Source organism: Cupressus sempervirens, chromosome 7 (genome assembly GCF_028749045.1).
Source record: "Cupressus sempervirens isolate cs-2001-9-10 chromosome 7, ASM2874904v1, whole genome shotgun sequence".
NCBI lineage: Eukaryota > Viridiplantae > Streptophyta > Pinopsida > Cupressales > Cupressaceae > Cupressus > Cupressus sempervirens.
In genome coordinates this window covers 494,287,923-494,360,011 of record NC_143124.1, presented here as the reverse complement: position 1 = coordinate 494,360,011, position 72,089 = coordinate 494,287,923, and the positions used below count along the sequence as shown (strand labels likewise).

Here is a 72,089-nt window from a genome sequence, read left to right as displayed (position 1 = left end):
TTATCATGTCTAGTAGACATCCAAATAAGGAGGGAGGCTTATACAGGGTCTCCCTTGTACTATAGTTTTTTTTAATTTTACATGCTAAATCTCTAAAGGTAACACACATAAGTTTCCAAATCCTAAAGAGACACACATTTTTCAATTTTCAATATGCTAAATCTTGGAAGGTAACACATAAGTTGCTAAATCCTCAAGAGACACACATTTTTCAATTTTCAATATGCTAAATCTTCTGAAGGTAACACACATAAGTTGCTAAATCTTGACGAGACACACATTTCATATTCATAGTGATACAAGAAGGTGGATCTATGGAGATTCTAGAAGCCATCAGAAGATGCAGTACAATTGCAAGCATAGTTTATGGGTGAACTATTAGGTTTGACCACCTATTGTGCTCTCCCTCCCTTGGTGATTCATGGTAAGGTGGACATCTTACTAGGTGAGGTAATCACTTCCTCTTTTCTTTCTTTTTGCTTTCATGCTAGTAGGATTGGATCATGAAGCTATGTTATTTATAGTGTTTTTCTTGTCTTTCTTATGTAATCATTTATGCTTTTATGATAGCTTTCCAAATATGATATTAGTATGAGAAATATTTCTTAGCAAGGTTTCTTGTGCTAGTTGATTTGGGTTTGTTTAGTACTAACCCTTCTTTTGTGTTGTTTTGGTTTTTTTTTAAAATTTTCTGCACTCTTGTACATGTATGTTGAGTTAGAATCCTTACCTTGAGGGCTTGTGTCCTTATCTAAGTGTTATTTGATCTCATTATGAATCCACTTGGATCTCTTCTTTCTTCTCCTTTACCAAGAGTTTTCATTGAATCTATACTCTTGCTAAAGTGGGGGATTAATGTATCATCTTAAAATGGAAGCACTTCCATGTTAAGAGTGTTTAGCTCTTCAAGTAAGTAATCTGAGGTCATGTCAAGTACATTTAATGGGTCTTTGCATGGATTTTTTTGTTTGCCCCCAATTCTGCTTCTCTCTCCCTATTTATAGCCTCTTTCTAATAATGTTCTCTATGAAATTGAAGACTTTGACTTTCTAGGTCAAGGACGACCTAAAGGGTCAAGGTAGACCTCAACCCTAACTAGGTCAAGGATGACTTCAACCTCAACCTAGGGTAGGGTCAACCTCATCCTTGACCCTAGGTCCAATTTTCAAGTTTTTTGGAGTTTTGGGATATTAGTCTTTAGAAAGTTTCATTTTCACACTTTTGGGTTGATTGTTTTGGGTTTTGGAATGGTAAACTTTGAAATTTCATTTAATATAGGTCCATTTCTAGGGGTTAAGGTAAATTGGGATTTGATTCTCCAATGTTGATCTTCTCTAGAAGTTTGTGCCCTAAATCTCTATATAAGGAAGTCTTCTTCCCTCATTTTGACATCCACTTTTTATTAACCATGATTTTGCACATCAAAATTTAATGAGAAACTATCTACTTTTCATAAGGAGATAATCCAGAGATAACTTTCTATGATCAAGCATCCACATTCTACCATTCAAGCATTCAAGTTCTTTATTGAAGATCAAGGATTCAAGCATTCAAACCTTTGAAGGGATTTGGTTCAAGCATTCAAGATTCATCATTCAAAACCCTAGATCTAACCATCATGGTGGTGTGATCCTCCTTAAAGATCCTTTGTTCATCTTATAGATATATTAATTCATCTCTCAAGGTGGATTCCAAACATATAATCATGGAGGTTTTGATTTACATTTGCTAATGTTATGTTCAAGTTTTCATATCAACATACTTGTTTATATTTCAAATACAATTTCATATCTATTGAATATCATAGCTTCATTGTTAGATTTACTTGTACTAGTTGCTAGCATTCTCTATTTAAATTCCATTATTAAGGTTGATTCCAAATCAGGGTTTGACCAAGGCAAACACCTCATCCAAATAACAGAACCATTTTTCTTGCATGTATAGGTACATGAAAATGAATTAAAGTGCATATTTGGATACCCTTTCACCAAATTTGCCAGATCTACAAACATAAGTTTTGTCAGAGTAGTGTTGGTTAAGGTCAAATTTTTGGAGTACAATTGTGCCCTAGGGTAAGATTGTACCCTGCTATTTGGGTCAAGGTCAACCTACCCTCAAAAGGACAAATTTTTTTTGGGTTTTCTCCATCTTGACATTTCCAGTCTAGAATAGGTTGCAAAATTCCCCAAAACTATGTATAGACATTAGAAATCAGCATTTTCTAGATTTTACGTACTTTGAGTTTAGTATTTTTCTTTTATTCATTCAAGGTTTTAAGTAATTACTTTCTATAGTAGATTATAGGATTTCCACCTTTCTTCATATTCTCCATTGTTTGATTCATTTGTGCATTGATCACTTCCCTGTGATTAATCAATTTGGATCATTCCTTTTGGGAATTTGGGTTAAGGATAGGTCCTATATTCGCCCTCACATCTAATATCATATTTCCCCATACACATATTTTCTTCTATTCAATAATATTTACATATTATCATATGATCATACTGACCCCAAAGTTAGTAAATACCTTTGTGCTTTGTATATATTATGTGCTCATTTCCCTTGATTTGTCTTCTTCTAGGGGCATCTCATAGTGGAAATATGTCTCAATTATTATAAACACACTCCATTAAAGCCATTTCTCCTATTAAAGTGTTAGCAATAACTTTAATGTGGGGGCATACGTTGTGCTCATTTTTGCATTCCAGTCACAAGATAGTGAAAATGGATTTGGAGTATAGCTTGGGGTACTTTAGCCCTAGTTTCTTAGTATGATTCCTAAGTTACCCTCAAATCTAAGCATTTCTACTTCATCCCCTTCTTCTATACGCACATATTGTGAATATCTTTATGGATTATTCACAATCCTAAAGAATGGATTCTCCATGCAAAATTTCAATACAAGAAGTGAACATCCTTGACATTGGGTCTCTCTTTCCTTTTCATTCACATATGCTAAATCTCATCTATGTGTAACACATAACAATTTTATAATTTCCATACATGGGTAACATAGTCTTATTGGACCTTCCCATAGTGACACAAAGAACATTGATCTATGGGTAGACCCTTTAAAGGTTTGAGTACCGGATTACCACCTCGTTAGACTATTTCAATACCATATTTTGTAACAACTCTTTCACTAATTCATAATAGGGTAGGAACTCTACAAGGAAAGAAAATCATTCCTCTTTGAACTTTTTCTTTCCAATCTATGATTTCTCTCTCTTACTATGATTAAGGAGTTAGAAAAATCTCAACCCTCAGGGCTTAATGAATTCTTTGTCTCCTTAATTATAATGAAAGTATCTAATGCTTTATGATCTACTTTACCAAGAGTTTGGATTGAGTTTTTAATCTTGCTAAAGTGGGAGCTAAATGTACAATCTTAAATTGGAATCACCCCAATTTAATGAAGATTTTCCATTTATATAATGCAGGATTTCCAATCTCCTTGCATCTTTCCTTCTTTCTTCCCTTTTTTCTCCTTTCTCCTAGGTACACTTGGGGTAAAACCTAATAGATCCTCTTTAAAGATCCTATTTTTGTGGCGTTAAGCTCAAGGTAGGATTTATCCTCCTAGGTCCTCCCTTTCCTTCATCTATCCACTTGAAATCTACTATCTACATTGTAACGGCTGTATCTCAGACTCTATACCTAATTTCAAGGATTCAAGATGTGTTTTGGGATCTTTATCCTAGAGGTTGCTAGATGTAGTTATTAGGGGTAAAATGAACCCTTGATTGGGACCTACTTTGGGTCCCTTCTCTTATTCTTGTGTCTACATACTTTTGAGGTGTTAATTCCTAGGGAGGTTGGCCTACAGAAGTTAGTCAATTATGAGCTTTGTATAAACCCCTCCATTTGCTCCATTTATGAGATATCCATCAACTACATATCATGCTCACACATGATAAAGAATTCAAAAGTTCAAGCAATCTAGTGCTCAAGTTCTCAAACATTCTATCTTAAAAGTCTACAAGCAGTCATCCCAGAATTCCTCTATTGAAGATAAAGGATTCAAGCAATAAAAGGAGTTTATCTTCAAGATATTCTTTAATCCATTCAAGATCCTTTGTTGCATTAAATTCAAGAGATCTAGATATTTTAAGGTGAATTCATACATTTACTTTACATACATGATATTTCAATTATTCAATTTAAGGCTAATTCCTAAACTAAGGTTTGACTAAGGAAAATCCCCCATCAATAACAAAAACCATTCTTTATTGTAGATTGCCGATATCGAATTGGGCTATAGATTTGAGTACCCTTTTGGGCCTTCTTCAAAATTATGAAGTTAAAATCAACATCACATACTTTCTATGATGTTGATATTAAGGTCAAAGTTTTTTTATTAGTGACTCACACTTAGTCAATTGGTTAAGCTACTATCAAACTTATCTTTTAGTTTGCAATATAAACCAAGTGCTCCAGTTACTACCAAGTAATATAGTTTCTATTGAGTAATATAGTTTTTATTAAGTTCTATAGTTTCTACCAAGTTCTAGAATATTTATATAGTTCATGACAAGCAATATCTACCAAGCTATTTAGTGAAAGTGCTAACCGAGCTTCACAATATTAACCGAGTTGCATAGTATCAACCATGCTCTGTAGTATCTACCAAGCTTGCAACATTAGTGATGAGAATATAGTGTTGACTAAGCCAAGGAGTGTCAACCAAGTGATTTATTTTATATCAAGCTCATAGTGTTAGTATTGACTAAGCCATGTAGTGTCAGCCAAGTGATTCAATTTATACATGGAGTTTCATAGTGTTAGCTGAGTCACACAATTGCTGACCAAGTTCAAGCTACTTGGAAGTGATTAGTAAGAACTAAGATTCTACATCTACCAAGTGCATGACGATGCTAAATATTAACACTGGTTGTCAAGTATCAAAATGTCATAGAGTTTGTCTTCTGAACCCAAGTGTCAGTAGTTTGGGCCAACTTTGTGATCATGATGGAAACCTACATTGTAGCCAACTTTGATGAATTGTGATTTGGATTGGTATATATGTAATGAATTGTATCATATGTAAATAAGTAACTATGAAGAAAATATGAAGAGTAGAAGTGTGAATTGAGAAGGCTACAAGTAGTATAAGGGACAACAAAGATTTATCTATCACAACAAGGTGATCTTTACATTTCAAATGAATCTCAACCAAGAAATCAGAGTTGTAGATCAAAGATCAACCACTGGTTCATCCTAACAGGTGTATTAGTAAATCCTTTAATAGGGTAGACTTAATAGTGTTTGACAAATCTCTTTACCAAGTGCATACTTCGTTGCATGTTTTGTAAATCCTATCACAAGGTGGACCTAGTAGTCCTTATTGCTCCTAATAGGGTAGATCATTAAAAGTGATCAATTGTAAGCCTTAAATGGCCAACTTTATACTGCATTACTAAAGCTTGTGGGTATCATCCCCACCCTAGTTTTACTTTCTATTTGGAAGGTTTTTGGGTCACCATATCTTGTGTAAAAGTTTTATGAATGTTTTTACTGATTTCATTCTTTCATGTATGCAAGTAGATCAGAATAATATATGAAGGATTAATTGGTGAAATAAGTTAAAGTTTTATTGGTTCTTGATTCACCCCTCCCTTCTAAGTAACCTTGCCTATGTAATATTTCCAACAATTAGTATCAGAGCATTGTGGATCTCATAGAAGAAGTTTAATAGCTTGAGAAAATATTAGATGCAATGGATGAATATAGGATAGATAAGGCTATTGACAATGAAAAGTTGGATCTTGAATTAGCTATTGGGCAATTGAAGAAAGCAAAGGAACTGTTGGCCTAGTTTTTCACCTTGTATAATTTTGTTACACTCTATAGTGAAAAAACTAATAGTTCTATATTTAAAATGTGAGATGTGTTAAAACCCTAGATGAAATTATCAAAATTTCATGAAACCCTTGTTATGTACCCTAGTTTTCAAAATTTCAAAAAGTAGTGTTTTATGAAAATTGTGCAGGAAGCTTGTTACCCTAAGGTTTTATCATTACCTTTTCTTGTATTTTAAAAATTACTTTCCAAAAATTTAATTATCTTTTCCCATAAACCATTTCTTTAACCATGGTTTTACCTTTTTTAATTCCTTAGTACTTTCCAAAGTGTTTTAACCACTATAGGGTTTGTGTTTGATAATCATCGATCTTTTAAAGATCAACGATGAGCACTTGCCCACAATATGAATTTTCTTGACCTTTACCAAATGCGAGGAAGCACCTGATTTCCATGTAGCAATTTGTGATGTTAGCTCTTTAATGCAACACAAAAAACTAAAGGTGTCAAAAAATTCTCAAAATTGTTAGATAGTCATTAGAGCATGTTAGAATTTTGAGCCATCTCATTGGTTGGGCTGAATAGTGGGGTTACCTTTTTGTATTATAAAATGACATTGTTGATCTTTGAAAGATCTATAGTAGGTGCATTACCACAATATAGAGATGTGTGAAGCTTAACTAAAGTAGGGAAGCGCTCTAGTGACATGTGTATTGGATGAGGTCATGCGCCCCCAATTTGAAAAAGGGTAGTAGTATGATTAGTATAGTTGGCAAGTGGCAGACATGTTGGAGTAAGTATGTCATTTTATTGGTTGATCTTATTAACTATATCATAAAAGGTATGAGATATATGAGACCGTTGATCTTGGAAAGTTCAACAAATGACACATCCTTGCTCTATAAAAGTGACTGAAGTTTAACTAAATAAGGGAAGCACCTACTTGCCACATAGACAAGTGGGGCCAGTCATTCAAAGGGTCACCTAGTTATGCTAAGTTGGAAAGCATGATGTCATGATACATAATGATTGGTCAAGTGGTTTACATGTTCATTGAATTGGATGGTGATTGTATTAGTGGGCCTAAAAAATTGAAACAAGACTTGTGAAGTTATAAGGAATTTTATGATCGTCAATCTTTGGAAGATCAATGATCAATGCTTTGCCTCAATTTAGAAGTGCTCAAACATTATGAAATGTGGGGAAGTGCTTTGTTGATGTGTGGAAATTTCCAAAAAAGGCGTAATGCAGTCTTTTTGGTTTCAAACTAAGTCATTTGATCCTTGAAGATCAATGATGGGAATTCAAACTTCACGATGCAACGTAGAATGTGATTGTTGAAGCATTAACTTTGATCAATGCTATTTTGTGTGAGCTTAATGCTGTAATAAAATTTCCAATTCTCCATTAGTGAGAAATAAGATTGTAGATTTTTCATAGTGCAAATATTTCTAGAGGTAAGGGCAATATTTTCTAAGGGTTTTGACATATTGTTGAGCGATTTCCAGAGAAGAAAAGGAAAGAAAAGTGGGCAAGTCATACAAACTTCTGGAAAATTAAGAAGCTATGTTTACATTAGGGTAAACTTTAAACATGCCTCCACGAAAGGATTTTTTTAGGAAAAGTAGATTATTTGAAGAGAGTAGTACATGACAGTTTCCTAGTTTAAATGCCACAGCCTATGAATGAATTAGCAAGGGGAAGAGAGCTTATTCTCAAAAGCCCTAGGTTATTGGTCAATGAAGGCTTTTATGATAAAGAAAATTGGTTGAGGGATGTAGAAGTGTTTGTTGGAGGATTAGGGATTTTCTAGAAATGGTTTGTGGAAAGAAAATTAGATACTCTAGTAAACAATGTATGGGAATTCAATATAGGTAAATTGATTGTTCCAAAAGTTTTCTTTGATGATGATCTACTAGTAGTAATAGAAAAAAATTGTGACCCAATTACCAGAATTATAAAGAGCTATGTGGGTGATAATCTTTTTAGGGTTTCACCAAAATTGATTAGAGAAGTTTTTAACCTAAACCCTAACCATGCAGTTCATGAAAAAATATACATCAAAGACCTCCAGGCTAGGTATGATGCACAACAAATATATCTAAGGGGACGACCACTATAGGAGAATTTTGTAAAAATTGGATCATTGCCCTTGGTTACACAAAAAACCCCTAAGCCTCTATTAAAAAAGTATTTCAACCCTATGGCACAAGCCTTGTATTTTTCTCTTTGCAAGATCTTTGGCATGGATGAGAAAGATCACATCCGAGGCTCCACTATTTTCATTATTGCTATTTTTTTTAAAATATGGAATGAGTTCAATTTTAGATTTTGCTACTCACTTAGTAGAGGAGGTTCATAATGGCTTAATAGGAATTGCAAAGACTAAGGTTGATAAGCCCTTCTGCTAGTACTCCATGTTGATGTATATATGCTTATACAAGGGAGTTACCTTTTTCTCTAAGGAAATGAAATTGGAATTAGAGAGAGATGCAGAGAAGCTCCCTGTTCCATTATAGAGTGTAGACATGACATGGGAGGTGACTGATGCCAATTTTGTTAGGTTTGAAAGATATTTTGCTTCTAGGCTTAGAATTTTGTTAATAGGAGACATCCCTAGGATACCATAACCTCTATTAGAATTGATAAGACCTAAAGACCATGCTAAAGGGATGATGGTGAGCCATAATTAGGGAGATATCATCCCATATGTAGTGTCCACTATTTTTAGAGTTTATGGTTTTTTGGGAAAACCACATGTGCTACCATACTAAGTACCTTTAAAAATAGGGATTGCTGAATTGTTATGGAAAATTGGATCAGTTAAGGAGAGAGATTTGTTGGGTAAATCTAAAGGACATTTTTTCCACAGCTTACTATTGTTCATATTTTTGTATTTTTCCAAAAGGGATGGAGAAATTTGGAGACATTTCTGGATAGATATCAAATGGCTCAATCCCATGCCCATTTTATAGACCCAGAGGGATTTTATGACCTCCTTAGAGAAAGGAGTAAGGCTAAAATTTAGAAGAAAATTGCATACTTTCCTGAGGACATAGTTAGAAATAAGTTCTCATTGCAAGAAAAAGAGCTTAGGAAGGAAAAATGGATAGTTTACAGTAAAGTCCTAGACTTTATAAATGCTTTTGAGCCAGATTATGATCCCCTAGCAAATAGAAAATATTAGGGTATGAAAGTAGATATGCTTATGGATAACTTTGCTGGAATTATGCAAACATTGAATGAGAAGAAATAAATTATGACACAAGCATACCCAAACAAGACCATTAAGGTGGAGAGGAGGTTGGAAAGCAAAATGATTTTGACCCCAGGGTAGTATACATTGCAAAAAAGAGTAAGGTATGTAGTGGCTAGGAATGTACAACATGTTTCTCCATAAAAAAGACTAAGGTTTGAGATTCCACCTAACACACATGCTCCCAAGAAACAAAATTTGGAGCTAGGATCATCATCTAATGTTGAAGAATACTCACCTACCTAGACTCCACTTAGGATAGATTATGAAATATCCTTGAGAGACTAATTGGAACAAATTGGAGGGGAGAGGGATATTTTGGTCACAACTATAGATATTGAAGGAGTACCTAAAGAGCATCTTGTGCCATCATTTGATCTCATTGTTGGAGATTATAAATGTAAGAAAATAGATCTTGTGATAGAACATGTTGCCAAAAAATTTATTGATGATGAAAGTTTTGTAAAGTCTAGAGCTTTTTCTCAACTCTCATGGAAGAAAACATTGATCATTTTGAGGTTAAGTTCAAATTGATCAAAGAACAGAAACCTAATAAAAAGGACTCTGAAATTGAGGAGGTTAAAGCTGATTTCATGGAAGAGTTTGCACAAGTAACCCTTGAAGAGGGAAGATAATTAGTAAAGGATTCAGGAATTTTAATCTTGCCTGAATGGGACATAGCCAATGCTATGATTTTTGATGCTGTAAGAAAAACAAAGGACACTTAGTTTAAAACTAAGGAGGAGATCTTATAGGCACATATAGGATTAAAATTTAGCAATGATCACCAGACATTGGTGATATGGTCCATTCAAAAAAAGGGACAAGATCAGAATATAGAAAGTGTTTGATGCTGAGCATATAGGGAGCCTCACTAAATACAGAGCAGAGTAGGTAGATAGTGAGAAACTATCCAAAATGACTAAGGAAATGGTAGACTTTTGAGTTGTAAGAATTTGGTATAGCTCTGATACCATGTAGGAATTTTTCTAGGGCAAGAATGAAATGCCAAGATCTAGAAGCTCAAGAGATAGCACAAGAAAGATAAGCTATGATCAAAGGAGAATGAATTAATTAGATAATTGGATGATTGGATCAATACATCATAGAAGTGCCTTGTATATAAAGGCAACTACAATTACTAGGAGTCAACAAAGAGATAAGGATTACAACTTAGCACATGTCGACCACAGGTGGATTATCCTCCATTGAACATAGGAGTTTTTGCAATGATGAGAGGATAAGTTTACATAGGTGTATCTTATAAAGAGATGTTGTAGACACCATGTGCTCAAATAAGTTGCTAACTCTTGCGTTGTCAACAAGACAACTCATATGTCTATTCATATTCCTAAGTGTCTACATGACAACTAATATAAAAATGCATTATCCTAAGTAGACTTAAGTAAAGTGTAATAATAATTAATTATTTACACTAACACCCTCCCTTAAGTGCAACTTAGGGGAATGTACTTAAGCTCACAAAGCTAAATGCAAGATGCAATGTGGGTTCCAACTATTAGGCCATGTTAGGTACCCATGTACAAATACAATGCTCTACATATAATGCAATGCAATGAAATCTCTCTAAAAATGGAGTTAGAGGGAAAACCTCATGGGAAAAACCTCCTCCAAAAAGAGAGATGAAGAAATACAAGATGCATGCAAGGATGGAGTGATCAAGAGCCCCCTAGTATGACATACATCATGCACGTAAAAGCATATATCCCCTATAAGAAAAAATACATGATGGTATCCCCCCATATTGAATAATATCCTGCAAGGATATCATGAAGGTAAAAAAGTATCCAATGCCTAAAAATGGTATTTCTCCCTTTTGGAAGAAGATACACCAAGTACAGGTGCAAGTATACTTCCTATTATGGATAGGAAGATGGATGAGGAATCCATATGTAGTAAGCTATTGATGCTACCTCTGAATTTTTCTCATATGTTGACAAGTCCTTGATGAATGTAGATACCACAAGCCAATATAGTGGATGACCAAAAGAAGGTGGAAAACAAGGTAACATGTCCATGTATGAAAGTGAATCAAAATCCAAAGAAAAGGAATCATCCTTATAGGAAGATATGGGAAGAGAACCAATGTAGCCTCCCCTCAATGATGAATGAACACCCATGAAAGAAGCTCCTTGATGAATAAAGAAGCTGCACCATGAAAACTAAATGATGTTCCTCCTTGTAGGAAGAAGTGGTGCCATAGGTGTAGTCGAGAATGCTCCTGAACTAGTATGAAGAATCCTCAAAAGATATGATATTTGAAGAAATTGGAATACAATCTCAAAGACTAATATGTCTCCTTTGAAGTAAAAGAGTCCTCCTCCAACTGTTAAAAAGAAGTGTCCACAATTATGTTAGTCTCAAAAAAAAGATCAAGTGGTTGAGGGTTAGAGTGTTCCCTCGCAACAAGTGAAGAAGAATTATCATCAACAAAGAGAAGATGGATGTCATCAATAATGTCTCCCACATCTTCAATGCAAGACTCCACAAATAACACTACAATGTCTAGAAGGAAGTCATCCCATGAAGCTGAAATAGGAAAACATGGTGTTTCCTACTGCACTAAATCAACAACATCTATGGCTAGAATTGGATTAGTAGAAGTAACAAGAGCATTAGGAGGTATGATCTCAACTAGAGGTGTAGGTATTACAATTGGAGTGATTGTAGGTAGAATGTCCTTTGGTAATGGAGGGACTCACGGATCTCCATATGATTCCCAAAGACACATCCAAACATCATGAGGACTAATTGCCTTACTAAGAGGAGCAAAAAATTCCTTACTCATACTATTATACATAAAGTGAAGAAGAAGAGAAAGATGTACCCAATTAGTATTAGGTGGAAATATCTTCGAATATAGATAAGGAAACACTTCCTTATGTTCTCTTAGATGATCAATCATCAAAGAACTCCATTTGTGATAGTTTCTTTTTGTCAATTTGAATCTTAAACCAAAGTGACACTTTTGACATGACTCCATGAGATCAAATAATGTATGCACCCCCAAAATGCAAAAAAAATCAAAGAAATCCCCCCTTATGCATGATTTGGCACTTTATATTTAGTGTGATTACAATGACCACTTGCCAATTTAGGGTGTAAGTGAACTTTTGATTTTTATGGATACAACAACAAATATGAAGCTATATCAAACTCAACAACATAAGACACAAGACCTCTCAAGGATCTATTAATTACAAGTGCCAATAGGCCAAAATGAGAGTAAAATTTGAAAGTACTATGTCTACTCAAAATTACTCCAAACGAATACCAGATCTAGAAAGTAGACAAAAAATCATGCACTCTAAAAAAATAATAGCTGAATATGTGCCCATATGAGCTTGAAAAAAGCCTCTAAAGTTGTGAAAATTGGGATTTTTAATTTTTAGAAAAATCTAGGAACAAAGATCATAAATAACCTACACCAATGTTTAGATCATGAAATTCTACCCCAAAACAAAAAAAAATTGTTTGAAAAAAGGAGTCCGTATGAGGGAGATATCACTGTTTAAAAATCACCTCTGTAATTATTTTTCCTAAATCGCCACCATTGCACCTCCAAAAATCCAATGATTCTAGATTTCACCTTAGATGTTTGATTTTGAATGTGATGCCAAAATCTGATTTGCACCACCAAGCTCCAATCTTGACTTGCAAAAAAAATCTCTTCAATGGCTATGCAATGAAACTCCTTATGGCTTTAATACCATGTAAGAATTTGGTATAGCTCTAATACCATGTAAGAGTTTTCCTAAGTCAAGAATGAAATGCCAAGATCTAGAAGCTCAAGAGATAGCACAAGAGAGACAAGCTATGATCAAAGGAGAATGGATTAATTAGATAATTGGATGATTAGATCAATGCATCATAGAAGTGCCTTATATATAAAGGAAACTATAATTATTAGGAGTCAACAAAGAGATAAGGATTACAACTCAGCACATGTCCACCAAAGGTGGATTATCCTCCATTGAGCACAAGGGTTTGTGTGATGATGAGAGGATAAGTTTACACAAGTGTATCTCATAAAGAGATGTTGTAGACACCATGTGCTCAAATAAGTTTTTAACTCTTGTGTTGTCAACAAGACAACACATATGTCTATGCACATTCCTAAGTGCCTAGATGACAACTAATATAAAAATGCATTATCCTAAGTAAATTTAAGTAAAGTGTAATAATAATTAATTATTTACACTAACAGGAGTTGTGGTTTTTGAAAAGGATAAAAAAAAATTCCTAGAGCTCAATACCAAATTTGAAGAAATGCTAAAAGCATATGAGGAAAGGGGAAAGAAGATACATCAATTGGAGGCTCAGGTAGCCCAAATGGATAAGCAAATGGGAAAGAGAAAAGTGGGAGAATCTAGCCGACCTTGAATTACTTATCCTTGCCCCACAATTGAGCCATTCAAGTCAACTCCCTTAGTAGAATTACTAGATACCCTATAGAGTCCAGAATTTTACACTACTAAGGAATTTGAAGAGGAGAAGAATAAACATTAGGCCTTAGATGTAGATTTAAATGACTTATATGAAGATAAAATCAGGAAAACAATCTTATATTTGGTAGATAAGATTGAATGGCCAAAATTTTATGAATAAGTGGTAAAAATAATGGATATGCAGAATGGAATAAAAGGTGGTGATGATACTTTAAAGCCCATCATGAGTAAATGGGGCAGCAGGGATAAGGATATCACCCTTTTGTATGTTTTCATTATTAGCCTATCTTGTGAACAGATAGAAAAAACCTTTGATATGACTAATGATCTATCAAATTTCAATGAGAAGAGGGTAGTAGTGAAGAAAAGGATAATAATTTTTTTTTCAAAATATCTTGCTGAAAAATTTGAACTCTTCCCCCATGCACTTAGAAAAATAGATGAACTAAAAGAAAAGAAGGAATGGGGCAAAGAATTAGAGGATTTATTGTGCCTTAGAATCAATGGGGTTATAAGTGAAAAAGGGCATGTGCTATGGGCAATGACAACTAAAGAAATTGTTAAAGTGCAATTATTCTATAACTCTAGAAGAGAATAATTTGTTAAAATCAATAAGTTAGGAGATCATGTGATCAAGAAGCAATGTGAGGTTTTGAGTTTTGATTGGTTGGATGACACAATCTTTAATAAATGGATGGAAGATTTTGTGCACTCAAATTAGTTAGTGATTGGAGAGATTGATGAAGAGGACATGGACTAAGGTGACTTGTTAATAACTAATGCATCAATTCAAGCAAAAGAAGACAAAGAAGAACAACTAGCTACAGTGATAAGCAAAAAAGTTTGAACTGATGAAATGGCAGCAAGAGAATCAATTATAACTATTGTTTTGTTAGTACATGATGACATGGATGGAGAGCCTCAAGTTAAGGTAAGTCTACAAAAATTAGAGCCAGGTCCATCATAAACAATTCTATTGGATACATCTTCTGAGGAACAACAATAGAAATAAAGAAAATCATGAACCTCTCATCAATAAAGAAATACAAAAAAAGGTGAAGCAGAAGTGGTCCCCACAGAAGAATATTCATGATGTAAACCATTTTGTTGCACCGAAATTTTGTCTTTTGTGATAGTAACTTTGTAAATATCTTTCTATCTTAAGGACACCTATCAGTACTCTCTAAGCCTGAAGCTTATTGCATCTCACACTATATAAGTGAGATTCCAAGGCTAGAGAAAGGGTACAAGTCATTATATAACTTTTAGTTTTGGTAAGTTTTATTTGGTCCAGTGTTTGATGCAAGTTTTGTGATGTATTTTCTCTACAAATTTGAGAATACATTAATTTTTTGAGATCATAGTGTCTTGTCTTGAGTTGTTTTGAGTTCTATTTGAATGTTAAATAATTTTCAAGGAGAATTAATACAAGGATGAACTGTCACCATATCTTTTCTCTCTAAATCTTGTCTCCATTTTTATTGACTGGTTATTTTGAGGTTGTGAGGGCAAAGCCTTTCTCAATTGAATGTAACTAGGATAGGTTGTATATTAGTTCACTATTGCTTTTAATTCAATGGATTAAGTAAGTGCTTCAGTGAATATAATAGGATCTCTAGGCAATAAGAAGGATTTGTGTAAGAATGACTTTTTAGTGAGAATTGCTGATAAAATTGATTGTAATGTAGTCAATTAGGTCAAAAAATTGGATAGACTTTGAATCCCAATGGATGAGGCACTGATCAATTACTTTAGTTTTCATATGAAAACATCATAGATGGATATCAAGAAAAATCTAAAAATCAATATCAAATTTACTTTATATGTATGAAGAATGTCATAGCTAGTCAATACTTGTTTACATTTAATCTCTATGTTTTAGTTAGTTTTTGTTACCTAGAATTACTTGTAGATCTGAGAAGAATTATGACCAATCTACTGTAGGGGATGAATATTGTTAAAAAATGTCACTGAATGAATGAAATGTGAGAGTAGTATCAAGTTATAAATCTTTTGTCCCTAAGGCGTGCCTGCCTTGGTTTTGCAGAGCCAAAAGAGTAGAAAATATTTTATGATTTTGTTGAAGTTGGGTCCAGATCTAAAGATCATCTAGCTAATCATGGGAAATAGCTAATCCTTAGGTTATTTTTATCTTTACCATATTGGTATCAAGTATTTTGTTTCTTTATAGTGTAAAAACACCAATAGGAGCAACTCTCTCAATCATTGAAAAGAAGGAAAGATCTTGCGGTAGAAATGAATGAAAATATCTACACTAAAGAAATAATTGAAGATATTTGTCCAAAAAGAAACTTAGATGAAGCTGATGAAGCAATCAAAGACCTATTAGAAAAGAATTCAAATCTTCAAGAAGAAGTTAGATAGCTGAAAAGAGAGCAAGAAATCCAATTAGTAAGATTATGTGAAGTCATGGAAGAAAAAGACAAAGCCAAAGAAGAGATAGAAGAAAAGAATAATGAAATTCAACATGTATCCATTCAACAAATAGACTTCATTGATCAGCTCACTAATGCAAATGAAGAACTCATGAATCTAAGGTCAAAAATGAAAAGACTTCATAATGATATAAACACTGAAAAGAAAACAAATGAAAGGATAATGAAATCTCAAGAAAACATGAATTAGTTGAATGAGAAAAGTCAGTATAGACACAAAGGCAAAGTTGGAATAGGATACATAGAAAAAGGTGAATCATCCAAGCAAGGAGCTCAAAAGAATCAAAGACCTACTCACAATCATTGTGGTAAGTTAGGTCATACATCAAATAAATGTTGGAGTAATTGTAAAGCAAAATTTAATGGAAAGTGTTATAGCAGCAATAAGCATGGTCATAGAGAAAGTGAATGCAAGGAAAAACCTAAGTTTAAAGGTTGTAAGAATTTGGTATATCTTTGATACCATGTAAGAATTTTCCTTAGGGAAATATTTACCCAAGACCAAGAAGCACAATAACTAGCACAAAATAGACCAACAAAGTATGATCAAAATAACTATGATATTCAATACAATTGATGTATGAATTGATATGAAAGTACACTAGGAGTGCCTATATATAAAGACCTCTGGAATGCTTCTAGAATGCCTAGGAGTCATCACACTAGTAAGTCTTACAACCAACCACATGTCCACCAGAAGTGGATTATCTTCCATTAAGAATAGGAGTAAGTACGATGATGAGAGGATAAGCCTACAAAGGTGTAGCATGCAAAATTATGTTGTAGACACCATGCGCTAAAATAGGAGTGTGAATAACTATGTTGTCTACATGACAACTCAATTAATTATGCAAACTCTAGTATTGTAGACACCATGTGCTAAATTAGAGTTGCTTACTCCAGTGTTGTCAACATGACAACTCATAAGAGTACACAAAGTCCTAAGTGTCTCACCTAAGAAATAATAAAATAATGCATTGACCCAAGTAAACTTAAGTAAAGTGTAATAATTAAATACTTATTTACACCAGCACCCCCCTTAAGTGAAACTTAGGGGAATGCACTTAAGCTTATGAAAGCTAGGATGAAATGCAAGATGGGTCCTGGATACTAGGCCATGTTAGGTACCCATGTAGATAATGAAATGAAATCTCTCATAAAGTGAACAAAGAGGGAAAACCTCATGGGAAAAACCCTCCCCCAAAAAGAGAGATGAAGATGTATGGATGGATGGAGTAATCAAGACCCCCCCATTACTGCATGCATCAAGTATATACAAAAGAGAAGAAGGACAAACCCCATAAGAGGAAAATGTGTCCCCCATAAAGGAGAAGAAGGAGACAAGATAGCCTACTTGGAAGGTGCCTAACTGAAAGGAATTATGGTTGGGAAGGTTAGAGTAGCAAAAGCCATTAGAGTTGTATATTTTATACATTAGAAAAATTAGTTTTATATTACTTAAAAAATGATTGATCAAAAAAGAAATTAGTCATCTATGAAGAATCAACTTCAATGACCAGAGTTAAACATGGGCATATTGCAAAAAAAGTCAAAAAAAGATTCTTGCATTTGTATCAGGCTCTCGAGGAGCCTATTCAAAAGTTTTTAGGACTGCTAACCAATAGAAAATGAGAGCTTTAGTTTCCGCTCACTGAGATAGAATTAAACGAAAGAGAGATTTTCGTCATTTGTGGATTACTTAGATTAATGTAGCATCCCATGCTAATGGATTCTCTTATAATAAATTTATACAATTTTTATAAAAAAGGCAGTTGCTTACAAATCATAGAACACTTGCACAAATAGTTGCATTAATAATTGCTTCTCTATGATGCTCAAAAATATTCTTGTATTATGAAATAGTAACACCCAATCTCTCGGGGAAATTCTCTGAGAAACTAAAGACAGTACGAAAATGAATTCAAAATGACTTGGATAATGAAATTCATTTCATTTTATTTATAGAAAGAGAAAAAAATCTGCACTATCTTTGTTAGATATCCCAGCTCGAATTAAATGGAGGAGTCTTAAGCTCTAATTACTTTTGAATTGAAAGAAAGAAAGGGTATCAAAGATAGAATACAGGCTTGTTTAATAGCTCTATCTATTAAGCGTTGTTTTTTCAATGTTAATCGATTCCTTCAACAAGATAGTATTTTTCCTTGCTCACTAATAAATCGACTAATTAAGCTAATATTTTTATAATCCATTTGCTCTCCAAGCTGAATTGGCGGTAAACATTTTTGAAAAGAATGCTGATTTGGAGAAGATTGCTTAGATGCATTTCGAAAAGATGACTTAGATCTAGTTCTCAATTTAGATCTATTTTGAAAATATGGTTTATATGTATTCTGAAAAGATGGCTTCATTTTATTCATAGTTTGTTTTATGAACCTTTCAAATACCATTTATTTTGTTTCAAAATATTTTGAAAAGAAATATTGACAGTGACTTGTTAATATATATGCAAAGATAAAGTAATAAATATCTTCAATATATATTTCTATTTCTTGGCAGAAATGTTAGATTCAATCTATTTTTTTATTTCTCCATGAAAGGTATGCTTGTAACAAGAAAGACAAAATTTATTTAATTCCAATCGATTAGGAGTATTGCGGCAATTTTTCTGAGTCATATATCTGGAAATACCCAAATATTGATTTTTTTTTAATAATGTCTTGGGTACAACTAGTACATTCTAAAGTAATCATTATTCTTACATTTCCACCCTTGGCCATATAACTTACTTTTGGTATTATATCTACTTCTTTTCAATTTTGGAAAAAAAAAAGAGAAGAAAGAGAAAGGGATAGAAGTTGTCTTAAAAATGATTAAAGATTTTATTACTTAATTCATTCTCGTAATAAAATCTTTAATTAAGATTTTCAAGTAGTTTACTATTTGAGGAACTTTTGGATATATATTTTTACTTTTATCTTAGTCCTAACTTCACCCTCCCCTTCTAAAATTTTATTTATCCAATAAGAAAAGGAAATGAATCTAACATCATTTTTTAATTTTGGGTTTGCAGGAAAGCAAAAAAAATGAAAGTCAAAAAAAGGGAAAAGTCAGAGCATCTAGGAAAAAATGATTTATCTCAATTAATAAACTGGATAAAAATACCAAGCATAAAGTAGCTAATATAGGTGCTGTGGAAAGATATGTTTTTATATCTTGCATTGTTCGTAAGTTCTCCTTCTCAAGAATGATAGATATATCATATGGTCAACTACACCCGTAGTTTACAACTATCTGCAAATAGATATTTGTATTCGGCACAATTTTTTTTTATTTTTTAAACAATATGATATGATAGTAATAACTATTTAATAGTAAGTAATCAAGTACTGTCAATAAATAAACATCTTCTACATTATATCTTTCATATATATAGTCTATTCACATACAAAGGTAGATAAATGTGGAAAACAAAATTCAATATTTTTAATATAAAATATTGAATAAAAAATACTCACGATTAAAAGGGATGTAGCACAGCTTGGTAACGTGTTTGTTTTGGGTACAAAATGTTGCAGGTTCAAATCTTGTCATCCCTACCCTTTTTTATCCTAAATCTTCCATAAAAAAAGTAAAAAGTTGAGTGATAGTTATTTAATTCAATGAAACATTGAATTAATCTTTTCTTTCAAGAAAAAGAAAAGAAAAGAAAAAGCACTCTTAGTTCAGTTTGGTAGAATGCAAGTCTCCAAAACTTGATGTTGTAGGTTCAAATCTTATAGAGCGTGATCCTGTGTATTTTTTTTCTTTTTTCTGATCGATCTTCTTGTCACTTAGATTGAAAAAGCTGATGAAATCTGATCCCTTAGAATCAGTAGCAGACCTGTTCATAATATGGTTCTAAATCAAATATCCAATTTATCGTCGGTACTGTAATATGCAGTTACAAATAAACGAGCCAAAGTTATAGGAATTAGACCTAACATAATTCTAGATAACAAAACTTCAATCATATTTTTTTTATTATGAAAAAGAATAGGTAAGTGTTAATATCTAATCTACATAGTACCTCAAATTGACTTGGAATCTCAATTCTTATTGAGGTTATTTTCTATTTCAAATAAGTTCTACACTGCTTTACCTAATGAATAAGACTGAGGTGAAAATAAGAAAAACTAATAAAACACCAAAATAACTAATTATAGTAAGCATGGAAGAAATAAATTTAAAAAAAACAATGATTGATATGCATTTTTGTTAGGCAATTACCTAAATTTATTCTTTAGGAGTAGAAAAAATAGTTTAAATAAATGGATACAAAGTTAGTATTGAATATCTGATAATGATGTTATCAACAAACATAGAGGGAATATATAATAAAAATATATTCATTTATAAAAAAAGTAAAAATGAAATCCCCACCTATAAATAAAATAAATACCAATTGTGTAGTAATTTAATTAATGATCCTACTCCTTTTCTATATTAACTAAAATTATACTGCTATGTTAGAAGTAGGCTAGCTATACTTAATATACTTTAAATATACCCTTGGTATCATATTTACAATCAAGAAGGACTGTAGAAAATATTAGTAGTTTTCCATTTCTTGATCTCTTTCTTTCATGGGATCAATTTACCCTTGATTTTAGAATAATATAGGGAGCTTAGCATGTCTGGGAATATAGGAGAATGCGCTTTTGCTGACATTATTACTAGTATTCAATACTGGGTTATCCATAGCATTACTATACCTTCTCTATTCATTGCAGGTTGGTTATTTTTCAATATAGGTTTAGCTTATGATGTATTCGGGAGTCCTCGGCCAAATGAGTATTTCATAGAAAGCTGACAAGAGGTTCCATTAGTAACTGGCCATTTCGATTCATTAGAGCAACTTGATGAATTTACTAGATCTCGATCTTTTTAGGAGGTATTAATGACTATAGATAGAAGCTATCCAATTTTTACAGTTAGATGGTTGGCCTTTCACGGGCTAGCTGTACCTATGGGTTTTTTCTTGGGATCAATGTAGAGTGCTAATTAGTGATAGCTGCTCCAATGTAGAAGTTGATCCAATGTTGCCGAATAATGTTCCTCCCCTTTGGAAGAAACAATGGTAGAGGTACAAATGAGATGCTTCCCCTATGTGTAGAAAGAATCTTGATGATGAATGGTGCCTCTAAAACCTGCTCAACTATCCCTGTATTGATGTTGATGGTCACCCCTTCCAATACTGCTAAAAAGAACATGTGAAAATTGAACAAGGATGGATGTAGAACCTATCCCAAAGAACCAATTATCTCCTCAAATGATAAAGAGACATCTTGCAATTGCTGTACATAAGAATCCATAATCACATCAACCTGTGAAGATTGATCATGTAGAGAATGGACTTGAGGGCTAGAGTGAGCCCTCACAACAACTAAAAAGGGATCTGCCTTGTCAAAGAGAAGCTATATATCATCAATGAATTCTCCCAAATCTACTATGTGTGACTCCACAAACAAACCTAAAATATCTGTCAAGAAGTCATCCACTAATGCTAGAATTGGAAGACAAGGTGTACCTTGCTATTCTAGACCTATCACTATGGCTATGGATGGAGTATTCACCTCAACAAAGAGAAGATGAATATCATCTATGATGTCTCCCACATATTCTATGTGAGACTCCATGAACAGACCTATAATATCTAGAAGGAAGTCATCCCATGAAGCTAAAGTAAGAAGACATAATGTCTCCTACTGCTATGAATCAAAAGCATCTATAGCTAGAACTAGATTAGTAGTAGCCACAGGAGTATTAGGAGGTGCGATCTCATCTAGAGTTAGAGGTACCATAACATGAGTGACTAGAGATAGAATGTCCTTACAAAATGGAGGGACTCATGGATCTCCATATGCTTCCCAAAGAGCCATCCAAGTATCATGAGGAAAACTTGCCAATCTAAGAGGAGCGAAATATTCCTTACTCATACTACTATACATAAAGTGAAGAAGAAAAGGAAGATATTTGAATGAAGGCAATATCTTCGAGTATAGAGAAGGAAACACTTCCTTATGTTCTCTTAGATGAGCATTGATTAAGGCACTCCATTTCTAATAGTTCCTTGGTGTTAACTTTAGTTTTAAACCAAACTAACATATGTGACAAGACTCCATGAGATCAATAAATGTATGCACCCCCCAAAATGCAGAGATAATCAATCAACCCCCCCCAATATATGATTTGGGCACTTAGTCTAATAGTCATATGCCAATTTAGGGTCTATTTCTGAAAGAAGTATTTCTGTCCATAAAATCTATAATCTGATTGCAGATCTAGAAAGTAGACAAAAAAATTCACTTTAAAAAAAAATAGAACCTGATTATATTTTCAAATGAGCCCGTACCAGGCATTTGAAGTGGTAAAAATAAGGATTTATAACTTGTAGAAAAATTTAGGAACAAACATCTCAAACCACCTTCACCAATGTGTAGATTACAAAATTCTAACCCAAAATGAAAAAAATTTCTCATGAAAAGGAGTTCGTATGAGGGAGATATCGATGGTTGAAAATCACCTCTATTATTATTTTTCCTAAATTTCCATCGTCGCACATCCAAAAATCAAATGACTCTAAGTTTCACCTCAAATGTCCCATTTTGGTGAAACAAAAGTTGATATGGAATTTTTTTGACCTTGTGAATGTGATGCAAATATCTAATTTGCACCAGCAAGCTTCAATCTTCACCTGCAAAAATCTCTCCTACTGGACTAATGGCCAAAAATTTCCCAAAAAATAATACAGATCTAGAAAAAAATGTAGAGATGTAGATGAAAAAAATGTAGATCTAAAAATTAAATGTATAGATTTGAAATGATCATACCAATTTCACAAATTGGGCCTTTGGGTTGTCGGTTTGCAAAAAAAATGTTGCCTTAATTTTGACTATGGCCCAACATAGGTGAATTTATAGTCAATTCACTAAATTGATGTTTTTGATATAATGATGAGGTTTGATTTGGCTCTAGATGCTCCCAATATGTGTGGATTCTCTGAATCTGGGTTGAGGTGCTAAAGCAAGAATGGTCTCGAATGACTATGTGAAGAGAATCTCTTGTGGCTCTGATACCATGTAAGAATTTGGTATAGCTTTGATACCATGTAAGAATTTTCCTTAGGGAAAGATTCACCCAAGACTAAGAAGCACAATAATTAGCACAAAATAGACCAATAGAATATGATCAGAATAACTATGATATGAAAGTACACTAGGAGTTCCTGTATATAAGGGCCTCTGGAATGCTTGTAGAATGCCTAAGAGTCATCACATTGATAAGTCTTACAACTAAGAACATGTCCACCAAAAGTGGATTGTCCTCCATTAAGCATAGGAGTAAGCGTCATGATGAGAGGATAAGCCTACAAAGGTGTAGCATGAAAAATTATGTTGTAGACACCATATGCTAACATAGGAGTGTGAATAACTATGTTGTCTACATGACAACTTAGTTAATTATGCAAACTCTAGTGTTGTAGACACTATGTGCTAGATTAGACTTGCTTACTCTAGTGTTGTCAACATGACAACTCATAAGAGTATGCAAACTTGTAAGTGTCTCACCTAAGAAATAATAAAATAATGCATTGACCTAAGTAAACTTAAGTAAAGTGTAATAAGTAAATACTTATTTACACCAACAAAGGTAAATGTCACAATTTTAAGAAGCAAAGACACAAATCTTCTGAATGCAAAACCAAGACATTGAATCCAATAGAACAAATTGTAAAAGCTATATTTAGATGGGACTACAACACATGGTGTAGATGCCACTACTATGGAGAATTTGGGCACATTGGAGAAAATTGTGTGAAACATCACATGAGGAAAAGACACACCAATAGAAGATGTTTCATTTGTATAGAACTTGGACACCTTGCCAAGAATTGTATGAACACTGGAAGAGTTGATGATGAAAAGAAAGCCAAAAGATGACAATATCAAAAAAAAAATGAAGAAGAAATGGGTGCCAAAGTACCATAAGAATGAAAGATCAAGTCATGAAGTAAATGCCACTCAAGAGTTGGGTGACTCAAGAATCTCAACTTGAATTCCCATAGGAATAATTGGAACTGAGATTGTGAAGCAAAAATCTCTCATTAGTTTTAGCCATCTAGAAGAAAAGGTCCATATCAGAATTCAAGATGCACAAGGATCACCAAGTAGTTGTGAAAATTCAAGACCTTTACTGAGCTAGGTCAGGTCATAAGACCCTACCAAGCAAGATTAGGTTGCACTAAAGTATTGTCTATGGACACCAAGTTGTTGAAGACCCTACTGAGTAATGTTGAGATTGCTGAGCTATGAATCATTGTTGAGTATTAAAAGACAAAACTAAGTGGAAGATAGTTTTTCATTGAGTGAGTAGTCATACCAAAGCATTTATGGTGAGTGAAAAGTGGAAATTTGTTAAAAGGAAGAAAATTGAATTCATTTTTCGCTGTGAATTTTTGAGAGCTATTTGTGAAGAGCGATTTTTGTGCTTCCAAGTGACCTGTGTGTTTGTTGTTGAAAGAATTCTTGAAGTTTTTCAAAACCCTTCAAGACCCTACCAAGCATGGCTTCTTCCATCAATAAAGAAAATAAAGGATCATAAATGTTGATTTGAGGAGAAGAATGCAAGCTTCCAACATTCAAAATTAGTCTTTCAATTTCCAAATCACTCAACCCAACAAGCGCACAATCACAAATTCCTTCCCAAGTATTACTCATGCATGATATATGCTTATATTATCACTATTCTATTCAAGATCTAGTCACACATGAAATGCATGAGGCATCAAATGAGTTAAGAGTGAATGATAATCTAAAACCTAAGCATTGACATTTGGAAGAAAAGGGCTTGATGCATATTTCACATATGCCAAGGGATTTTCAAGAAAAATGGATAAGATTCATACTGAGCCGAGTTCACAATGGGAAGTTATGGTTGGATCAGCTCATTTTGATCACAAGGAAGATTATTTACCAAATCAATATCCTTCCAATGTTAAACAAAGCCAAGGTGACCAAAACCCTAGGTCAAGCTGAACTGGCAAAGAAAACTCTTGCCGAGTGGGATGACAGAGGAATGAAGATAAGTGGAATCATGGACATGGAATTGAACTTTTGAATTCATGTGTTTGACCAAAAAATCTATAGCTCCAGTCATCTCAACAATGTGTCATGTGAGGTAGTAGATTTGACCCTCAAGGTGGTGAAAAACAATATGACATTCGACCTTGCCAAGTTGTTATTGAATCAGTTCAATAAGAACATGGAAAGAATTAGAGGTTCCAAGAATAATCTATGTAAGTTTAGTTCACTCATAACTTGTTTATTTTTCTTTGTACAAAAATTCTTCCCTTCTAAAGGTATAGTTGTATGGAGAAAAGATGTACCTATTGTATATCAAATTAATGAATACATAGCAGAGATGGGTGAAAATTTTGATAGTATAATGGATAACTACTTTGATACATTCAAAGAAAAGATGAATAATAGATATAGGATACCAAAGAAACTTGTAGAGGACTACAAAGATGATATTTTTCTATGGTAGATTGTGATAGAGTGTACATTTAGGCAGTCAGGCCAAGGGTGGAAAGTGTTAAGCCTCTTGAATATGAGGTTAACATTGATGATACAAAAGATATCATTGAGGCTCTACTGAATGAGCCTATGGCTCCTAAGAAACTATATTTTGGAACTTATGAAGAAGCCAAGGCAAGAATAGAACCTGAAATTAAGCTTCCTCAATTAGTTAACAAAGGAAGAAAGAGGATAGCAAAAATGAAACAAACAAGTTCTACTCTCTTGGTGATAGAGAGAAAAGGAGATGATATGGAAGAGGATGAAGAAAAAGATGATGAATCCAAATCTAAGGAAGAAGAACCTATAAGAAAGAAAGGTAAGGTTATCATAACCAAACCTACTAAGTCATCCATCATTGTATTCACAAGAATAACACCAAAATCAAGGAAGAAATTGAATTCAAGTGAGGAGGATGCCAAGAAAATTATTTTCTAAAGGCCTCCACCTACTCTTCAGTAAAAATTGGAGGAATTGGAAGAAGGAACTGACATGACATGTTTCAAAATCCTCAAATATGAGTCAAGGAATGTAGATTAGAAGAGATAGATTGAAGACACCATTATGAAAAAATAAGGAAAATGAAAGTATTCCCCTGATGAGCTTACTTAACAAATTCCAAAGTAGCTTATGCAAGCAATCAATCCTAGATGGGAGCATGCAAGGAAGACAACAAAAGAAATCTTTGAATAGACTTTGAGGCAACTCATGCTGAGTCTCAGTGAAAAAGAGGTGAAAGAATCTTTGAAGAAGAATGAACAAAAGTTCACTCTCAAGATGAACACGTGCATGATACTTCTCAATGACATTGAATATGTTGTGAAGGCTACTACATCAACAAGGGAAGAATATTTACAAGCTACATCAACCTAGTGAATTTTTTGTTCATGTGACAAAGACGATGAAGATGACAAGGAAGATGATGACAGTTATGATGAAGAAGATGTGGAAATAGAATATGCAAATCTGGATGATAAGGAGGAAGAATAGGAAGCTACAGAGGAAAGTCTCCTTGAGATTTAGAGTATTAAGGAAATTGACCTAGAAAAGTTTATAGCAACAGTGATGGCCTCATTTCCTCACTCTTTGAGAAAATATTTAATGTCATCAATCTCCGAATAAACTTCTACTGAGTTGGTTGTGGAAACCACTACAACAACAAGCACCCAACCAATCTTTGTACCTATTCAGCTAAGTACTACATTGACTGAAGTAATCAACAATTCATCTACCAAAAAACAAGTGCATCCATTATTAGATTTGACAATGCAACAACAAGGTATTTCTATTGTCAGTGGCATATCTACTTTTGTTTCCAACCCCTCAATTTCTACAATTGTTACAATTCTAAATGTGTCAATATCAAGTACAATGACAATTGAGAACCAATCTCAACTAAGTACTAAAGCATCAGGCAAGGGTAAGAAAATTATTTCTCCTACTCTGAAAGAAAGATGAGGATATTGTTATTCCAAACTGGGATATCACTACCCTCACTACTAACAAGATGAACATCCTAGGGAAATTACTACAAAAAAGAGCTAAGCAACAAATTCTTAGAGAACATAAAAGGAAGGAAACCCAAGTGCTAGAAGATACACAAGACATATTTGTGAATGCAAAAAGTATAGAAGTTGATAGTACACAATATATTTTGAATCAATTAGAAGAAGTTGTCCAAAAATTTAATGAAGATATGAATGGACAAGATAAGTTTCTACAAAGAGAAAAAATAAAATTTGAAAACAAAGTATTGGAACAAGTGGCATAGAAAATAGCAATAAACCAAGTAGAATTGTCTACTATTCTTTGTTCATTGGAAACATCTACAAATAATATAACTTCATTATTTAGTAAATTGTGTGATACATCTATCTTCACCCAAGGAATCAAGGAAAATTTATCTAAGATAGATGAAGACTTGAAGGCAAGTGCACCCTAGTTGTCACTTAACCCAAGCTATAGTTTTGCTCACTATTCAAAGATCAGATATCAAAAAAATTTGTAAGAAGAATTATTATGGGAAGAAGCTAGGATTAGGGCCACACTTGTAGACATCTAAGGAATGATTCTTTCAAACATGGATGCATTTTAGAAACACATTGCACATGCCAAGACACTCATCCATGGCAATAACTTCTCCATAGCTGATCACATGATGGAGTTATTAGTAGAAGTATATATTGAATTACATGCAACCAAAGTATTATAGGAAAATTGGGACTGGACAATGGCATTGATTTTGAAGGTACATTCTGACTTTTTGTCACATTTTGGCATTAACATGTAGTATACACCTTTGACATTTATGTCAAAAAGGGGGAGAAGTATAATATAAAGATAAGATGAATGTACATATGAAGAGTATTGGGGAGAAGTATAATATGATATATATGTATGGGGGAGAAACATAGTATTATATAAATACATGTACATTTAATCAAAAAATATATTTTATAAAAGCAATTTTGAAAAATCTCAAAAATAGAGTATGTTACCGAGTTGTAGACACAAAATGGAGATAAAATAATGTTGTGGACTTGAAATTTTGAGCATTTAGTTTTGGATTGATAAGTGTTTCTTTCACTAATTCCAAAGGGGGAGATTGTTGACATTAAGGTCAAAGTTTGTTTATTAGTGACTCACACTGAGTTAATTGGTTAAGCTGCTACCGAGCTTATCTTTCAATTTGTAGTAATAACCAAGTGCTCCAGTTACTACCAAGTAATATAGTTGCTACTAAGTATTATATTTGTTACTGAGTTCTATAGTTGCTACCAAATTCTAGAATCTTTATATAGTTCATGATGAGTAGTATCTACTGAGTTGTTCAATGAAAGTGCTAACCAAGATTCACATTATCAACTGAGTTGCACAGTGTCAACCATGCTCTACATTATCTATCAAGATTGCAATATTAGTGATGAAAATCTAGTGTTGACCAAGCTAAGGAGTGTCAACCAAGTGATTTATTTTATATCAAGCTCCTAGTGTTAGTGTTGACCAAGCCAAGGAGTATCAACCAAGTGATTCAGTTTATATACTGAGTTTCACAGTGTTCACCAAGTCACATAAGTGATGACCAAGTTCAAGCTACTTGAAAGTGATTAGTATGAACCAAGCTTCTATGTCTACCAAGTGCATGATGATGCCAAGTATTGAAAATGGTTGCTGAGTATTAGAACATCACCAAGTTTGTCTTCTAAACTTGAGTGTCAATAGTTTGGGTAGACTTTGTGATATTGATGAAAACCTATGTTGTAGCCAACTTTGATGAATTGTGATTTGGATTGGTATATATGGAATAAATTGTATCATATCCAAATAAGTAAGTATGAAGCAAATATGAAGATCAAAAGTGTGAATTGAGAAGGCTACAAGCAGTATAAGGGACAAAAAAGATTTATCTATCACAACAAGGTGATCTTCACATTTCAAAGGAATCTCAACTAGAAAATCAGAGTTGTAGATCAGAGATCAGCCACTAGTTCATTCTAATAGGTGTATCATTAAATCCTTTAACATGGTAGACTTAATAGTCTTTGGAAAATCTCTTTATCGAGTGCATACTTCATTGTATGTTTGAAATCCTTTCACAAGGTGGACCTAGTAGTTCATATTGCTCCTAACAGGGTAGATCATCAAAAGTGATCAATTGTAAGCCTTAACAAGACAACTTTATATTGCAGTACTAAAGCTTATGGGTATCATCCCCACCCTAGTTTTACTTTCTATTTGGAACATTTCTGGGTCACCATATCTTGTGTCAAAGTGTTATGAATGTTTTTACCGCTTTCATTCTTTCATGCACACAATTAGATTATAATAGTATATGAACGATTAATTGGAGAAATAAGTTAAAGTTTTATTGGTTCACCCCTCCTCTCTCAGTAACCTTCCCTATCTAATATTACCAACATATAATAGCTGAATGGGCTCCCCTTGATGCATCAACGATGATCAGGCCACCCCTAATCATCTAGTTTACCCTCAAAAGATCACCAAAAGATTTATGGGTTTTGTCCATTGTGTAGTTTCATGCCTAGATTAGAAAATTTCCACTCATTGTGATGAGCACAACAAGCATAAAATTGATTCTAAAGGTGTGTTATCTACCTTCTTTGTCATTTCAACATATTTACTTATCTCTAGCTCTAGCTTATCATTTCATCTAGGATTTTCAAGGATTTAGTTATATTTCCCCTTATTCTTCCTAGACCTACTTTGTATTAGTGCTCCCTTCTTTTTTGGTTAGCAGTAATCTTTCTAGACCTAGTTGTTTAGAACTAGGATTGAAAGGACTTATTTCCTTGACTCCCCTCCCTCTATTATATATATGGGTGTGTTTATGTGATAAGCTTATGTTTTATATCCTTGATTCACATTTCCACCACAATACTAAGCCAACATGAGAGATATGATTTCATACGAATAACAAAGACCTCAATAAGGATTTTCCAAAGGAAGAATTTACATTTCCAAGCATTTACATGCTACTAGACCTAATAAGTAGACATTAGATTTTGTCTCCCATGGATAGTTTCTTTGGCTATAATCATATACACATCATAGAATAAGATCAACACAAGACAATGATCACAATCCCATGGGGTACCTTATGCTACAATATAATTCCATTCAATATAAAGAATGTTAAGGCTCCCCATGCATCCATAGCTTCAATGTACCACTTTGTTTTCTTTTCACAAGAACACAAGGTTGTCATTCCTAAATTCACTTTATGCATGGGAAATCCATGTATTCACACTCAACTTCATGACATTTGAAAATCCCCTATGGAAGAGTAGGATTTCATCCAAATCCTTTGGTTTTAATACTTGCTCATGTCATCCTACTAACTTGTGCCACTATCTTGGGACTTACTTTGGTCACCCTAGGGATGTGGGTCTAACCCTTTTTTTATGCTAATACCTTATGTGTTTGCACATCACTTGACTTTTCTCAAATAACTGTAGAAAAGTTCCAAGGTGTCTCCTCCCTTGTCCATAATGCTTCAAGTTCACCTTGTGTATTTTCACCTTAATCTCATCTTCTTGTAATGCCATTGCAAGAATATGGGGTTAGAAAGACCACTTTAAGAAAGAAGCCCCACCAACCTAAATCCAATATGCTATCATTGAAAAGGACTTAGACAAAGTGTAGGGGAAGACCCAAAGTTAAGGGGATGTAAATAAAATTATATATTTGATAAAATAAAAGGGTACAAGGAAGGTTCTCATTACAGGAAGACATAAAAACCTTTATCAACTTATCTTGAATTATCTAAGGGGCTAAAATTTAGTTCTACACATCCTTCCTCTTAGAATTTTTTTAATCCTCTTACCAAGAAAAGGCTAGGAATTGTCATTATTGACATATAACATTTGTATATTAATAATGTTTTGAGTATTATTTGTGTGATATACTATATGATAATTATCTATTATAATGTCTTTTATAATAATCATGGTTTTTTTTTTAGGCTGAGGGACAAATTGACAAAGATAGATAATAGAGTTAGGCTTCTTATGTTTCAAAACATGAATGTAAATGACTTGATATTTGTTGGGATATTTATCTACTATAGTTTCATTTTTTGAATGGAGGGCATCAAGGAAATTTCTAATAATATCATATTTCTCTTCTATAGTATCCTTATGACTAGAGATATTAGAAATATCCATCAATGCTTCATCTCTAGAAGAGATGTGTAGGTGAAAAAAGTGACATTAAGAAAGGTTTTTATAATATCACCCTTTTGCTAAAAAAATCCTCATATGTGAGGTATGTTTTAGGGGAAGGATCAACAATATTCCTCAAATTTTTTTATAATATCATCCCATTGCTAAAAATATCCAATTAGAATGAAGCATTGAAAGTCTCTTATTACACCAACATGATGTCATGGACAAGTGGAATTTTAATAGATGGATAAAGTGATATGAGGGAAGCAAGACCACTATCATATATATGAAAAATATACATCATAAAATTCAATAAATGAAAACATAATTGAAAAAATTTACTTTTTCAAGTGGAAACATGTTACTTAATGCATGAATTAATGTGCAAAATTATGTATTTTCACTAATTTAAGTGCATAAACAATGAATTTGAGAATGAAAGAATCCAAATATAATAATAGCATGAGAAATCAGATCTAAAACTAAACATTAGATGCATTCAAGTGTAAGAAGTGTTAGGTTCACCAAAATGTAATGTGTGGAAAAGGGTGATCACTAGCTTATTCTTGCAAACTATGAAATAGCCCTATTTTATTTGATTATACTAAGGATAGTGGATCCATTTGACTACACCTCAAATATAATTGAAAATTATTGGAACAAGATGAAGTTAATTAATCCTTGATTCAAAAATTGACTTAAATTGAAATATGTGAATTAAATGTTAGTTAGGGAAAAGGTGTAAAATTGAGAGTAATTAACACACACTGATAGTCTTAGATTAGATATGCATACATACACTAGTAGATTTGGAGGTAATTTTTGATGACAGACCAATTTGGCTTTTCAAATTCATTTAAAAAAAAATTGATCCTTATAACATCAAAATTTTGATGATAGTTAAGATTGGCGTCAAACTTTCAATGTTATCAGGATATAAATAAACAAAAAAAAAGTGAAACTTCATTTCAATATATCACATGGAAAAGTGTGGGCGGGAGGCTTCAGGCGTGACTAATTAAGAGATTTTCAATGCCATCAAGGTAAGCTTGATGGATTCATTTTCATGATCCATGTCCTCTTTCATCACCACAATATTTTCTAACTCCAAATGTCTCCAAATCCTTCTATTTGCATATGTTCATAATGGCATTTTTAGGAAAATGCACTAACCTTCTTATAAATAATTATAAATAACATTAAATGGAAAAATGCCTTACTACTCACTACTAGACAATAAATACTGTGCAATTTGAGAATGAAGAATACATTGATTATATGATTCTCATTGTATGGAGATTAGGGAAGGTGTTAATTGTTTCTTGGTTGTCTTGATAGTTATCTTATGGTTTTGAATCATAACAATTTCTCCCTATGAAGATTTGACCATGAATCAACATGTTAAATATTGTTGCAAGCAAAAATAGTGAATCAACATTCTTGAAAAAAATGTGATAGAGGCCTAGTTATGGTTTGCATGTGTGTTTGAAGGTTGGTATGCATTCATGAGATATTGAAGATTCTCTTGGAAGGATGAAATAGATGAGAGATTAAAGTTAGTTCAAAGATAATAGTGGCATTTTTCTCATATATCATATTAATTGTATAACATAAGAACAATCATTTAAAAGAGGTATTGTAGACTATTTTTCTTACATCAATAATTATCATTTTTAAGTGTTATTTGAGACTTTAAGGAAATAAGTCTGTTGCAATTGATTTTTATAAGTTATTTGTACTATTTCCCACGTTTTAATAAAAGGAGAGATTACATCAAGGGCATTATCAATGAGGAGCAACACAAATATCAGAGGCATGTATAGAAAGTTTTAGAGGCATATTTTATGACAATGACAATAGAATCATATAAGAGGCAATGGTAAAAAGTGTCAGACTGACTGTTATGTACAACACAAATATCAAAATCATATCATCACAAGCTCATGGACATGTAATTGGTCTTTATATATACAAAGACATCTTTTTAAAGTTTCTTATTACATATTAGCACAATAGAAAAAATGTTCCAGCTGCATACATATTCCAAAATCTAAATAATAAAACAATAAAACTCACTCAACCCATGCTAAGTGACAAGCCATAACCTAGTTTAATTGGTGTACTTAATGATTAGCTAGGTTGATTTCAAATTCTTGTAGAACTATCATCAAATTAGGTACAATAAAATGAACAATCAATTGTTCCCAGCTAGCATTAACTTGATCGATCTATTTAGACCCATTAATTATTGTCACAAGATTTTAAACATAGCTATATAAGGGGTGAGTTAGGATGTATATAGGTCAGCCTTACATTAACTATAGACTACAACACAAAGGTTGCACTAGGGTATTATAGGATTGTAATTATAGAAAACTACCTGATTCACTCGAGTGGGTGTATGATGGCAAAGAGCTATATTAGGTGAGTAAATCTCATCAATGGTTATATGAATACATCTACATAAAAAAAATTAGAAACTAGAACTACATATTCATTAGAGTGAGTAGTTCAAGGCTCTTGATCCCATGTATATAGGTATGTAGGCAGCTTGGTACGCAGAGTATGCCTCCAGTGTATAGATGCCTTGGACATAATTAGGTAGTACTTAACCATGTATATATGTATGTATTTATTTGTATTTGTATTTAATTGTATCATGCCAATCTTTGTATTCTCAATCCTAGTGGAGCCTCTAGCCATATGGCTTGCCTTCTTATCAAACAACAAACCCTTAATCATCTTTGTATCATCAACAATCTTGCCCAATTTTTGCAAAACTTTGATATCCCTCAAATCCATAATGTCAGGCTTCGTAGGGTCAACGACATTTAGGACAATGCCAACATCAAGTGGGGCCAATAATGTAGAATATTGGCTGACAACCTTTATTTATTTATATTTTATTGTATTCATTTATTTATTTTAATTTATCAGCTTGTATATATTTATTTGTATTTATGTATTTATTTATTTATTTATTTTGTAATGAATTTCTAGAAAGTGGTGAACAATAATGAATTTAGGACAATGTCAACAACATATGGGGGCAATAAGGTAGAATACTGGATGACAACCTTACTGTTCAAAGAAGTGCTCACACTTTTCACCAAAGAGTCAAGGTCCATCAATTTGATAGGAATAGCCATGGCAGTTAAAACCTCAATGGCCTTCTCAGAGGCCTTGTGAATAAGTTTAACAAATCAAGACCGACAATGCTATCAAAATAATAAATTTAAATTATTAAAGACATCCATTTTTAGCCTCATGGATCAAAATGCACTGTCTAAATTATTAAAGACATCCATTTTTAGCCCCAAATTCTCTTCCCTAAAGTTTTCAATATTAGCAATGGGTAAACTATTCAATATCTTGGTAATAAAATTGATTTCATCCCTTTTCACATCCTTGACAACCAAAACCTTTGCCTTGGACAGATAATGCAGTGAAAGATTAGTGACAACATCTCGTAGAATATTCTTCTGGATCAATAACACATTGCATCCAAAGGCTTTGACCTTCTTTATCATACCCAAAATATAATTCCTCTCCTCCTTCAAAATCCTATCCATCATTGTATAATCAGAGACCAAAATGTTCTGCTCAATGTCCATCTTGAGAGGTGAAATCTGGAACTGTATTATGCCAATCTTCACATTCTCAATCCTGGCGCAGTCTCTAGCTGTATGACTTGCCTTCTTATCAAACAAAAGACCCTTAAACATCTTTGTATCATCAAAAGTCCTACCCAATTTTTTTAAAACTTTGATGTTCCTCAAATCCATAATGTTAGGCTTTACAGGATCGATGACATTCAAGACAATGTCAACAACTAGTGGGGCCAATAAGGTAGAATACTGGTTGACAACCTTTATTTATTTATATTTTATTGTATTTATTCAATCGTATTTATTTATTTATATTTATGTATTTATTTATTTATATTTGTATTTACTTATTTATTTTGTAATGAATTTTTGGAGGGTGGGCAACAACAATGAACTTTGTAATGAATTTAGGATGACATCAATAGCAAGTGGGGCCAATAAGGTAGAATACCAGTTGACAACCTTACTATTCAAAGAAGTGCTCACACTTTTCACCAAAGAGTCATGGTCTATCAATTTGATAGGAATAACTACGATAGTTAAAACCTTGACTACCTTCTCAGAGGCCTTTTGAAAGGCCTTCGACATAATGGTAGGATGAAAACCCTTAGACAAAAAATTCACACATTGTTTAAAAATCGCACTAGTGATGACAAAAACTATTGTCATGCCATCACTAGAAATAATATCTTAAGATTTCAAAAGCTCTATAAGTATTTTAGCTCACTAGTGCTACTTGTAGGTGCTACACTATGGTTGCCATTTTCAACTTGTTCCAAAACTTCTCTATGATGTGTGCTTCACCTCTCAAAACCCTAGTAGAAAATTAGCAAATCAAATACCCTCTAATGAAACTTTAAGTGTTAGATCAAATCCCTCTCACTTGAACAAGTTTTTTCTTACTTCTCTATGTTGTTTGCATTGCCTCTCAAAAACCTAGCAGAAAATCAATAGATCGAATACCCTCTAATGAAACTTTTGAGCATCAGATCCAATCCCTCCTACTCGAACAAATTCATTCTTACTTCTCAAATTGTGCTAAATGTGTATTGTGATCACCCAATTTATTTTTTTGAAAACTCTACCTACTATCATAATTTAGATGCCATTTGCTGTTGATGGTATAACAATCTCTTTGAATTATTTGTCATTGGTATTGACAGGTCAATGTGTTGAACTAGTCACCTAGTGTTGATGCATGACATAGATTAGGCTAATTTTCAATAGATATTGCTATTGATACATTGACACTTGTCCAAGGCATCAAACTTTTGATGATGGTTTAGTGATGGGGGCTTTCGATGGGTAATGGTCAAAACTGCGATGAAAATGGCATTGAAAAATAGGCCCAAATTTACTAGTGATAGAGTACACATTTTTAAAGATGTGAAAGAGAGGAACATGTGTCTAATATATGAGCCTAAAATTGGTTGTTAATGTCAGGTTTAGGCAACCTTTACCTATGAGTGTAACATGTAGAAACAAATTGCATTTTCTAGATTGGGAAATTGTTTACAACCTTCTCCAAAAGTTTTGTTTGAACTTTTTTTAGACTATGCCACTTCAAAGAAACCTTGACCCTTATTTTTTACCTATGTAAAAATTGATTTATATAGAACTCTATCTGCTATCCTTTGTTAGAGTAAATGATTAATTAATTTTTAGTTGTTTATTCTATTTTCTTAAGCTTACTTAGGTTCATGCATTTATTTAATACTTAGTATTTAATGCATGTTGAGGTTAGTTGTTGACAACATGGGAGTTTGTTCCATTTAGCATACTTATCTTTTCCACCTTTTGTGGATGTGTGCTAAGTTGTCATCCTTATCTTCTACCTCCTTCTAGCTTGTTCTACAAGCTTCCATGAGGCCTTTATAAGCGGTCTCTCACTCATTGTAAATTCATTCCATTTTTCACATTGCAATTCTAATTTCCTATTGTGAATCATTCTTGTGCAGTTTTTGCTTCAAGCTCTTTGCTCTCTAGGTTTCTCTTCAGCAAGTTATTTGCACTGTAGGTGATATTGGAACATTATCAGAGTCAGATTCTCAACTCCTACATGGTATTAGAGCCTCCCTGCTACTTCTTGTTCGAAGGATTTTTGAAGCCGTGATTTGAAGTCACAAACCCTAGTTTATTTATGCAATTTTTCTTCAAATCAGGGATAGAGCAATTTTTTGGAGCACTTTCAGCCCAAATAGATGCTGCCATTGGATCCAAAAGGCCATTTACAATTAGGATTCATATAAAGCTTTTCAATTTTGGACACAGGGCATTTTTGGAAAATTTTTGAAGCCTCCAGGTCACTGTCATACGGACTATACAGATGAAAAAGGAAAAAATAAAAATTTAAAAAAAAGGGGCCACCATAGTAGTGCCAAAGAGCCACCTAGTAGCCACCTTTCCACCATTGTCCACTCGCTCCCTGCCTGTCTTCCACCTGGCAACAACACCGCCACTATAGCAGAGTCTACCGCCATCGCTAACAGCCTGCCGCTACTGCAGCAGAGCCCTTCGCCGCCGCCAATAGCCTGCCATGTAGTGTAGCATTGACACCAAGTTTTCCTCCCAAGCACCACCGCTGCCAATAGTTATTGCTCCACCACCACTCTGTAGCATTCTAGACTTGCTAATGTCAGCTTTCTGACAACTGACATCACTCTCAGACAGGTTGACGTCATCTTTCCAGCATTGTATGTCATCTTTTTTGACAGTTACGCTGACATCATTTCCTAGCTTGCTAGCATCACTTTTTGGCCACTGATGTCATCTTTCTAACAATGGATTTTTTTTTGGCGATGGTTCCGTGATGGGCATACGACCGTCAAATGTAAGCCGATGTTTGTAATTTTCTAGCAAGGTTCTTTTTTGGAGTAGCAGTCAATTTTTTGGCTATAACTTGAGCATACAGAGGTCTTTTTTTGATCTAAAAGAAGTGTTAGAAAGCTAATTTAGAGATGAAGATGTTGGTACTAGTTTCATTAGATTTTTAGTTTGTTTGAGCTTCCATTTTTGGCATCAAAGTAGAGGCTTGTGTTTCCTCCTATTCTGCATCAACCAATCTAGGTTCTTTTCTAGTTTTTTGCTTTCCTTAGTTGTTTTTGTGGTATTTGGGAGATATTCTTGTAAATTTTTAGGGGGGGTGGGGTATCTTTATTTTCTATAATTTAATTCAATTAAGACCCTTCTACTTCTATCTTCTTCTTTCTCTCAATGGCAGATCCATTTATATCCCGTCTCACACCACGCAACTACCAGACCTGGAAGGCACAGATGACTAGGCTTCTAATGTCAAGAGGTATATGGTCTTGTCTGGATGAGAATCAACCTAATCTTTCATGACCTTATGATTTTCTATAGCATAGGAACAAGATGGATGAAGCCATGGGGCTGATTGCACTCAACATTTCAAACAGTTTGTTGTTTCACCTGGATGGTTTGACTACTCCACGGGCTTATTGGTAGAAATTTTAGACTTTGTTTGGATAGGTGAATGATTTTTGAGCACTTTATTTGGATGTAGAATTGACTTCTTTGTCGCCAAGCAACTTTCCCACCATTGAGGACTTTTTGATGAATTTCAAATCCCTACGTGTAATTTTACAGGGATGTGGGAAGAATAAAACAGATAATGAGTGCATATTTTTGATACTCTCAAAGTTGAAGGGGTAGTATCAGGTCTTTTCTTCTACTTTCTACTCCACCATGGATGCCCTTAGAGACTGACATAGGATGCCTACATTTGAGACATTTTGTGACAGGTTAACAAGGGAACAAGCAAAGATCCAGTAGGTGGATGGCTCTGGCTCTTCCAGCCAAGCATTGGTTGCTCAAAATTCTAAGGGGAAATCAAAAAAGAAAGGAAAATAGAAGAAAGACACATCCAAATCTGATCCTCCAACTAATCCTCCAGCAAACCCTCCCAAGGGTAAATATTCTTCAAAGTCGGGTGAGTCTACCTCCAAGACCAAGAAGAAATCTAGTGAGAACTACAGCTTTTGTGGGAAAGATGGACATTCAGTTTCTAGGTGTTGGAAATGATTAGAGGCTTTAGAGGAAGCCATGAAGGAGCATCACATTTTTGCTCCTCAATCTTCATCTCCATCTACAGGGAAAGGTCATGCTCTTTCTGCATGAGCTATGCCTTCAGTCCCTTTATGGATTCTTGATTCTGGGGCTTCTCACCACTTAAAAAAAACTCCTAAGTTGCTTACTTCACTTGCTCCTTGTGCCACCATGCAGATTGTAGTTGGGAATTCTTCACAACTTTCAGTTTTGGGTTCTAGCACTATTGCTTTGGTCAAGGGTTCTCTACAGGATGTACTTTATGTTCTTGATATTTCGATGAGCCTTTTGTGTGTCTATCAGATTTGCCACTCTGGCTCTGGGAAGATAGTTGAGTTCTCACCACATGATGTGGTTATTTGGGACTTGCATGATCCAAAGATGATTGTGGCCATTGGGAGTGTTGACTCTGCATCACGCCTCTATAGATTTGATGGATTTGAGTCTTCTGATGACACAGATTCATGTTTAGTTGCACATGCAAATTCAGTAAGCAGACTTTGGCATGAACATTTTGGGCATGTCAATTACAGATATTTACAGTAGATGAGCACACAGGCACTTGTTCTTGGGCTTCCCCAGATTTCTTGTCCAGATGTTGTTTGTCAGGGATGTGCCCTTGGCAAGCAACATAGGGATTCTTTTCCACATGAATGAGCCGCTCGTGCTTTAGCACCTTTGGAGTTGATTCATAGTGACCTCATGTCATTTCCTACTCCTCCTTTTTTCGGTGCTAGATACATGCTTACATTCATTGATGACTTCTCTAGATGCACATGGGTGTACTTTCTTAAGTACAAGTCTGATGCCTTTGATTTATTTTGAGTTTTTAAGGCATTTGTAGAGAAGAAGTCTGGACTTTCTATTCAGCCCATACGCACGGATAATGGGGGGGAGTATGTGAACCAGGCTTTTAGAGATTTTTGTTCTGAGCATGGTCTCCAGCATCAGCTTTCAGTGCCCTACACTCCTCAACAAAATGGTGTGGCTGAGAGGAAGAATAGAACCCTTTGGGAGATGGCAAATTGTATGATTCAGTCTAGGTCCATGGATTCATGTGTTTGGGTAGAGGTGGTCAATTGTGCCAACTACATTCAGAATCGGATGCCTCACAAGGCACTTCAACATATGACTCTTGAAGACGCTTGGTCCCATGTCAAGCCTGATGTGTCATCATTTAGAGTTTTTGGGAGTACAACATATGCATTTGTACCTACTGCTCAGAGGAAAGCAATGGAACCAAAGAGCCAACCATTGATTTTTGTTGGCTATTGCGAGGATGTAAAGGCTTATAGGTTATTTGATCCTAATTCTAGAGAGGTCCTATTTCGACAGGATGTCTAGTTTGATGAGAGCCCTCCTGCAGTGCACTCCTCACCTCCAACACCTCCTCCAGCTCCCACTACTCCCTCTTCATCTCCACTTTATTTCACAGATGATGAGGATGATGATCATGGTGATCCCGATATCCCTCCACCACAGGATCCTCCCTAGATGCCTAAATGGGCTTGAGCTACTGTTGATGTTGTAGGATCTCTAGCTGGTGACCCATCCACATCCCGTCGCACCCATTCTCACACTGTAGGTTCCAGTCTACTCAGTCATGTTGTTAGTACTAATCCTTAAAATTTTGTAGAGGTGACATGACATTTAGAATGGGACAGTTCAATGGAGGAGGAATATTCTTCTTTGATGAAGAACCACACATGGGATCTTTGCTCTCTTCCCAAAGGGAGAAAGCTAGTGCATTGTAAGTGGATTTATCGCACTAAGTATGTTGCTGATGGTTTCGTTGATAAGCATAAGGCTCATCTTGTTGCAAAGGGTTTTTCACAAGTTGAGGGTGTTGATTACTCTGAGACATTTTCCCCTGTCACCAAGATGAATTCTATTCGCCTTGATTTATCCCTCACAGCTTCACAGGGATGGTCAATTTATTAGATGGATGTGAAGAGTGCCTTCCTGCATGGTGATATCATAGAGGAGATTTATATGGAGCAGCCTCTATGTTTTGTGTAGGATCCCACCTTGGTTTATAGGCTTTGATGTTCATTATATGGTCTCAAACAAGCCCCTAGGGCTTGGTATGAGAAGATGGACTCATTTTTGTTGTCTATCGGCTTCACTTGCTGCCATTTCGATCCCATAGTGTACATTCAACATCTTGGTGATGATCTTATCCTTACAAGTAGTTCATCATCCATGCTCTAGGATGTTAAGCATGCACTGATGGACCAGTTTGAGATGATTGATCTTGGTTTGCTACACTACTTTCTTGGTCTTCAGATTCATTAGTCTCCTACTAGCATTTTTGTGTATCAGTAGAAGTATGCTCTTGACATGCTTTGTTTCTTTCACATGCTTGATTGTAAGGCTACTCCTACACCATTTCAGTCAGGTGTCACTTTGTCTACCTCTTGCTCTTCACCTATAGTGGATACTACTTTGTATCGACAGTTGGTTGGTAGCCTTTTGTACCTGACACACACCTGCCCTGATCTATCTTTTGCGGTTGGCCTAGTCTCTCAATTTTCTCAAGACCCTCATGAGAGTCATTGGCAAGATGCCAGGTGTATTTTGCACTACATTTAGGGCACCCTTATGTATGGCATTCACTACACTATGGGGACTCCACACATTGTTGGCTACACTGACTCAGATTAGGCTGGTGACGTTGATGATCAAAAGTCTACTTCTAGCTTTGTGTTTTGCCTTGGCTTTGGTCCCATCACATGGTTGTGCAAGAAGCAGCATGCTCGAGCACTTTCATCTATAGAGGCTAAGTACAAGGCCGTAGTTCTTGCTAGTCAGGAGGCTTTATGGCTTTGTCAGTTGATGACTGAGTTTGGATTTCCTCCTGATCACCCTACTCTTTTGTGGTGCAACAATCAGAGTGCCATCCACATTTCTCGCAACTTGGTGGAACATCAGCGTACCAAGCACATTGAGTTGCATATGCATTTCATCTGTCAATTGATCCAGGATGGTGTTATTGCATTGGAGTACATTCCTACTACCAGTCAGGTTGCAGAAATCTTCACTAAGCTTTTTGCATTGCCATGCTTTCTTCAGCTACGATCAATGCTTGGGGTTGCGGAAGTTGTCCTTGGGGGGATTGGTTGAGGCCTTCCTTCCTTCACTTCATGTTTTTTTAGCATGTTGTTTTTACCTCTTTTTGGAGGAGGGTTTTTCCCATAGGGTTTTCCCTCTTTTTCCATTTTACACAAGTTTCATTTAGTTGCATTGTACTTGGGTACCTAAAATGGCCTAGTTTCTGTGACCCATTTTGCAATTTTTCCTTTATTTTGTGAGCTTAAGGCATTCCCCTAAGTTTCACTTAAGGGGGGGTGTTAGAGTAAATAATTAATTAATTGTTAATTATTTATTCTATTTACATAAGCTTACTTAGGTTCATGCATTTATTTAATACTTAGTATTTAATGCATGTTGAGGTTAGTTGTTGACAACATGGGAGTTTGTTCCCTTTAGCATACTTATCTTTTCCAACTTTTGTGGATGTGTGCTGAGTTGTCATCCTTATCTTCTACCTCCTTCCAGCTTGTTCTACAAGCTTTCATGAGGCCTTTATAAGTGGTCTCTCACTCATTGTAAATTCATTCCATTTTTCACATAGAAATTTTAATTTTCTATTGTGAATCATTCTTGTGTGGTTTTTGCTTCAAGCTCTTTTCTCTCTAGGTTTCTCTTCAACAAGTTATTTGCACTGCAGGTGATCTTGGCACATTATCAGAGTTAGATTCTCAACTCCTACATCCTTGAATTGAGATTTATGTCTTTAGATCTTATCACTTGTACATGCAAAATAGGGAAAATTTTATTGGGCTAATAGGATTTTAGTTGAGTCAAATCTCAGCTTGGAATTAACCTTGAATTGATATTTATGAATTAAAGGGAAAACTTTGAAGTAGAATGTTGAACACTCTACCTCAATATTGATAATACAAAGCTCTTTTAATGTGATTAAAGTGTTGATATAATAACATGACATGACAAAATATAAATGAAATCAATCATAAAGACACACTTGCATGAATTATGCTGTAATTTCCTTCCCAATAATTCGTAGATCTAAAGAACACTTGAATGATATTCTATAATGTAATGTTTCCTTGGATACTTATATGTGATGGGTGTGGATTGATTGTATGTGAAAATGAATTGAAATAATGTCCTTATTTAGTATTCTCAAGGTATGTCCTAAATTAAACCAACCTCCAAAAATAATATTTGGACATTGAGATTGAGGAATAATTGGTAGGAAATTGACATCAACTTATTTGAAATTGGGCTTGATTTGGTGGCTTAATGGCATCCAAACCTACAATTGATCAAATAAGGGTACCTCAAGGTACCATTTGTTAGGAAGTAATGTCTACAAGTCAGAATTGAGAGGGGGGAGGGGGGCTGACTTAATTGTGGATAAATGCAAGTAGTTCCAAACTTATAAAATGGATCACAACTATGAAAATAGCAATGCATATTAAAACAAGAAACCAAACACCATAAAAAAATGAATTTTGTTCTCAAGGGAAACCCTAAATTAGAGGGGAACTTGGTAGGGATGGTACCCACAAAATATTATACTAATATATAAATTCCCTGTTAAAGGATGAGACCTTGGTAGGAGTCAAATACAATGCATCTAGTATAATTGTCCATGTTAAAGGATAGATCACTATTAAAGGAATTTGAACCCTTATTAGAAGGTTCCAACCTTGTTAGGAGATAAAGAGAATAAACCACTCACTACCCAAGAACACTTCTCAAAGGATGAAAGGTTAAACCACCTTTACTTCTATATAACAAATCTAATAAACACAAATTGACTGATCTGCTACAAAATTGCTACAATTGTTCCTTTGAAGTCCACTAGGAATGATAGATTCTACTCATACCTCTTCTCAAAGCATCAGATAATCTTTTACCACTGTTCTCCTATTTTAGCATCAAGGTTCACATCTATACTTATTATTCCATACTTTACAACTGAGGAAATAAATTTCCTTTATACCCATTACAAATAACAATTAGGTAAACTTGTTAGGACCTCCTAATGCACAATTAAATGCATAGGACCATGCTAAGGTATACATTCCTCCTTAAGAAATTATATAATCCTTACATAAAATAATCCACACACTGTAATACATAATTAATTCTTGCCAATTATAATAAAGATGCAAAACTATCTAGTTAGTTACCAATAAAATCTATCACATGTTACATGCCAATGAAAATTCCAACATTGGCCAAATAATCCACAAATCAAAACATATATGCATCAATGAGTCTTCTATCATCTTCTATGCTCATCAACATTAGTTCCAACTTGCCATGAAGTTATAGCCAAAATACTGCAACTACCTTTGGCATAACTCTCTGTTCACTAGTATGCTACTCATTTTTACTAAATATTGTGTAACTCATCCAAATTATCTCACAAATTATTAAAAACATAGACATATTTTTTACACTCATCTTGCAATATGAAATCATGCTCAAATATCTAGAACTACGATTCACTATCTAAAGTGTACTCGTCAATAACCTGTAACATTAAAAATTTGAGTTTGTTTGCAACATTAGAATATATGTTGACATTAATGACAAAGCCTACCATCAATACAATGTGTCTTCTACCTCAAAAAACTCTCAGAGTTCCTAATATCCTCTACTCTCAACACCATTGCCTCCCAAAATTGGGAAACAAGGTGAGAAATAGGTGCACTAAGTTTGGGATAAAAGTTCAAATCACCCTACAAAGATATGACATTAGATTTGTAGTTTATTGTACAAAAAATATGCTTGGATAAGAGTTAGGAGAAAACATAAGGAAATGTCACAAAGAGTTATGATATTGTAAGGTTTAATTTTGCGATGCTACATTAATAATATGTCATAAGAAGAATTATTTTCTCTCTTGATATTTAGGAACAACACTTTGTTGGATACAATTGTTCAATTTTGTATTGTCTTTGATGTCACACAAATGTCATATCAGTCATCAGATTGAGTCTACCAAGCTCAGTTGGTCAGCAAGGCAAAGGATAGAGTCTACCAAGCTTAGTTGGTTAGCAAGGCAAAGGATAGAGTCTACTGAGCTCAGTTGGTCAGCAAGGCAAAGGACAAAGTCTACTAAGCTCAGTTGATCAATAAGGCAAAGGACAGAGTCTATCAAGCTCAGAAGGTTAGTAAAGAAAGTAGAAAGTTGTTACTGAGCTTTCAAGGAATTTAGTTGTTACTGATCTCACTCGGTCATCAAAGGAAAATATGGAAGAAACTATTTTTACCAAGCTCTCACGAACAAAGAAAGAATTTAGTTCTTAGTGAGTCAACTTAGTAACCTAAGGATTTTGTAGAAGTTGTAATGTTAACTGAGTCAAGATGGTTAACTCAAGAAATTTTTGGAAGCAGTATCTACCGAGTAGGGTTGGCCAGTGAAGGATTTCATTGACTATTTGTCTAAAGTAATATTTGTAGCCAACTGATGTATGATTTATTGGTAAATGTAACATGTGAATGAGCCAACTTGATAATCTGAATGGTATAAATAAGAAGTCAAGTTGCAAATTCTAAGTGTGTGTGATGGATCTAGTGTGATATAAAGACTGATTATTGTGGAAGCAAATTTTGAAGAATAATCAGAGATCATTGAGGAACAACAAATCTATAATTGATCAAGGAGGATATAATGATGATGAATAGAGACTTGTAATTAGCAAAACTAGTTGCATCTTAATTCAAGTCAATTTATTGTTACTTTCTAACAATTGTAGCAGCGATTTCAAATCTCTTAACAGAGTTGGTTTAACAACCATTTTGTAAATTCTCTAACAAGGTGACAGTTCAGTTGAATTGTTCTAAAGACCTCTAGCAAGGCCACTCCTAACAAGGTGATTAAATCCTCTACCAGGGTCACACCTAACAATGTGTATTGTAACCTTTAATAGGGTTGGCTCCTAACAGGGCTCACTTTAGAAGAGTGAAAAATTGGTAGCTAGTTACTTGGTGGTTTTTCCCATATTGGGTTTCCACATTAAATTTGGTGTCTCTTATGTTCATTTTATTTAACTTTTGCATGCATATTAATAATTATGAATGCTAGATGATCAGTAACTAATTAATCTACTGAGTTACAACATTCTTACAATGTTTACTGAGTACCAACACTAAATAAGTATTAAAGACATCTAAGGGATCTGTGGATTTGTTTTTGTGGTAATTGAGTCACCCTCCCTCTTAGTTACTCCATCTATAATTCCAAAAATTGGTATTAGAGCTCTTGGTGCTTACAAGAAAATATTTCAAAGATCTAAGCCAAAGGTCAAGATGTCTTATAAGAGGGAAATTCCAAGATTTAACAGCAAAAACTTCTCAGCATGGCAAGGGTTGATGAGACTTCATCTAGCTTCTATTGGAGATACAAGACTGAAGCACCTTGATGAAAAATATGTAGAATTGTCTGGTACATTATCTATCGGTGATATTGCTGAAAAGAAGACCCACAACAACATGATGATAGATATAGCATCTGCTCTGAGTTATGAAAAATTTGATGACATCAAGGACTGCAAAACTACCTTTGAAATGTGGAACAAGCTGAAAGAAATCTATGGAGGAGATGATAATGTGAGAAGAGCCAAAGCAAAAAATTTGAGAGGACAATTTGATCAAATGAGGATGAGAGAGGATGAAAACATTGCAAAATATGTTGAAAGAGTTAAAGCATGTGTTAGTGCAATCAAAGCATCTAGAGGAGATATCAAGGAGGAGATAGTTATAAGTAAAGTTCTTAGAACTCTACTTCCCATTTATGCAATTAGAGTCTCTGCAATTCAAGAAAGAAGATGTGAAGCAAATCATAAGATAAATCTAGAGGCCATAGTTGGAAGATTGACTGCATTTGAGCTAGACAACTATGATAATTATGTTCCAGCTACCAAAAACATTGAATCAACATTTGAAGCCAATCTTTCACTCAAAGAAAAAGGCAAAAAGTTATTGGATCCTCACTCAAATAGTGATGAAGAATTAGAACAGAGTTCAAACAGTGATCTTGAAGTGGTTGAAGCTTTGCTAGCAAGGAAATATTCAAGAGGCAAAGGAAAATACAAAGGTAAGGTTCCTCTAATCTATTTTTCTTGTGAAGAAATTGGACATATTGCTTCTAGGTGCCTAAATAAGGAAAACAAGGATGAGAAAAAGGTTCACAAGTGCAATGACAAGAAAGACTTCAAATCATTCAAGGACAAAGGTAAGAAAACATGTTTCATGGCCAAAGATTCTAATGATTTTGATTATGAAGAAGAAGATGAAATTATTTACATAGCTGTAAAGGATGAATCTGATATTGATGAAGAAATGGCTCTTATTTCTCATGTAAGAAAAAATGATACATGGATTATAGGTAGTGGTTGTTCTCATCACATGACTGGTGATAAAACTAAGTTTCAACACTTTGAAGGCTATGATGGTGGCAGTGTAAGATTTGGTAACAATGAACCTTTTTGTATAAAAGGAAAAGGAAGAATCTCACTGACCAAGGAACTTGTATGTGATAATGCATATTGGGTAGAAGGAATAAAGCACAACCTGCTGAGTGTAGCACAACTACTCAATAATGGATTCAAAGTGGAATTTATGCATGGAAAAGCAAGACTGCTGGATGGCAAAGGAAAGCTGATTGGATTAGGCACTCAAACTAAAGGTAACTTGTTTTATTTTGAACTTAGTGAATGTTCATGTTTTATTGCTCAAGTTAAAGAGAGTTGGTTATGGAATAGGAGGTTATTCCATGTAAAATTTGACAACTTGGTAAAAATAAGTAAAGTTAAGAAAGTAAGAGGCATTCCTAACATAAAGAAACCTGAAGTTGGTCTATGCAAGAATTGTCAAATTGGTAAAATGGGAAAGAATAGCTTTAAAAGTAAGAACTATTAGTCTGAAGAAATTTTAGAAATTGTGCATACTGATTTATGTGGACCTATTGGCATTGAAAGTTATATTGGTGAAAAATTCTTCATTCTTTTTGTTGATGATTATTCAAGAATGATGACTATCATGTACCTAAGAGAAAAATTAGAAGCATTTGAAAAATTCAAATGGTATCTAGCCAGAGTGGAAAAGGAAATAGGAAAAAGATTGAAATGTTTAAGGTCTAACAGAGGTGGTGAATTTATTTCACATGAATTCAATAACTTTTGCATTGAAAGGGGAATCAAAAGATAGGTTTCAGCACCAGGAACTCCTAAACAAAATGGAATAGTTGAAAGAAGGAATAGATCTACCATGGACTATGCAAGAACCTTAATGATTGAAAAGAGCATTGCTATCAAATACTAGAAGGAAGCGATCAACACTGTAGTTCATACCTTGCACCAAGTACAACTCAAAAAGGACTCATTCAAGAATCGCTATGAGTTATGGTATGGCTACAAACCCAATGTAAGTTACCTAAAATTATTTGGAAGCAAATGTTACATTTTGAAAGAATCTAGAAAAGGTAAATTTCATGTAAAGGGTGATGAAGGAATATTTTTGGGATATTCATGCAAAAGTAAAGTATATAGATGTTTGAATATGTCTACTCACAAAGTCATAGAAAGTGCACATGTGAAAGTTGATGAGCTTGCAAAAAGATTTGAAGAAGAAAGCAAAAGGGAACCTGAAGACTATAGGAGATTTGTTTACATTGAAATTGATACAATGCCAAGTATACTTATTAATTAGGAATCCTCAACTCTAGAGTCTTCAATAACTGAGTCACATGAAGTTCAAACCGAGCTAATGCCTACCAACTTGCAAGAACCTGAGTTGCAAAAACCCAAGTTGCAAGAACTCGAGTTGGAAAAAGAAGCTACCAAATCAATATCTACCAAGCCCAAGCAACTAGATCAAGAACCAGAAGTTGAGACATAGAAGGATAACAATGGAAGTCATTCAAAAAGCAAGGAGCCTATGTTAGCCAAGTATGTCAGGAAGCATCATGCACCAGATCAAATCATTGGAGATAAATTAGAAGGAACGATGATAAGAAGTAAGTTGAAAGGCACTTGTTTACTTGCTAATTTTGAACTTAGAAATATCAAAGATGCATTAGAAAATGAAAGCTAGATTGAAGCCATGAATGAAGAGATAGAACAAATAGAGAAAAACAAAACATGGACTCTTGTACATGGACCTAAAGACAAAAATGTGATTAGAACTAAGTGGGTATTCAGAAACAAGTTAAATGAAGATGGTAAGGTGTCAAGGAACAAAGCTAGACTGGTATGGAAAGGATACTCTCAAGAAGAAGGTGTAGACTATGGAGAAACTTTTGCTCCTATTGCAAGATTGGAAGGTGTCAAAACCTTACTTGCATATGCTGCATACAAAGGATTGAAAGTTTATCAAATGGATGTCAAGTTAGCATTTCTCAATGGCATATTGGATGAAGAGGTTTACATTGAACAACCTTAAGGTTTTGTTGGTCCAAACAAGAAGAACATGGTCTGCATACTGCATAAAGCATTATATGGTCTGAAAAAAGCCCCTAGAGCATGGTATGAAAGATTGCATAACTATTTTATTCAGATTGGTTTTCAAAGAACTAATGATAACAATAGTTTGTACATAAAGGAAGGACCAGATAATAAGATTGTTTTAGCAGAGATATTTGTAGATGATAATTTGTTCACAAGAAATGATGATCTTTGCAAAGAATTTTTCAAAAAAAATGAACAAGGAATTTGAAATGTCAATGTTTGGTGAAATCAAATTGTTTGTTGGTCTTCAAATTCAATAGAGTAAGAATGGTATTTACATTACTCAATTCAAATACATCAAGGAGATACTGAAAAGGTTTGGTATGGAAAACTGTAAACCAGTTGGGACTCCTATGTGTACTAGATTGAAACTTACCAAAGATGATGAATCAAAAGAAGTGGATCAGACATTATATAGATCTATGATTGGAAAGTTAAAGTATGTAGTGCATACAAGACTAGACATTGCCCTTACAGTAGGAATTGTAGCAAGATTCTCAACAAAACCAAAAGAAAATCACATGAAGGAAATCAAAAGGATCATGAGATACTTAAAAGGAATTGAAGATTATGGATTATGGTATAAATTTGGAGGAAATCTGGATTTAAAAGTATTCACTGATGCAGATTGGGCAGGGAATGTTGATGATAGAAAGAGAAAAAGTGGAGGAGCTTTCTTTCTTGGAAAAAGATTGGTTTCTTGGACAAGTAAAAAGTAGAATTGTACATCCCAATCCACAACAGAGGCTAAATATGTTGCATCTGTAGTAAATTGTTCAAACATTGTGTGGTTCAAACAATTATTGGAAGGTATGAAGCAAGAAATCGAAGAAACTGTTGTTATGTTTTGTGATAACACAAGTGCAATTAATATCTCTAAGAATCTAGTGATGCATTCAAAAACCAAGCATATTGACATAAAGTATCACTTTGTTAGAGAATTGGTACAAGAAAAGGAAATTAGATTGGAATATGTCCATACAAAGAAACAAATTGCTAACATATTCACAAAGCCTTTACCTAAGGATGTATTCTTGTATCTTAAAGGTAAGTTAGGGGTCATTCCCCTATCTGAAGTTCACTAAAATACAATTTTAGTGATGTATCAACAAAAATAGAATTGAAGATCTATCAGTTGATGCAACAAAGTAATGAAGATATTGTATATGAATCAGTACATTAGGTATAATGCTATTTAGTTGATTTATGTTATCTTTGGCATGTGTTGTCAAAGAGGGAGAATATACTATCATATCTTTCTAAAATTTGAAATATAATAAGAGAGTTTGTGTAAGAGGGAGAGACTATTATGAAAGAGGGAGTTTACTATGTTTGAAGAAGAAAGTGAAGTATTTTGTCAGTAAAGACTTGTTTTCAAATTTCATTCTGCTATGACATGTTGTGTTTCCATCAATGCCAAAGAGGGAGATTGTTGGATACAATTGTTCAATTGTGTATTGTTTCTAATGTCACACAAATTTCATATCAATCATCAGACCAAGTCTATCGATCTTAGTTGGTACACAAGGAAAAGGATAGAGTCTGCCAAGCTCAGTTGGTCAGTAAGGCAAAGGATAGAGTCTACTGAGCTTAGTTGGTTAGCAAGGAAAAGGAGAGAGTCTACTGAGCTTAGTCAGTTAGCAAGGCAAAGGACAAAGTCTACTAAGCTCAAAAGGTTAGTAAAGAAAGTAGATAGTTGTTACTGAGCTTTCAAGGAATTTAGTTGTTACTGAGCTCACTCAATCATCAAAGGGAAATGTGGAAGAAACAATTTTTACCGAGCTCTCACGGACAAAGAAGTAATTTAGTTCTTACCAAGTCAACTTGGTAACCTAAGGATTTTGCAGAAGTTTTAATGTTAACTAAGTCAAGACAGTTAACTCAAGAAATTTTTGGAAGCAGTATCTACCGAGCAGGGTTAGCCAGTGAAGGATTTCATTGATTTTTGAAATAACGTCTATTTGTCTAAAGTAATATTTTTAGCCGACTGATGTATGGTTTATTGGTAAATGTAACTTGTAAATGAGTCGACTTGATAATTTGAATGGTATAAATAAGAAGTCAAGTTTTGAATTCTAAGTGTGTGTGATGGATCTAGTGTGATATGAAGACTTATTATTGTGGAAGCAAATTTTGAAGAATAATCAGAGATCATTGAGGAATAGCAAAGCTATAATTGATCAAGGAGGATATAATGATGATGAACAGAGACCTATAATCAGCAAAAATAGTTGCATCTTAATTCAGGTCAATTCATTGTTACTTTCTAACAATTGTAGCAGTGATTTCAAATCTCTTAACAGAGTTGGTTTAACAACCATTTTGTAAATCCTCTAACAAGGTGACAATTTAGTTGAATTTTTCTAAAGACCTCTAGCAAGGCCACTCCTAATAGGGTGATTAAATCCTCTAATAGGGTCACACCTAACAGTGTGTATTGTAACCTTTAACAGGGTCGGCTCCTAACAGGGCTCACTTTAGAAGAGTGAAAAATTGGTAGCTAGTTACTTGGTGGTTTTTCCCATATTGGGTTTCCACGTTAAATATGGTGTCTCTTTTATTCATTTTTTTAAACTTTTGCATGCATATTAATAATTATGAATGCTAGATGATCAGTAACTAATTAATCTACTGAGTTACAACATTATTACAATGTTTATCGAGAATCAGTAGTAAATAAGTATTAAAGACATCTAAGGGATCTGTGGATTTATTTTTGTGGTAACTGATTCACCCCCCCTCTCAGTTACTCCATCTATGATTCTAACACACTTAAGTAAGAATATCTAACTCAACATTCAATATGATCAAAAAAAATTTATAAATAATACTTAAGAGCAAATCATGTGGTGACAGAATTCTTGAATTAAATATTTATAAGTAGAGGACATGCACTCTTCTTTTCGTTGCCACTTGATTTTGGCAAAGGAACATGATAGTCATTTCAAGGAGATTCAAAGAGAGCATGAATGCAGATTTGATTTGAATCCACTGAATATATCCAAATAGCTTGGTTGTTTCTCAAATTTGTGTACTTTTTAAATCTCCTATTTATTTTTCTCCTAATAATAGAAATCTTGTGCCATACTTCAATATCCAAAAGACATTTCTTTCCTCAATGGACATATTTTGATGTATGAGCTGTATTAGGAGGTCTTTGTGTAAAAAGATCCCTAGGTTTAGATATGTTTTCTATTGTGTTCTTTAATTGTTTTTGTCACACTATCAAATGTGACATATTGAGGGATTCTAAGAAACTTTACACCTTTGAATAAAATATTAATATACGTTAACAAATATTTTCTAGCTTAGATTCCTAAGAAAGATCACATTTTGAGTTTTTGTAATGTCTAAATAATATCGTTTTAACAATAATAACCATTCTATATCTTTCTAAAAACTTACATGAACAATTCCTTCATGCTCATTAGAGGATGTTAAAAACTTGATAGCATTCTACAATCAAGAGAGTCAATATTTTGAAGTCTCATGAATGGATTTATTGATTATTTTGAAAAATAACTTATATGTTTTCAGTGTTTTTATTATAGTCAAATTCAAAGGAATAGCTTAATGTACTTTTTTTGGTGAGATTATGAATGATTCTCCATTTTCTATTTTTCATTCTTAAAGAAGCACACATCAAGGAGATTTTATCTCTTTGTGTTTCTTTTGGTAGGTGTCACAACTCATCTCTCTATAACCCTAATAAAATGGAAAGTGTATTGCCACATTGAATTGTTCGACAAATTGATTAATGGATAGTTTTATTTCTTTCATCACTAACATAATAAATTAGTTAGAAATAAACTATTACTTCATTAAGATTGAATAAGGAAATGGTTTTGTTCCATGTAAGAATTGGGTCAGTTATTGGGATTGGGGTTTTCTTTATTTAATATAGTTATAGAATCTTGAAAAGGGGTGACAACGAAAAAGCTGGAGAAGGAACGTAGCTCTAAAAAAAGAGGGGAAATTGGGAAACGAGTTTGAGAAAAATCATTGAACTACCAAGTTCGATTCCTTCTTTTATATTTTTGCAATCACTTAATGCCATGCTATCATTTCAGAGTATGAAATATGATAATGATACTTATTTATAAAGATGTATTTGCATGTTGTTTATGCTATGTAATCTATCAATATAAGTTTGATCATTACATGTATTATACAACCACCCTTAAACATTACACACTAAGGAAGAAATTAAGCTTGGAAAAAAGTCAACTTTGACTATTTAACACTTTTAATCTAGAAATTAACCTTAGTGTGTGATGTTTAAACCATCTAGAATTGTACAAGCTACCAAGATGTAACCTACCATACCTTAACATGAAGCATTGCACTAAATCCTTGATTAAGACCATGGATGATGATTTGTTCACCATAGCGAAGTCTGTAGGTCTTGCATTCATTCCTAAAAATTGGTGTGAGTAGATTATTTCAAACTTGTAATTAAAAAAGGTTCTTTCACTCATCTAGTGACCATAGAGCTTTCTTATCAAAATCATGTGCTTTCTTTTGGGTTACTTTCTTCTTCCATCATGATTGATCTAATGGTTGTGCTTGTCTTGAAAGTTCTCAATTTTCTCATTGGTTTCTTGAGTACTATGTCATTCTTTTTAGTTTGGAGTCAACTAACCTTTTTCTTTTTTGGGATGTCTTCATTAGAATAAGAAATCATTTAGGCCTATTGGAAGTAGAATCTATAGAATAGAAAGAATCTTGGCTATGGAGTTGTGTTTATATACTTCTTTGAACACTCCAACCCACTATCTTCTACATGTCAATTCACAAATAATTTTCTATAATTTTCATCATCTTGATTTGTAGAAGAATTAGTTTACTAGCTAAGTGGGATTTAATTGAATTATTGAAACCTAAACCACTATTATTGTAGAGATAAAATCTCTCAAATCTCACCTAACAGTTTGAATACTAGTGCAATATATGTCTTGTGTTTTAGAGCTACAAATGCAGTTGTTTTGTTGTCTAATCTTGGCAACTTGTTAGAGTTGGAAATCTTAAACTTATCTTCCTTAAATAAATTTTCGTGATGGGACATTGAATACACTAATATTGTCAATGTGTGGATTCCTACACAGAGTTGTGTGATCATGGATATTATAGAAATATTTACAATAGAAACATGAAGGAAAAAAAAATTGTATTTGAACCATTCATGTAGTTGGTGGTTAGCTTTTTCTATTTGTCATAGTAATCTATACAAAAATCACAATATTTTATCAATACATAAATATTTCTTTATGAACTCTAGAACTGGTAAATCACCTAGACTTGTGGGAAAGATTGAATAAAAATGAATACTTCCTAGTTTTTGAAACCGATTTATGGAAATAGGAACAAGGATATTTTGTGTTTTAAACTCTGCTATTCATTTACTTAGATTCTAGCAAGATATGCTTATGTATTGATCTATTATTTTCTTTATCTTTTATACAATAGGGATCTTGTGTTGAATTTAAAATCCTCTGTACATTGTTCCTTGTGAACATAAATTAAATGAGTTCTCATTCTTATTGGACTAGTTGCATGCCTAAGTTTATGCTTATGTGTAGATAGTGCATGAGGAACTCATCATAAATTTTGAGATTATTATATTCATTGAATTTCCTTATATTTTCATGAGTACATTCTCAAGATTATATTATTATGTTGAATGTAGATGAGTACATTCTCTAAATTATATTGATACTGTTATTACATTGTTGTTGTCCTAAGTGATTTTTAAAATCCTTCACGGGATAGGTGTAATGTGGCTTAATTGGAAGGGATAAAAATAAATACAATATGCTTTGTTTCTTTCCATCTACTTGTTCTAATTAGAATGGATATAATGTGTTTTGTTTCTTCTATCAATAAATTCTAGCTCTTAAAGTGCCTTGACCAAAGTCATTTCCTTTATGATGCATATTTGTAGATATGTTGTTATGTTATGTTTCCTACTACATTATGTGATTAGGCTACTTAGACATATGTGGAAAGTAGTTTGTTTCAGTACGACTGCACCGGATCCATTTGATCCTCTTGTTCTAAGTTTATAAGATTTTTGTGCCAGGGTCAAGGTGCTCTTCATATTAGGAAGGACCCTGGGGGAGATAAACACTCTCTGGTTGGCTTGGTAAAAGTGCCTAGGCCACACTCTCATCTTCGATAATGAATAGAAGATGTTCGATGGTTATAGAGGCTAGGAATTGTAGATAGATACATGTTTGAGGCATCTTTTTTTGAACACTTCATGTAATGTAATGTATAAAATCATCTTATATCATGTTATTGATGCAATTATTTTGATGGGATGTAACTATGCAATGATGCATCCAATTATATATTGTACAATCACATGTATGGAATATTTTGTTATGTCATAAATGGATGATGTGTAGGTCAACATTATTCTATTGACATATTTAATTGCTTGGTTAATAAGTAATTATTATTCAGCTTGATTTGGTGAATGACATGGGTAACTATTTTTTAAATTGTGATTATGGTTAGTGGAATGAATATTGACTATTCAACTTGGGTTTCTCTTGTAATTTTTCCACTCTTTTAACAATTTGATGATGTGGCAATTGCTTAGTAGGACATGGTTCTTACATATGGTATCAAAGTGGTATTTTAACCCTAGGGCCTTGGGTTATTGTGCTAATTTGTGCAAATGTGTGTGGGTACAAGTGTTTGATTTGTCATCATGAGCACTATAGCTCTTAGTTCCACACTAGGGCCTTGAGTTCACTATGTTTATTTGTGACCCCAGGTTATGCAACTAAAAACCAAGTAAGCATAGTCTATTTATATGGGTAAATAATCCTGGGTTGATTATTATATCTCTAACTTATGATTACTTCAAACAAGAAAGGATAGGATGCTCTTTTAAGGATGTCACGATCTTAGGTTGACCTTGCAAACTTTTTAAGATTGTCAAAATGGAACTTTTCTGAAATGATTGGTAAGTTGAGTATCTCATTTGGGTATGATTGTAAAAATTTAATGTCTTCACAATATGCATATTGTTTAAGTTGGATTTTAAAATAAAGTACTTGATTCTTGCATATGTAAAGAAAGAAGGATGTAAATTTACATTATCCATTGAGGTAGTTAATTTATGGTTATGAATGTCTATAAGAGTTTATACTTATCTTGTGGTAGTAATGGAAATATGTCTTATATATGTGGTGTAGGAAATTTGACACTAGATTCATGAGATTCTTGGAGTAATCTACTATGATATGAAGGAAGAACAAGGGATTCTAGTTGTAAAACTATAGCATGTTTCATTTTTCCTTTAGGAATGTATGAAAGCATAAAAGAAAACATATAATTAACAAGATGTGATACATGTTTTTGAAGTTTGGTCATGTTCTTAGTGCTCCTTGGACACAATGTGTTGTGACAAATCTACTCCTTGTGGTGATTAGTGAGAGTCATTGTGTTTTATGCAAATTGGTTTTCATTTGATCATGTGATCTTTCAATTTTTATGAATTTTTAAAGTAATGAAGGGGTAGCTTGAATTTTTAAAAATCTTTCTTGTGACCATCTAGCCACCTGTTTTCTTGGTGATCTATCTTCTATGACTCATTTTCATTTTCATTTTATTGGTTTTGTTCCTCATTTTTGGACTTTGAATTTGAAATTATGAATTTTGATTTTCAAATCTTGAGGTGGTTAGGGTATGTGTGTTTTAAGATGATAGTCCTATTTTGAAGTGATTTTATCTATCATGCTTATTGTGAAACATTGATAGGATGTATACGAGAGTAGATTGTGGAGAACATGCCATTCTTCCTCTTTCATAAATTTTTAATCATTTTATGTATGATATTTGGAAAGCTTACCTTCTAGTGTGGGTGCCAAATGTGGACAGATAGGAGGGCTAGAAGTGATGCTTTCCTTTTCACTCTACTTGCTAGTATAAATATAACACTTAAATAATTTGGCCAAATCTATGTGCATATGTTTATTTGATATGTTTTCCCATGTTTTATCTCCCTACAAAATCCATGGTTAGGGTTACTTAGACAAATTTGGAGAGTAGTATGTTTCATGCTGCACTAAATACTTCCTGCCTTTTGTATTGTATGAGCATTGTAGGGTTGGAAATTCTACATCTTAGGTAGGATCTCGAGGAAGTGTAAGGTTTCATGGTTGGTTAGGAAATCACCTCAACCATATTCTATGTGATGATTGAATGGTGAGGAAGTCATACATCACAACTTGTGCTTATAGGTTGGTTAAGCACACTTACATAAAGGAAACTATGAATGCATGTTAATGTTAAGATGCATATTATGAATGTTTTATTTGTGAGACAAAATTATGTATATTATAAATAAATTTTTATTTTTATTAAGAAGGAAGGTAGAGGGCTCTAAACCCAAGAAAAAATAACAAAGTATCAAAATATAGCATTGAGAAGGGTTATCATAGCCGATCAAAGAATTAGTGCAACACCAATCATTATAACCTATTGCACTACCTTCTAATAAAATAATAAAAAATTATCATTGTTATAAGAGTGAAAACTACCAAAACTATCAACATTAACTATAATATCCACCTAGTCTAACATTATAGCAGTGATATCAATATTTAAGCTTCTAAGCAAAAACTTAGTAGTATTTACAAAATCAACAATATTTTTAACAACAAGATTAAACAAGGTCCATAGGAGATCAAAATAAAGTAGCAAAGCCCAAGGGCTAGAAATAATAACAACAACAAAAAAAGGACCCATTAGGCATTTTTAATTGCCTCACAATCTACAATGAGGTGTTTGAGTTATTCACTCTAGTCTTTAGGGCCTTCTTCCTTATGTTTATCCACAATGTTTCCTTGTCCTTAGCTTTTTTTCAAAATTTCCATGGGATAATGCCAAACACAACCTTTTGCATCATCTCTTGTTGAATTTGACAAAAAGTCATTATAGTAGTTCCAAACTCTAGGTTGGTGAATTTTTTTTAAATTGATAAAAATAGTGATGAAAAAATAGTAAGAGAGGGTGTGAATGTATGAGGGAGATTTATATGAAGGGAAAGGAAAAGAAGGAAGCAGGTGGAGAGGGGAGAGTGAGGAGCTAGAGAGATAGAATAGAGATATTTAAGGTGATAGATAGTATATAAATAGATAGATATAAGAAGATCAAAGATAAATAGAGCAAATAGAATATATATAGTGAGAGGTGAATGGTAAAGAAAGCGGTAAGATAGGATAAAGGCAGTTATGGAGAAAGGAGTGTATGTGTGTATAAAAAATATATAAAGGAAAGTATATGGAGGAAGATAGGGAGAATGTGCAAATTTGAGAGAGACACATGGATATAAAAATAGAGAAATATATAAAATATAGAGTAAGATTGAAAGAAAATGATAGTGATGATGAGATAGAAACAATAACTAGGTTGTCCATTTTGTACAGGAAATAATAGTTAGAGGGATAGATAATTATAATAAGATAAGGAGAGAGTGAGGGAGGGGAGGGGAGAGTGAGTAAGATGAATAATATAAAGAAAAAAGAGGGGTAGAGAGGTCAATAGATTGATTGAGATAAAATAGATAAGGAAATATAGGGAGAGTTAGTGTATAGATAGATGGATTAATATCGAATATCAAAGTGGAGGATAGTTATAAAGGAAAAGAAAAAGAGGAGGGGAGTTGGAGGGATAGAAATAGGAGGAGAAAAGGAGGGAGATAAAGAGAGATAATGATAAAAATATTTGAGGTGACATATGGATAGTGATTAGATAGATAGACATAGCTCATACATAGAGTAAATCAAAGAAAAATAAAGAAATATGATATAGATACAAAGGATTGAACGATAAAGAGGGTAAGATAAAATCTAGATACGGAAGGAGAAAGGAGTGTCCATTTATGTGAATATTAGAGATATAATGATTAGGTAGGGAAGTAGATGGAGAGAGTTTATAAATAACTATACAAAAACATCATTAAAAGTATACAAGACTATCTTTTCTAGCCACATACATGGGCATAGGATACAATGTTAGTTTCCATAAGAAACTTTATAGTTTTTCTGATGTAAATTTTGTCACATTCTTTATATTTTTATATCAAATTGAAATAATAAATGGAGGCCTTGTAGTAATGAGCTTGGGAGGTGTGATTTGGAGTAAATAATAAATAAAACTTTTTTTTAGTTTGAAAAATTGAAATGGGTATTGGGTATTAACATTTTTTCCTCATGTTTGATGAGTTTAGAGCTTTTAGTTGTATTAACAACTGTGTGTATTAAGGAGAAAATTAAGCTTGGGAAAAATAAGTCAACTTTGACTATTTAATACAATAGCTTAGGAATAAAGCCTTAGTGTATGATGTTTAACCCGTCTATTGTGGTTGTTGTTGATGCATAGCTTTATGTAACATTTATTTGATATATTTTGTAAATGATCGATATCATGTAAGGGAGAAAAAATTGAACAATTATAATTTTATTTATATGTCAAACTTTTCTTTTCTGCGTGTTAAGTATGTTTGAGTTGTATATGCTTACATAACATAATGATATTTTCCTTTTAAATTACACTTAAATAATATATGGTTTACTATAAAACATGTTTAGGATATGTGTGATAATTTTAAAGATAGGAATAAAAAAATGAGTTGGAATTTAATTCTAGGATTTCAAATACTTTAGTTTAAGAGCTAATTGTTCACTAGTTGTACTCCTAAGAGTGTAGATGAATGTTTTATTGGGTTAACTTGCCTAGGCATGAAAGTAATAAAAACTTAATTTTTCCATCAATTGCAACATTTTCTTTCTTACACTATCAAAGAATCATCTTGAATACTTCATATTTTCATGGAATTCTATTTTCATTTTTATAATTTCTATATATATATATATATATATATATATATACACACTTTTGCAATTACCATTCTTAGTAGAAAACATGGATGTAGACCTGTATGGTTAATCATACCATTATTCGACCCTTGTTGATGTGTGTAATTTTTAATTATTTTCTCTTAAAGTGAAATAATAAAACATGGGAGGGCATAAAATGTGGAAATTGAGAGAAGGGTGGAAATTGATGATCTTTTCTTTCTACTTGTCAATAGAATTCTAGTATTTAAATGTTTTGGTCAAAGCTAAAATTTCACATGCTTCCTTAAATGTGTTCGTTTATGTTTCATCTCTTTGCAACATCTATGATTAGTTCTACTTAGACACATGTGGATAGTAGTTAGTTTCACAACTGCACCAATTTTTTTATGTTCCTCTGTGTTGGGTTGTTAGGATTCTCATGTAAGGTAAATTCACTCTTCATTTTATGATGAGCCCTTTGGATCTAACCACTATGTGGTTGCATAGAAAAAACACATAAGCCACACTTACACCTTGAGATTTACAAACATGGACAAAACACCAGATGGCTTAGCAGAAGAGGATATGCAAATGGATTTTTCTTTGATGATATTATGGTATCATATTTCATTTTGACTTTCATAGTAAATTATTTGTTGTAAATACATTGATGTATGTTGTATTGTCATAATGCATCAATGGACAAGAACAAGGATATGCAAATGGATTGTTCTTTGATGACATTTTGGTATCATATTTCATTTCAACCCTCACGGTCATGTATTTGAACTGTAAATACATTGATGTATGTTGTACTTTCACAATGTAAGGGGGAAAATTTGAACAATCATTTCTTTTATCTACATGTGAAACTTTTATTTTTTGTGTTGTAAAGTATGTTTCAACTGTATGTGCTTACATAAGAAAATAATATTTTCTTTATAAATTACACTTGAATAATAAATGCTCTACAATAAAACATACTTGGGATATGTTGACATTTAAATATGTGATAATTTTAAAGATAAGAATGAAAAAAATAAGTTGGAATGTAATCCTAGGATTTGGGATAGTTCAATTTAAGAGAAAATTGTTTACTAGTCGTATTTATCACAATGTAGTGTTTTATTAGCTGAATTTACTAGGCTTGGAAATAATTAAAACTTAATTTTTCCATCAATTTCAACATATTCTTTCTTAAAATATGAGAGAATTTTCTTGAGTGCTTCATAGTTTGATCATATAATATTTATTTTCTTTTTAAAATATATATAGTTGTGTGATTACCATTCTTTGTTGAAAGAATGGATGCATGTTTAATCAAACCATTATCACGACCCTTATTGATGTGATTTATTTTTTATTATTTCCCCTTAAAGTGGAAATGATAAAAAATCGGAGGGTGTTGAATGTGGAAAATCAAAGAAGGGTAGAAATCAATGATCTTGTCTTTCTATCTTTCGATAGAAGTCTAGTATTTAAAAGCTTTAGCCAAAACTCTATTCGCACATGTTTCCTTAAATGTGTTGGTTTATGTTTCATCTCTTTTCCACATATGTGATTAGTTCTAATTAGACACATAGAAAGTAGTTAGTTTTATAGTTGCACCAGATTCCTTCCAATCCTCTATTGTTGGGTTGCTAGGATTCTTCATAGGATTGGTTCGCTCTTCATTTTAGGATGAGTCTCGAGGGAGCTAACCACTCCATGATTGGGTGGAAGAAGTACTTGAGATATTTCTTGTCTCGAGATTTGCATATGGATAAATGTCTGATAGCTTAGGAGACATGAATATGCAAATGGACAGTTCCCCAATGGCATTTTGGTATCATATTTCATTTTGACCTTCATAGTCTTGTATTTTTTGTGAATACATTGATGTAAGTTTTAATTTCAAAATGTATCGAGGCATGAAAAGTTGGTTGGAATCATTTATTGCATTTGAAACTCTCATTGCATATGGATAAACTTTTATGATCGACAATATAGTTGACTTTCCTTATTTTTTGACTAAGTTATTGATTTATCTTTTGCTAGTTTATTCAAATGGTTATATAAAATGTATTAGTTGACTAGTCTTAGTGATGGGCTGACTTTGACTCTTTTATGTCAACTTAGTGAACTTTAAGCTTGTTTCTTGTGTGACATCTTTGTGGAAAATGTAGATTTAATAATCATTGATTATTTTATCTACATTGTATTTAAAAAGGGGTTAGCAATTTTGTTTATTAATCTTAGCACTTATAGTTGATCTGCATTGGATTTAGTAAGGGATTATCAATTTTGTTTGTTGATCTCAATACTTGTAATTGAGGGATTCTATTGTTACACCAGATGCAATCCTATTGTAGAGGACAAAAATCTTGGTATCTTATTATTTATTGAATTATTGAATATATGCAATCAATGTTCAATTTATTATTCACGTGCATTAGAAGTGAGTTTATATAATTTATTTTTAATAAAACATGGGAACTAGTGAGTCTGCATCAAAATTTATACAACTAGCAGTTGTATGTTTTATCATTTTGTGTGTACAATTATCACTCTTGATAGAATATATACATTTTTCAATGATGTGAGTGTTAACTTCATCTCTTATGATTAATTTATTTCTCTCATGAAGTGATAAATTGTATACCTTGAATGATAGTATTGGTGGCACACTCACAAGTGTTATCATTTCTCATATGTTTTTATCTAATATTATGGATGTATATGACTCAATTGCTAATAATCTTGATGGCCCAAACATTAAGGGTCATTTGGTGCTTTGATTTTGGCTATCTTTAATTCAATTTAAAAAATAAATAACACCCATAATATACGATTAGAAAAAGGTTTAATATTTATTGAAATTATAAATACATATGAATTAAGAAATTGTGAGCCTCTAAAATAGACTATAATTCAATGATCTTTAAATAGTTTAAGATCTATCATGGAAAACAAAAAAGCTAATTTAAATTGAAGTTCCATGAAAAATAACATCCTTTTAATATATGGCACATAAGTTTTGAATTTGTGTAACAAAATTAATTTTTTTTTCCTCTAAATAATAAAATCCACATTTGTAAAATCAAGAATGAAATCATTTTTAAAGCATTAAAGAAGATTTTATTGGAAAAAATTAGCGAGAGAAAGCAAGGGTTTGGCTCTACAACTATATGCAGAGCCAACTTGGCTTGTATGAAGGTTTTTAGTAATGAATTGATGGTGTTTACCTCTCTAGGAAAGTATAAGACACCAAAAAATGAGAATAAGAGTCCAAAGATGCAAAAACTATTGTTATTTCAAGTTTTTTTGAAGCAGAGAAATTTTTCCATAACCCTATCATTCTAGTGCAAGGTCTCAGTTCAAGGAATCCTGGCATGGAAGATGGACAAGGGAAACACATTATACTAGTAGTTAGGACATTCAAACAAGTCATCAAGGGGACCCCCGTACTCCTAGAGGGAGCCCAGTTCATCAGAAAGGAGTGCTCTCCATTGGCCACAATTATGAAAGAAGGAAATAGAGGTAAGTGACCCTCGCTAATAGATTTTGTCATGTGCCCTAATTCCCAAATGTTTGTTGTTATTAAACAAGAGCAAATTAGATTGTGTAATTGTGCTATATTTTTTTTTTCTGTTGTTGATGTCTCCTCCCATTCATCCTATAATTTCTTAAATGATTTGTTTAATAAAATATGTCAAATCCCAAAAATTGATCATAAAGAGATGCTTCTAGAAAGTGGGCAACTGCAGTTTTAGGGCCATTCCTTGGTTGAAGGAGGCTACTAGTAAAGATAGTATTTTGACTACTCCCCATAGATGGACTATAATTAATGATCTCTCTCCCTTGCTGTGGAAGTTTATCTTGCAATCCCTCGTGCCTCTAGGGAAAGTGTTGAAGGTTGATTGATCTAAAATGTTGATTCCTAACATTGATGCTCAAGTCTTCATAGCTCTAAATGATAATTCACCTGTGCCAGAGAATATCTAGTTTGACCTTGATGGGTCCCCAATTTTCTACCCTATCAATGCCCTACGAGGTTGTAATGCATATTTTTTATGTAGGAGGGATGGTAACCAACGCCAAAATTTCCCTCTAATTAAAAAGGTTCTAGTCCTTCCCCTAGTGTTAATCCGAAAGAGCCAATTATCTTTAACCCTTTTGTTGAGCCTAAACTTTCTATGGAGAGGATCAAGACTCATGTTGATACAATCCCACACCCAAGGAATCATCTAGAATCTAATCAAAACATCAAAAAAAACTCTAGACAAGTTTAAAGGTGCCTTTGATAAAATGATGCCTCCCCTTAAGATTGGAGAGCTTACCCCAAAGATATTTGATTAGTTACCTAACATTCAAAGAATTAATTTTGGTCGCCTTAGTAATAAGGAAAAACCTAGGCACAAAAGGATGAATGCCCAAAAAATTATGTTAGAGAAAAAAAAAAGAGAGAGGGGCTTTTAAAAGGAAACCCTACATGAGGAGAAAGCTCTATGTTTTGGACTTTGGGCTAGACACCCTTGTTCACTCTAACCTTGATTATGCCTCTCCCTCACCCTCCTTAATAGATAAGGTAGAGATGGTGGTACCCCAGGATATAGAGTATGTGGAGGGGGGAAGAGTGTTAGTTTAGATTAGCCTAATGGACTACAAGTTATTTGTAATGCATTTGAAGAGGAAAAACTCTCAAGCTTTGAAGTCACTTTTATTCAAGCTCCTCCACCCTTGCCTCCCCTCCTAACATTTGGGACTATCTGTCTAAGAGAGACCCCACACCAACTCCCCCTTCTCCTATAAAAATTATTGAGGAAGAGACAATAATTGTAGTTAGTAAGGAGAGAGGTATTTGTGGATAGAGGGACAATGTCTCTAATATGGAAATGAAAGGACCTAGAGGTGAGGTAGAAGGTTTTGTTTTTTTTGCACACAATAGTTCTAACACAAGGAGATTTACAAGGCCTAATGATTACATTAAAAACAAAGAACTGGTTATTAAAAAGAAGAGTGGGAGGCCCCATAGTGGGAAAAAAAAAGATCAAACCTTATGAGGTTAATCTACCTAACTTCTTCAAGACTAGTCACACTCTGTTGGATGCTAGAAAATAGATTAATCAATGAGCTGCATGTTATGTATTTCATGGAATGTCAGGGGCCTTGAGATCCTTAAAAGAGGTTGACTTCCTTATGATTCAAGATGTGAAGGCAATTGGCTTCCATCTAGACTTTTCCCTAAAATGTATATGGAAGGATGCTAAATACTTCTCCACCTCACATCAAAAGGGGAAGAGGGGCACCTCTATCATAGATGGCCCTAAGTGGTATAAATATGTCAAGGAATGGGGAACTTCCCCATGTTAGCTATCCATTTGGTTAACCATTTAGGATAAAGATTTTACTTTTGGATCGTGCTCAATTTATGCTCCTCATGAGTTTAGAGAGAATTAATCTATGGAAATGGATCACTGGGTTACTTGACATCCCTTGGATTATTGGGGGATATTTCAACATGATTTCCTCTAGATAGGAAAAAATTGGAGTTTCCTTTGATTGGAAAGGAAATGAATAATTCTACTAGATGAGAATGTTGACAAAAATTAGATTGGTTGATCCAATTGAAGGCAAGAAAGGGTAGAATAAGAGTATTTGGTATACCTAGTGTAATTTCTAGAAGGGTAATAATAGGATATACTCTAGACTGGATAGGTTTTATTTCAACAAGGATGCCTTTAGCTATGTTAAAACTAGTGGATGCTTTAGAGCCCAAATGATTCCCTATACTCTCTTTGATCACTATCCAATTATTTCTTCCTATTATAGGATTGATAAGAGTACAAAATCAATGAAGAAGTCCAATGCCTTTTTCCTTAATAGCTCTCTTCTTAAGCATGATGCAGTTATGGTAGCTACTAGTATTTTTAATTGGTTTAGTAATCAAGGGTTTAATGATAGTAAATATATAGGCACTTGGGTCAAAAAGACCACAACCTAGTGGAATATGTTTAAATTTGTGGCAAAGAAGAAAGCCAAGGATGCTAGGAGAGTGGAGGGGGAATTGTTTTATTGTTTACAAGATGTGGAGTCAAAGTTTCAAAGTCAACCTAGAAATCTTGATGCTCTTGAGGTCCTTTCAGCCACCAGAGATAGGCTTGGGAGGATTCAATAGAGTAAGGTGGTTGGAGCTAGGAAATGCCCTAGGATTAATTGGCTAAAGCTTGGATACAAGGGTTCAAAAGTTTTCTTTAATGCCCTCAATAAGAAGCAAGGTAAAGAGAGAATTAAATTTATTTGCAAGGGTAATAATAATCTCACTTCTTAGGATGATATTCTTCTAGCCTTTACTCAATTTTATAGTAATCTTTTCACCTCCAAAGATTTTGGAGGGTAAATGAGAGAAGCCAAAGACAAGATTATGAACATCATCCTGAAGAAGGTCTCTAATGAAGAGACCGAGGCTCTATTAAGAGACATCTCTATTGAAGAGATTAGAGGATTCATCTCAAATCTCAATAATGACAAGGCTCTTGGTCTTGATGGACTACCAAAAAAATTCTACAAGGAGAATATGGAGTGGATTTATGGAGAGATTAAGTTGGTCTATAAGGAGGTCCTTTTCGAGAGGGTCTTTATGCCCAGATATCAATGAGGGGTTGATCATGCTTATACCTAAGGAAGGTGACAAGAACATAATCAAGAATTGGAGGCTTATTACCCTCTTTAACCTCTCATATAAAAAATTGGCTAAAATTATTGCACTAAGATTGGTGAATATCCTACCAAAGGTGGTCAACCCCTCTCAAACAGAATTCATGAAAGGTAGATTTATTCTTGAAAACCTTATCACTTGCTAGGAATCCTTGGATTCAGCTAGAGAGTCTGGACAACAAGGTGGGATCTTGCTCATAGATTATGAAAAATGATAGAGTTGAATGGGGTTTCATCAATATGATGCTTGATGCTCTTGGGTTTCCTCTATCATTTATGAACATGGTCTTTACCTTACTTGTGGGGGAAATGGCTACCATAGAGATGAATGGAGTAAGATCTTATAAATTTCAATTATCTAGATCTATTAGGTAAGGATGCCCCCTTGGTCCTACCATGTTTGTACTTATAACTGAATCTCTTCACTACTTGTTGACAAACTCTTCATTGTCTCCAATGGTTAAGGGTCTCTCTCTTCCAAACAAAGAAGATGCGAGTAATGTGAAATTTTTTGATGATAGTGCTATTCTATTCAAACTAAGTGAGGATAACATGGGTTACCTTATCGGGAAGCTTGAGCATTTTTGTGCAACTTCTTTTAGCAATATTTCTTTGTTTAAATCTTGCATTCTAGTATGAGAGGATAATGCCCTTGAACAGTGCACAAGTTTTGGAATACAATAGGGAGGACCCAACCACATTATCATATATTTAGGTATTCTTGTTGCAGTCAATCCCAACCTAAGGGAGATGTGAGAGTGGATCAGGCTTAAATAGAACAAGAAGTCAAATAGATGGGATTGTAAATACCTCTCTTTTGCAAGGAGAGTATAGGTCTATCAAAAAAATCCCATCTTAGTACTCAATATATTTCTCTTCTTCCTAGCTTTTTAATTAAAATTAGTTTGATATTCTCTAGAAGGTGATAAGGAACTTTCTGTGGGTTGGAAACACTCATGATAAGAAGATGCATGCTATTAGTTGGAGTTGGTACACCCACCCAAAAGTAGTAGGAGGGATTTAATTGAAGGATTTGAGGCTACAAGGCATAGCATTGGTAATTAAATGGCTGACAAAGGCATCAAATGAAAATGAGCACTAGAAAGTGCTTGTGAGACACAATATTTCTAGAGCCTACCCTATGAGATGTGAATATTGGAGATGGTTTCATTTGTATGATCTACCATCTCTTGGTGTTAATTGCAAAGTTCAAGGATCAACTGTATTTAGATCTCTATGGAAGAGTTGAAAACATGTTAGACATGCTTTTGAGGGTAATAAGTTCCTTATTTAGAACAACACTATATGTGGTAATAGGCCTATTTGGTGGAACCTCAAACACAAAGGAAAACCATTGGCCCTTCTCCAAGGCTTCTTTGCAAAGAAAGATATTTCTCTATTTAGAGATCTTATTGTTGATAGAAAATTTTTATCTTGGGATGAGGTGAAAATAACATTTGATATAAGATTGTTAAGGAGGCCATATCTACCCTTAATATTCCCCTAAATTTCTATTGGAATTACAATAGGATAGGTAAACTTCTTTTTTTTGGGGGGGGGGGGGGGGGTGGTGAATTAGCAGTTTAAACTTGGACCCATAAAACTTTCACCATACATCCATCTCATACATTCAATAGATAAACTAAAATAACATGTAAAGCATATACATCTAAATCATGTAAACACATAAACATTCACACACATAACACTAGATATGATTACCTAGAAACCCTCCAAGTGAGAAGATAAAACTAGGGTACGGATGACACCCACAAATCTTCACTACTATAGTAATAAAGTGTATCCAATTAAGGTTACAATGTTTTGATCATGAGTCATGATATACCCTATGAAAGGTATACCTTGTTAAAGGCTTACAAACTATTAGGTCTCACCTTGTTGGAGGATTTCAACACCTTGTTAGAAGTGTGCCTTGCTAAAGGACTTTAACTCACAACTAAGTTAGCACCCTATTAAAGGATTTCATACAACCTATTAGGACTTCTCTATTAAGAGAATTTGACTGAAATCACTTGTTAGAATGTCTTAGCATTGATCTTGCAATTAGCACTTGATTGCTTGATAACAGATCACCTCTAAACAATGTCTTCTTGATCCTTCTTGATCAAATGTCTCTTTGCTATACTTTCTTCTCTTTCCTCTATTATGCTCTAATTGGTTCTGTAATGCAATCTCACTTCATAACTCCTTAGTCACCATGAATGCTCTTTTTTTCATATGCAAACTTTTGTATTCACTCCTTTAGTAACCTACACATATGCTAGAGAGTTTAGGGTTTGTCCTCCTTAAGAAGACTAGGGTGACTTAGGGTTAGGTATGAATCTATGGCTATGATTCATCCATTTTTCCACTTAAACCTTCCCATTTTCTGATTGGCTACATGTAATTTCATTGGGAATCCAACTTAAGATTTGTCCTTATCTCCAAAATATCATAATTCACCCTTAAGTTAGCTCAAAAATAGTTTACATAGTTGTTTGTGCCATTACAAACAAATATGTCAAAACTATCTCACTCAACACCTGAAGTCTCTAATGCTTGACACTTGAATCACTTGAAATTTGTATCACTTGGCATCGATTGTTCACTTAGCTCTTGAATCACTCAACATACACTATTTTCTCAACACTCACTATGAACTCATCATGGTCTATGTTTTGCTCATTACATGTTACTTGTTTGGCATGAACTATGTAAATAACTTAAGTGTGTTGACACTCACTTGTCAAAACCAATCTAAGATCAACAATCTCCCCCTTTTACATGAGTGTAAAAACACTTGAGTATGCAATAATATCCTTAATCTCATGACCATAACATATCTATAACTTAGCACTCACTTGTCAAAACCAATCTGAGATCAAGAATCTGCCCCTTTTACATGAGTGTAAAAACACTTGAGTATGCAATAATATCCTTAATCTCATGAGCATAACATATCTATATACAAAACTTAAAAATTTCAAAATTTTGCAACAACTTGTATACCACAAAATTTGATAACTCCCCCTGAGTTAATATGTCTGGTCTAAAACCAAAATTTTGTACTCCTGCTGAGTAAACGTGTCTCTACCGATACACTTTGACTTCATGTTGTTTTTTTTATACTCTTTCATTTGATATTTTTGATATGTTATTCTTATTCTTTATCACTCCCAAAAGTAATATCTCCCCCATTCTCTTATTTCATTCTTAAAAATATATCTCCCCCTTTTTAACATTTATGTCAATGGGCTATACACTTATTGTGTGTTTGTCTAGAAAATATTTATGGATCTCCAATATTATTTTAAGAGCTGCATCCTAGTTCTCACATGCTACATCCAATGAATTGATTTGGATTGCAAGCTCAACAACAAGGTGGACTAGACCATCTAAGGTAGAAACATTTGGATCTTTCTTCATTAAGTTTTCAACATAGCCTAGCTCCTTGTGCAAAATTTCTATATGAGAGGTGAGAGTTGCTTGGATGCTAATCAATTTGTCTTATATTGGCCTCATCTATTGAAAATGTAGCTAATTGACCCTGGGTTTGAAGCAATGTATTGAAGTGCTTTTCACTTTGAGTTGGGTTCAGAGGTAGCTTTGTACCTAATATATTGATATTTCTCTCTAGGCTCAAAATGTGACTTCTAGTCACTTGAGTGGAGAGTGTTGGATTGCACAATCTAGTGTACAATGAGAATATGTTCTCAAGTACCTTCTTCACATCCTCAACCTTAGTTGCAAATGCAACTTGTGTCATTGCTATATCACTAGATATTTTCTCATTGACTTTTTTTTGGAGTTTCTTTTCTAACCACTCTAATAATTTGGCATTAGTATCAAGGTCTTCATTATTGACCTTCTCCACTATGTTTTTCAGCTATTCCATTAGTGGATTGGTCTCATCTAGAGTTGGCAGACTAAATGCATCTAAAAAGATGTCTTTGATATCCTATAGGGCCTGCTTCTTCCTGTGCTCCCTTCTAAGCATTTCTTAATGCTTTTTCTTCCTAAGGCCTATTGCAATATGCCCATTTGTTCTATAGTCATAGTATCATAATCATACTTGGGCAAAATGATTTCTTCATCAAGTATCACATCTCCATATTGAATTACTTCTTCAGCCTTTGATGAACTTGGGATTAGCACTACGATATGTAATGGAGTAGCATCCGTGCTTGAATTTTGAAAAGTATGACTTGATGGAGTGCTAGATAATGGTAAGGTTACTAGAGCTTGGATGGTAGATTTTTCCTTCAGTGGTGGTTTCATCTCACTCTCTTGAGGCTTGCCCTATTCTACCACAATGACTTGAATTACACCTTGATCTTGTGCTATAGGTGTAGATAAGTTTATTTGACCTATTTCTTGTTGTTCTACAGTAGTAACTTGTGTTTCCACTATGCTCTTTTCTATAGTATCAATCTTGGAAATTGTATCAAAGGTTGTACATTAGTGACTAGAGGGATGATAGAAGGCGGTTCTTGTAGATTCACCTTTTCCCTTGCAACATTAGTTACTAACTTTTGTAGCTCATCCACACTGACCAAAAAAAGATTATCACAAAGTTTGGTCTGCAGTGTATAATGATCTAATATCTTCTTCAAATCATCTTTAATAAGGGGATTGGTTTTTTGAGATGATAGATCAAAAACATCCTTGATAGTTACTATTTTAGTAGTCTCACTTGTGACATTTGCAGGACTGACACTCAACAATTGTGAGTCTTGCACACTTTTTTCTTTTGGCTGCTTTGGTTCAGCTATTTCCTTGTCATCTACTTCCATTTTAGAAGTGTTCCTTGCTAAAGGACTTAAACTCATAGCTAAGTAAGCACCTTGTTAAAGGATTTCATACAACTTGTTAAGACTACTGCATTAAGAGATTTTGACTAAAATCACTTGTTAGAATGTCTCAACATTGATCTTGCAATTAGCACTTGATTAGTTGATAATAGATCACCTTTAAAAAATGTCTTCTTGACCTTTCTTGATCAAATGTCTCTTTGCTATACTTTTTTCTCTTTCCTCTATTCTACTTTAACTTGTTTTGTAATGCAATCTCACTTTATA

The 72,089-nt window shown here is 33.6% G+C and overlaps 1 pseudogene; it reads right to left on the bottom strand.

The window, feature by feature from the left end:
- Positions 1 to 34,514: 34,514 nt before the first annotated feature.
- LOC149547708 (T-complex protein 1 subunit delta pseudogene) lies at positions 34,515 to 37,330 on the bottom strand (annotated as a pseudogene).
- Between the last annotated feature and the right edge of the window lie 34,759 nt (positions 37,331 to 72,089).